Below are 72089 nucleotides of genomic sequence, written 5' to 3' on the forward strand. Positions count from 1 at the left end.
ATCGGCTGCTCGAATCTGAAAGTGCCAAGTACAAAGAGCGGATGATGGTGTTTGAGCAGAAAGCAAAGGACAGGGCCCGGATATGTGATGAGCTGAAAACTGAACTCGAGGAGATGGCCGATGCTAATGACCTTCTCAAGGTCGAACTCGAGTCGGCCACTCAAGTCCAAAAGGTCATCGAGGAAGAGCGGGATGAACTGGTGGCAAAACTAGCCCAGGCTGAGGCCCATTTGGCAGAAGCCCTTAAGAGTGTGTAGGCTGCTGAGGCTCATACTACGATTGTTGTGGAGTATGAACGGTGGATGTCTCGGAGGATCACCCTTGAGCAAGCCGGGCATGGTTTTGGGGATCTTTCGACCCTGATACTCAAAGCTAAAAGGGTCGAGGAAGAAGCTAAGAGAGCTCTCGAGACTGACTCCGATGACTCCGAGCGGACAGTGTCCGAACACTCCGGATCCAGCCATACCGGATAGACCAGGGCATGTACTTAGTCTTTTGTTTTTTACCTTTGTAGGGGTTTCCGGTGTAAAACCTTTGTATAAATGGAACATGCATTTTTCTTGATTTTCTTTATTCTTTTGTTTGAATGTCAGTTATGACTTTTTCCCAAATTGTCGGTCCGTTTTAAGGACAAGAAGAATCGGAGTCATTATTCCGCACGGTTCCTGAATATCAGCTTTTCTCTTCGTTCGGTATGTTTTGTCCGCGAATTTGATCGAGTTTTTTGCCCGTGGGACTTATCTAATGCTTTGTGAATTCAGACGTCTCCGAATCACGATAGACATTTTTAGGGCCGGTGTTTTTCAGCTATTTTTTAGGGTCGGTGTTTTTCGGCTATTTTTTAGGGTCGGTGTTTTTCGGACACCTGAATCCCAGTCTTAGCAAAATTTGATATAGCAATCTCCATTCGAGGGAGTTTGAAGATTTTGGCTCGGTTCACTGTGACCTTGTTGCCTTTGTCGAATTTCGACCGTACTGCCCGGAATAGGGTATATGAATGAAGCAATGCCGAAATACGGCGATAATCACCGAGGTAGGGTTTTTTAGCAAGAAGACATCCGAAATACTGTAATCCGAACTTTCGATAATTTTTGAATTGCAAGTATTTGTACATACATGATATGGGAATTTTGTTTCCTTCTGTTTTTGCCGCAACGAATACTAAATGGACACGATTCATTCTGATCATTTGGTCCTTACATTGAAACCTAATGCAGAAGGTCCGGTCTTGGTTTTGCCGTAGCAAATACTGAATGGACACGATTCATTCTGATCGTTTGGTCCTTACATCGAAACCTAATATAGAAGGTTCGGTTTTGATTTGTTGAGCTCCTCCATTTTCCACTAACGGGGGTAAACCTCGATGTGGGTATAATAGTCCCCTAGTGCTTATCCGAGCTGCAAGATCGGGCAAGCGCTATTAAGCCCCCACTCGTAGGCCGTGACCCCGAGTTTCCGGGCGTTTGTCCTTATCTTTGTCAAGTAACACTTTGTACTTGTTGCCTCATTAAAAACCTTGTCGAAAAACCCATTTTGGGACAAAACCGTGCTAAGGAAAAGAGTGCAACACGCGTTTTCAGACCTAGATCCTAACTTTACCCGGTACTTGACTTCCTGCAAAAAAGAAAAAGGTTAATAAACACGAGGCGTCCATACCTTAGCAGTAGTATCTCTTCAATGAGCCACATTCCAGTTATTGCGCAACCGTTGCCCGTCCATGGATTCCAGCTGATACGATCCTTTGCCCGTTACTTTGGTTATCTTATACGGTCCTTCCCAGTTCGGACCCAGTTTTCCTTCGTTGGGATTCTTGTTGTTCAGGGTAACTTTCCGAAGCACCAAGTCCCCAACTTGGAAATGTCAAAAATTGGCCCTCCGGTTGTAGTACCTTTCCATTCTCTGCTTCTGGGCTGCAATACGGACCAACGCGTTTTTGCGAAGTTCATCCGTGAGATCGAGTTTTACGGCCATGGCCTCCTCGTTTGACTCATCGGTGGTATACCTGAACCAGAGACTCTGTTCACCAACTTCTACGGGAATGAGGGCTTCGGCCCCGTAGACCAACGAGAAAGGTGTTTCTCCCGTGCTTGATTTTGATGTGGTTCTGTAAGCCCACAATACCTCCGGTAGTACTTCCCTCCAGTGATGCTTTGACGATTGTAACAGTAATTCCCATATCGGGTAATAAAGGATATTTTCTCTTGATCCTCCGGGTGCATCTGGATTTGGTTATACCCGGAGTAAGCATCGAGAAAACTTAACATCTCATGCCCGGCCGTCGCATCGATCATTCTATCGATTTGAGGAGACAGAAATGAATCCTTCGGGCATGCTTTGTTTAGATCTTTATAATCAACGCACATTCGAAATTTATTACCTTTTTTCGGCACCACTACTACGTTAGCTAGCCAGTCCGGGTATTTTACCTCCCGGATAGAGCCTATTTTTAAGAGCTTCGTTACCTCATCCTTTACGAAGGCGTGTTTTGCCTCTGCCATGGGCTTTCTCTTTTGCTTCATCGGGGGAAACCTCCCATCTAAGCTGAGCTTGTGAATTGTTACTTCCGGTGGCACACCTGTCATATCTATATGGGACCATGCGAAGCAATCGACATTAGTTCGAAGAAATTTAATTAACTTTTTCCTGAGCTCCGAGGTTAACCCCGTGCCCAGGTGTACCTTTCTGTCCGGTAGATGCTCGAACAAGTTGATTTGATCCAACTCCTCTACTGTTGCTTGGTTGCATTCGAGTCATCCGGCATGACGAATGATCTGGGTGCACCGAAATCATCCTCTTCATATTCCGGTTCCAACCCCGTGTGCTTTAGTTGCTATTTGGCGTCCTTTCCCCCGGTTGAATCTTCTTCCTTTTGATCCGATTTTTTGTGCTGAGGTGTCGCTTTCTCGACCGCGAACATCTCCCTTGCAGCGGGCTGTTCACCTCGGATGATTTTTATCCCCTCCGGGGTCGGGAATTTTAGCAGCTGATGTAATGTTGACGGCACGGCCCTCATGCTATGTATCCAAGGTCTACCCAGCAATGCATTATACTTCATATCTCCTTCGATTACATAGAACACCATTTGCTGGATAGTGCCATTAATGTTAACCGACAAAGAGATCTCCCCCTTCGTGGTTTCGCTCGCCATGTTGAACCCGCTGAGCACCCGGGCTACCTGTATGATCTAATCGAGTAGCCTTAGTTGTTCAACCACTTTCCACCGGATGATGTTGGCCGAGCTACCTGGGTCAATCAAAATACGTTTAACTTGTGTTTTAAAAATAAGTATAGAGATTACCAATGCATCATTGTGCGGTTGAATGATGCCTTCTGCATCCTCGTTACTGAAACGGATGGAACCCTCGGATAAGTAATCCCGGCTGCGCTTTTCAAGCACAATAGAAATTTTCGTCCGCTTCATCACCGGCCCTCGTGGGGTATCGGTACCCCCGATTATCATGTAGATTATATGCTGAGGTTCTACTGGTTTGGCCCGTTTATGAGACTTCCTTTCCTTGTAGTGACCTTTGGCTCGTTCACTTAGCAATTCTCGGAGATGGCCATTCTTCAGTAACCGAGCCACCTCATCTCTTAGTTGGTGACAATCCTCAGTTCTGTGTCCATGGGTTTCATGATATTCACACATCACGCTCGGGTCCCGTTGGCCCGCGTCTGACCTTAGTGGTCTCGACCATCTTACATCTGCGATACGGCCAATAGCCGAGACGAGGTCCGAAGTGTTGACGTTGAAGTTGTACTCCGATATCCTCGGCAAGTCTTTGTTGCCGGCCAAGCTTCCGGCATCGCTCCTGAATGAGAGACCTCGACTGTTCGACGGGCGCTCGGCCCATTTATCACCCCGCCCGAAGAAATGATTCGGGCCAACCTTTGATTTTTCCGACCTGAAGCTTGGTTTTTCCGAATGAGAGTATGGCCGATACCTTTCCCTCGATGGTCTGGCCTCCGGTTCGTAATTCCTTCGCGATCTCTCCGAGCTTTTGTTCATATTTACGGGCCCCGGGGGAAGCTCGAGTTGGTCATCCTCTACCCGAATCTTTGACTCGTATCGGTTATGGGCATCCGACCAGGTCACAGCCTCGTATTCTAGCAAGTTTTCCTTTAATTTGAACGAGGCCGTCGAGCTCCGAGGATTGAGCCCTTTTGTGAAAGCTTGTGCAGCCCATTCCTCCGGAACCGAAGGGAGCTCCATTCGTTCCCTTTGGAATCGGTTGACAAATTCACACAATAACTCATCGTCCCTTTGGGCTATACAAAAAATATCCGCCTTACAAGCCTGCACCTTTTTGGCACCGGCGCGAGCTTTTATGAAAGCATCGGCTAGTATTTCGAAAGAAGTGATCGAATGCTCGGGAAGATGGTCGTACCAAGTCAATGCTCCCTTTGACAGAGTTTCCCCAAACTTTTTCAGTAACACGGATTCGATTTCATCCTCTTCAATGTCATTGCCTTTTATAGCGTAGGTGTATGAAGTCACGTGTTCCTGCGGGTTCATTGTGGCGTCATATTTCTGGATATCCGGCATTTTGAACCTCTTTGGGATCAATTTCGGAGCCACACTAGGAGGAAAAGGCCTCTGAATGTACCTCTTCGAATCCGGTCCGTTCAGAATAGGCGGAGCCCCTAGTATTTGGTCCACCCGAGAGTTATATGTTTCCACCATCTTTTCGGTCGAGTCTACCCGCTTCGCCAATTTTTCAAGCATTCTCATAACCTCGGTGGACGAACCAGCTCCGAACCCATTGCTCTCAACCATCCGCGTCTCATCCCTTCTGGGTCCAACAACACCCTTCGCCTTCTCCGGGGTCGTTTTATCACTTCTGTTTTGCAATTGGGCTATTGCGATTCCTTGTTCGGCAATCGCTGCTCTCTGTTCCTGCAACATTTCAAAAATTAAGCGTAAGTCAATATTATCATCCGGGGTATCCGGTACTTTCCGACCTTGTGTCCGGGACAAAGTAATTGAATTGTGAGTATTTAAAGGATCAGTAGCCGGCGGGGCGGCATTCTCCTGATTCACGGTGTTTTGCCGGTTGAGGCCCTCCCTCGAATTAACAGGGTTCGGGTCAGCAGGATTTGCTGGTAATCCTCGTGGCCCACTGTCTTCATTTTCGGCCACAATATCGTTGTTGTTGACGTGACCAGATTGTCCACTGTCAGCCATTTGGTCCGTTTTCACAGAGACGGACAAAAGATATTTTCGATTCGGACGGGTAAGATAGAAATCAAGATCAAAGACCACTATTATCCTAGCCCCACGGTGGGCGCCAAACTGTTTACCCCAAATTTAGGCAATCAATTAAATTTATGAGTGAGGTATAGGATATGTGGTTGAGCTTTAATCTATTTGGTTGAAAAAAGATATATATGGATATGCTATGAAGAAGTGAATAATAATCGATGGTTTGAACTAAATATATGTATTTAATGATATATGAATATTGTTTAATCGAATAAAGCTAAAGAATAACACACTGAATCCGGACCAAAATCAGAGAATGAGAGAGGGAGATTTTATATATTTTGCTATTACAATGCTCTAGAACTCAAGAAGCCAACCCCTGAAAGTAAAGTAATGCCTCCTATTTATAGTTTTGCCTTATGGGCCTCATATAACATAAAGCCCTTTTGAATAAAGAAAAACCCTAAAAAGGATAAGGTTGGGTCATACGGTCTGACACCCGTACGATTGGCGGTACAATGTGGCAGAACGGTATTGACGCGTGGCAATTGTGCAACGGATCACCCGGACCAACGACCACGATCAACTGGACCAACGACCACGATCAACTTGTCTATGGAGAAAACTGACCAAACAATGTCCTTCGCTTTCTTCGGATCAAGCACTCCTCCGGTCCCGAAAGAAAGTCTTCATGCTCGTGCTTGTTTCTTTCTTCCCTCAGTCTCCGGTCTCACCGTTCTAGCAAGTATCCAATTTTTACCGTATATAATTAGCTCGAAGAAATTTAATTAACTTGTTCCTGAGCTCCGAGATTAACCCCATGCCCAGGTATACCTTTCTGTCCGGTAGACATTCGGACAAAGTGATTTGCTCCAACTCCTCGACTGTTGACTTGGTCGCATCCGAGTCATCCGGCATGACGAATGATCTGGGTACACCGAAATCATCCTTTTCATATCCCGGATCCAACCCCGTATGCTTTAGTTGCTATTTGGTGTCCTTTACCCCGATTGAATCTTCTTCCTTTTGATCCGATTTTTTAGGCTGAGGTGTCGCTTCCTCAATCGCGAACATCTCCCTTGCAGCGGGCTGTTCACCTCAGATGTTTTTTATCCCCTCCGGGGTCGAGAATTTCAGCAACTGATATAATGTCGACGGCACGACCCTCATGCTATGTATCCAAGGTCTACCCAGAAATGCATTATACTTCATATCTCCTTCAATTACATAGAACACCGTTTGCTGGATAGTGCCATCAATGTTAACCGGTAAAGAGATCTCCCCCTTCGTGGTCTCGCTCGCCATGTTGAACCCACTGAGCACCCGGGCTATCGGTACGATCTGATCGAGTAGTCTTAGCTTTTCGACCACTTTCCACTGGATAATATTGTCCGAGCTACCTGGGTCAATCAAAATACGTTTAACCTGAGTTTTAAAAATAAGTATTGAGATTACCAATGTATCATTGTGCGGTTGAATGATGCCTTCTGCATCCTCGTTGCTGAAAGAGATGGAACCCTCGGGTAAATAATCCCGGCTGCGCTTCTCACGTACAATAGAGACCTTGGTCCGTTTCATCACCGGCCCTCGCGGGGTATTGGTACCCCCGATTATCATGTTGATTATATGCTGAGGTTCTACTGGTTCAGCCCGTTTATAAGTCTCCCTTTCCTTGTAGTGACCTTTGGCTCGTTCACTTAGAAATTCTCGGAGATGGTCGTTCTTCAGTAACCGAGCCACCTCCTCTCTTAGTTGGCGACAATCCTCAGTTCTGTGTCCATGGGTTCCATGATATTCACACATCACATTCGGATCCCGTTGGCCCGGGTCTGACCTTAGTGGTCTCGGCCATCTTACATCTACGATACGACCAATAGCCGAGACGAGGTCCGAAGCGTTGACGTTGAAGTTGTACTCCGATATCCTCGGCAAGTCTTTGTTGCTGGCCGAGCTTCCGACATCGCTCTTGAATAAGAGACCTCGACTGTTCGACGGGCGCTCGGCCCGTTTATCACCCCGCCCGGAGAAATGGCTCGGGCCAACCCTTGATTTTTCCGACCTGAAGCTTGGCTTTTCCGAATGAGAGTATGGCCGATACCTTTCCCTCGATGGTCTGGACTCCGGTGCGTAATTCTTTCGCGAACTCTTCGAGCTTTTGTTCATATTTACGGGCCCCGGGGGAAGCTCGAGTTGGTTATCCTCTACCCGAATCTTTGACTCGTATCGGTTATGGACATCCACCCAGGTCACAACCTCGTATTCCAGCAAATTTTCCTTTAATTTGAATGAGGTCATCGAGCTCCGAGGATTGAGCCCCTTGGTGAAAGCTTGTGCAGCCCATTCCTCCGGAACCGGAGGGAGCTCCATTCGTTCCCTTTGGAATCGGTTGACAAATTCACGCAATAACTCGTTAACCCTTTATGCTATACGGAAAATATTCGTCTTACGGGCCTGCACCTTTTTGGCACCGGCATGAGCTTTTATGAACGCATCGGCGAGCATTTCGAAAGAAGTGATTGAATGCTCGGGCAGATGGTCGTACCAAGTCAATGCTCCCTTTGACAGAGTTTCCCCGAACTTTTTCAGCAACACAGACTCAATTTCATCCTCTTCCACATCGGAGGAAAAGGCATCTGAATGTACCTCTTCGAATCTGGTCCTTTCAGAATAGGCGGAGCCCCCGGTATTTGGTCCACCCGAGAGTTATATGTTTTCACCCTCTTTTTGGTTGAGTCTACCCGCTTCGCCAATGTTTCGAGCATTCTCAGAACCTCAGTGAACGAACCAACTCCGGACCCATTGCTCTCAACCATCCGCGTCTCATCCCTTCTGGGTCCAACAACACCCTTCGCCTTCTCCGGGGTCGTTTTATCACTTCTATTTTGCAACTGGGCTATTGCGATTCCTTGTTCGGCAATCGCTGCTCTCTGTTCCTGCAACATTTCAAAAATTAAGCATAAGTCAATATTATCATCCGGGGTATCCGATACTTTCCGGCCTTGTGTCTGAGACAAAGTAATTGAATTGTGAGTATTTAGAGGATCAGTGGCCAGCGGGGCGGCATTCTCCTGATTCACAGTGTTTTGCCGGTTGAGGCCCTCCCTCGAATTAACGGGGTTCGGGTCAGCGGGATTTGCTGGTAATCCTCTTGGCCCACTGTCTTCATTTTCGGCCACAATCTCGTTGTTGTTGACGTGACCAGATTGTCCACTGTCAGCCATTTGGTCCGTTTTCACAGAGACGGACAAAAGATATTTTCGATTCTGACGGGTAAGATAGAAATCAAGATCAAAGACCACTATTATCCTAGCCCCACGGTGGGCGCCAAACTGTTTACCTCGAATTTAGGTAATCAATTAAATTTATGAGTGAGGTATCGGATATGTGGTTGAGCTTTAATCTATTTGGTTGAAAAAAGATATATATGGATATGCTATGAAGAAGTGAATAATAATCGATAGTTTGCACTAAATATATGTATTTAATAACATATAAATATTGTTTAATTGAATAAGCTAAAAAATAACACACTGAATCCGGACCAAAATCAGAGAATAAGAGAGGGAGATTTTATATATTTTGCTATTACAATGTTCTAGAACTGAAGAAGTCAACCCTTGAAAGTAGGGTAATGGCCCCTATTTATAGTTTTGCCTTATGGGCCTCATACAACATAAAATCCTTTTGAACAAAGAAAAACCCTAAAAAGGATAAGGTTGGGTCGTATGATCTGACACCCGTACGACAGGCAGTACAATGTGGCAGAACGGTCTTGATGCGTGGAAATTGTGTAATGGATCACCCGAACCGACGGCCACGAACAACCGGACCAACGATCTTCTTCGCTTTCTCCAAATCAAGCACTTCTCCGGTCCGAAAGAAAGTCTTCATGCTCGTGATTGTTTCTCTCTTCCCTCGATCTCCGGTCTCACCGGTCTAGCATATGTCCGATTTTTACCGTATACAAGTATAATTGAGACAGTTGTATTATTTTACTTCCTTAGACGCTAAATGACTTATTACGCCAGTTCCCGAGAGTTGTATAAGATATTGTCGCACTATATTGATTTTAGACTTATTTTTTTAATGATATTTGCCCGTTTTAAAACTGATTCATGTCTGATAAATTATATATTGTTAGTTGCATGCTTTTGAGTTCGCCTAACAAATGTACTTTGTGCAAATACTGACCCTGGTACCATCGGAGCCAGGAGCGAGCATAAGAGTTGCTTAGAGACTTCCGTGGGAAGTTGCTTATACTATTTCACAACACTTTATAGATGCCTCCTCTATATTTCCATTTCTGTTCTTCATTCCAGATAGGATTTCTATAGTGAGACAATTGTACTACTTTACTTCCTAAGACGCTAATGACTCGACTATTTCCGAGGAAACATAAAATATTTTTGTACAATATTGATTCTAGACTTTTATTGTGTAGGATATTTACCTCTTTATAGACTTATTCATGTCCTATGGGTTTTACATGTGAGTTGCGTGCTTTTGGTTTCACGAAGAGTGAGATGCGAGAAAAAGCCAGTCTGCGTTCAATAAATTCGCTCATTTTAGAAAAAATTTCTATATGATTTCTAATCGGGAAAAGATTAAACACAAGCAAAATCCGCAGTAACATTTCAAGGAATGTTACTAATGGAACATATAGGAATAATAAGTCCTTTTTTTTTTTTTTTTTTTTTTTTTTTTTTGTTGACCTTATTTCAATTGATTGGATGCTTGAGCACTCAGAGATTTTCGTGAGTTCCTCGTATATAATAAAGTATCTTCCGCCCCCTTTCTAACGAATTTGTGTCATCACAGTTTGAACAAATTGAGTCGTGACAAAGTGGATAACGTGACCAAAATGGTCCCTTATCTTTGATAGTAGGTTCAAATAGTCTCTTAAGTATCATTTGAGTAGTTTTAATCCATTAAGTTTGCTAAAAGTAAACACTTTTGGTCTAAGTCAAATATTTACCAAACTCTGTTTGTTAGATTTAATCGAAACCGTGAAAGTAGAAAATATTTAACGGGAAACTCATATCTGGAAGTATAGATTTTGTAGTTTATGTTATTTTTGGTCTATTTCAAAATTCTGTTATTTTTGATATATTTTTTGTGTGATGTAATATTTTAATGTGCCATTTTTTAATTTTTGACAGAAATATCTGGTGCTTTTAGTTAAACTTATTTTTTCATAGTGCTAATTAAATTTAATAATCAGAGTTTGATAAATATTTTAAGGAAACAAAAACTGCTCACATTGGACAAACTTAAAGATTCAAAACAGCTCAATTAATACTTAAGGGACTAGTTTAAATTTACTACCAAAGATATGAGACCATTTTTGTCATTTTCTCAAACAAAGTGGTATCAACTCTTAAAATGGAGCTAGATTTTAAAGAGAAGCCTTGGAACTGGCTGCACTACCTCTAATCCCGATCGTAAGAAGAAATTGCATAATTTTCCCTTCCAATGGGCTGCTTATCTTTAATAGGAAAAGTCACACAAATACAATTTTTGAAAATGGTAATTAAAAAGATTACAATTACTTTTTAAAAATTATATAAATATAACTTATTCAAAATTTTAACTTTTTAATTACAAAAATACAACTTTTACCTTCCTAAAATATCTATAGTACTCAATTTTAGGAGTTACTCCCATTAATGCATATTCACTTTTTACTTTTTTTTTCTTTCAAAATCACCCCAATGTAATTTTCTAAATAAACAAAACAAAATTAACTTCACATCCCATATTCCATCAACCGTTTTAAAAAGATTTTTTCTCTTTCGTTTCCTCCTCTTTTTTCTTCTTTTTTATTTTTCACTTGATATCTGATGCAATTTTTTTTCTTGTGATTAAAATAAATTATTTGAATATTAATATTAAGAAAACTACATGAAAAGATATGGTATATTGTATATGGTATAAGAGAAGTACATGAAAATATACCTAAAATGTATAAAGTATATAACAAATCATATTATATGTATATATAGTATATAACAGTGCAATATACATAAATATAAGTACAATTATGTATATACTTGTTCAAAGAATTGTAGTATAATATATATCATATAAATAATATATTTGTTTATTGATTAAAATGCTAATTGATTATGTTGGAGATTTTCAGAAAAGTATTTAATGTGTTTTAATATATATTTAGTTTCATTATCACTAGTTCTTGAAACTCCTTAGTTTAGCCTTTTATCAATAGCAACATCTTTTTATTTATGATATAATATCATAGGGTTTGAGATAATGTTTCCTTAATGATAGGTAGGAAAGGAGAACTTGTAGGGACAAATTAAGGGTTGGGGGGGGGGGGGGGGGGGGATAATATGTATAAATTTATTACCATATTTAGACGAAATTGACCATATCTAAAGATTTTTCCTCTCATCATTTATAAGGTATATTTTGTAGATTCTGTAATTTAAAAAATATTTGTAGGTGCTTTAAATAATTGTATATTTACTAGTATTTATGTGAGTTTCCCCTTAATTTTTGCTCTTTGGCAATCAAACTTGTTTTAGTGGGGCATAAGTTAAAAGTCATGCAAGGTATAATTTGTGAAATATTATGATGGGGAAAAATTATTCCTTATGTACTAATTTAAGCGTCTTAGTTTGACTTGACATGGAGTTTAAGAAACAAAGATAAATTTTTGAATTTTATGGCCTTAAATTAAAGGGGAAAGGGTCAAATTTGTCCCTCTACTATGTGAAAAGGATCAAATTTACCCTCCATTATACTATCGATTTAAAAATACCCCCGACGTTATCTAAATGGTTCAAATATAGCCCTCCTCCGTTAAGTATATCCAAGGTGGACTTCCAATGCCATGTGACACTGACACTTGATGAGGTGGAGATCACGTGGCATGCCATGTCACCCACCAAATCCATTTTACCCCATCCCCTTCCCTTCTTCCACCACTAGCATCTTCTCCCCTCAACCAACATTGCTACCATTAACACCACCATGACCACCACCATTTCCATCGGTCACCACCTCTACATGCTTAAAATCTTTCACAATAATAATGTCCGACGAAAAGACATTACTTCTGCTAGCAATTGTACAATACCAATAAATTTACCACAACTTCTTCTTATTTTGATACTTTATCCAAGTCTTCATCGTCATATGTCAGTGAGCAACTGAATTGATTCATGTGCACCAAACCATCAAGTTCTTTAAGAGGTCAAAATCAGTTGCATCTACTAACAATAACCTTTTGAATATAGGTAATCCTAACACATAATATTTTGCAAAACTAAATGAGTAACCAAAATTGAATCTATGCTATCTTAGTGATTTCTTCTGAATAAAAAAAAGTTTGTGTCCAGTCACTAATACACGTAGCTTAAGATAGCATCTATGTTCTTGTATTGTAGAATAAAGAAATATACTCAGTTAGTCATTTAATATAAGTTAGTCAAGTTAAAGCTCAGTTAGTTATAACTAACTTCAGGAAAACAATTATGTCTACCAGCTGTGTATACAACCTATATATATATATATATATATATATATATATATATATACGATGTATATGTGTATGTAGAAGATTAAGCTTGATGAATAAGTTGATATTTCTTTCTTTCTCAGTATCTCTTGTCTCTCCTCTTTCTCTTATCTCTCTTCTTCTTTCTTATGATCTCCACAATCTTTATATGAAAAATTAGTATATGTTCTTGATCTTAATATTCATTCTTAGCTTCAAATATTAACATGGTATCAGAGCAGGTGGTTTAATCATCTGTTTTTCGTGAAATTCATTCAGTTACTACACAAGATTCTGGAGAATTATCAAATCTTGCTTCCGCTCATCTTCAAATTTTGAAATCTTGAAAAATGACTAATATCGGTGTAAATGGTGTTACTGGTGGAGTTCCTGTCAATGAAGGGACTCAATATGGTTCTGAAACACAAACTAACATGGAATTCCACTCAATAACGGAGTTTCGAATGGAGGAAATTAGTTTCAACAAAATGCAAATCAAGCTATGGGAATCGACTACACTCATCCCTTGTTCTTGAGTTCAACTGAGGTAAGTGGTATTCAAATGATATCATTTCAGTTGACTGGGATGGAAAATTACTCTATTTGGCATAAGTCTATGAGACTTGCCTTACTTGGAAGAAACAGGTTTGCTTTAGTTGATGGTACTGGTGGTAAAGATAAATTTCCTGCTGAAATGGGAAAACACCGGGAAAGAGTCAATGCTATAGTGCTTTCTTGGGTGATGAACTCAATCTCTAAAAGTCTACTTGGAGGAATTATGTATGCTACAAGTGCTGAAGCAATTTCGTAAGACTTGGCTGAAAGGTTCGACAAAGTAGATGGCTCAAGAACCTTTAATGTTCACAAGGAGATAGAAACTTTGACCCAAGGTGCTGCTTCTGTTTTTGTGTATATTTCAAGACTTAAGGATCTTTGGGAAGAGTTTGAGGCTCTTGTGCCAACACCTGGTTGTAATTGTGAAAAATCTAGGGAGTTTGTGTTGCACTTACAAAAACTGAAGTTGTTTCAGTTCTTGATGGGGTTGAATGACTCATATGGTCAAGCTAGGAGTAAAATTCTTTTGATGTGCCCCTTACCATCTGTGAACAGGACTTACTCGATAATTAGTCATGAGAGTCAAAAAACAGTTGCAGCAACTGCTGGTGTCTTAGGCCAAAATCCTAGTACTGCAAACTATGATATTGCTTTATATACTAGAAATTATGGAAATGGAAATCAAAACGATCATGGAATCAATAACTATGGTGGAAACAATAACTATGGAGGAAACAATCAAAGATTTAAAAAGAACTATAACAATTTCTGTGAATTTGTAAGTGTAAAGGACATTCAAAAGAAACTTGCTACAAAGTAGTTGGATTTCCTGCTAATTTTAAGTCTAAGAAGAAAGGAGGTTCAGGTGGTGGACACAGTGCACATAATGTGAACTTGATTAATGATGGAAGTCTTGTTGAGAATTTCACTCGGACTGGTTAAGAAGGTTCAAACTACATATATGGTCAAAATACAAGTGTAGGTGCTCCAAGACTGATGGTTCAAGATCAGAACTCTGGTAGTTCAATGAATCAAAGTCTCAATGGTCAAAATATGGTTCAAAACTACCAGATGAATCAAGGAGGATATCAAGGACTATTCACTCAAAACCAATATGAGCAGATAGTTCAGCTGTTGAATCAGAAGAATGCTACTTCCACTTCTGCACCTTTTTTTTGCTAATGTTGCTACTAATAATGTCACTAACAATGCTACTACTTCAGGTATAGATAGGTGTCTAGTTTCATTGACACCTAATGGTCCTGAATCGATCATAGATACTAGAGCCACAAATCACATAGCCTCAGATCTAAGCTTACTAAAAAAAGGACACTATTCAAGTACCAAACAAACCTAAACAAGTATACTTACCTAATGGAGAGGTGTCGCTTGTTACACACATTGAAAATAGTTCAATCTAAAACAGAAGTACTGTTTCAAATGTGCTTCATGTACCTCAATTTAAATTCAATTTACTTTTAATTTCTAAACTAACCAACGAATTGCAGTGGTTTGCTTCCTTTTTTTTTTTTTCTTCTGACTTTTGTGTTTTTCAGGATCTCTTCACTGGGAGGGTGAAGGAGATTGGTAGAGTTGATGATGGATTATACTTGCTGATGTGTCATGCTGCAAGACTGAGAAGAGAGTTTAGTTGTTTAGTTCAACAACATGAAGCAAACAAGCTAGATATAACTTTGTGGCATAAAAGACTAGGCCATAGTTCTTTTAGTATTTTACATAAACGATTTCCTAGTAGAATACAACAATAAAGGATAAACTAGATACTTGTACAGTTTGTCCATGTGCTAAGCAAATCAGATTACCATTTCCAATTAGTAGTATTAGGAGTGCAAACTTCTTTGATGTGATTCATGTGGATCTATGGGGACCTTACAAAACCCCTACTTTTGATGGAAATAGATATTTCCTTACTATAGTATATGATTTCTCAAGAATGACATGGATATTTCTTCTTAAATGAAAATCTGATGTGTGTGTTTCTTTACAATTCTACTTTGCATACACTAGAAATCAGTTTAATAAGACAGTCAAAACAATAAGAACAGCTAATGGTACATAATTCATAAACAATATCTGTGATAGCATGTTCAAATAGTTGGGAATAATACATCAGAAAACCTGTGCATACACATCTTAACAAAATGGTGTGGCTGAAAGAAAGCATAGACATATACTTGAGCTGACTAGAGCTATTAGACTACAAGGTCACATTCTTATAAAATTTTGGGGACATTGTGTCCTAGCAGCAGTTTATCGGATAAATAGGTTGCTTGCCACTGTGCTACAGAACAAATCACCTTATGAGCAGTTCTATAATAGAAAACTATCTATAAGTCACCTAAGAGTGGTTGGATGCTTATGTTTTGCTAAGGACTTAACTCAAAAGGACAAAATGCTATCAAGATCAAAACTTGTTGTACTGATGGGGTATTCAGAAGTACAAAAGGGATATATACTGTATGATTTGACTCATTTATCTTTCTTTGTCAACAAGGATGTAATCTTCAGAGAAGAAGTATTCCGTTTCTCCAATCAAACTAACAACCAACTACCAATGTTTATGGACACCACACCAGGACCAAACAGTGCAGAACCATGGCATGATTCTGCAGTCATTCATTTCAACTCAATTCCACAAGCAGTGACACACACAAAATTGCCTGATCATACTCAAGCTGATACACAACCTACTCAACATAGCAATTCAGACATGTTGAATCAAGATGCACCACACTTAGAGGAGGAACTTGATCATGAAGATTAGCCTATTGATCCTTAGAACAAACAAGAGGGTGCTAATCATCCAGGACAAGCTCAAAATGCTCCACCAACTCAAACTAGACAATCTACAAGAACAAAATATGCTCCTATTTGGATGAGAGACTGTGTCCCTCAGCATCAACAAAGATATTCCTTGTAGTATTGACATATATATCAATTATAATAAGCTTTCAAACAAGTACCAATCCTACATAGCTACTCTATCTACTACAACTGAGCCTACTAGCTAAAATGAAGCAACAAAAGATCCCATGTGGATTCAAGCAATGAAGGAGGAGATAACTGTATTGGAAAACAACAATACATAGCAGGTGGTGCCATTACCAAAAGGAAAGATTCCTATAGGGTGCAAGTGGGTGTACAAGATCAAGTATAAGGCAAATGGTGAGGTGGAAAGATATAAGGCAAGACTAGTAGCAAAAGGATACAGTCAAAAAGAAGGAATTGATTTTCAAGAATGTGCTTTCACTAGCTGCTGCTAAGGAGTGGCACATTCATCAAATGTATGTGTACATTGCTTTCTTACAAGGAGATTTACATGATGAAATCTACATGGATCTGCCACAAGGATTTCACAGTCAGGGGGAGAATTTAGTAGACAGACTGGTGAAATCCTTGTATGGATTAAAACAGGTACTTAGGCAATAGAACACTAAGCTATTTGAAGCACTTCTCAGGTTTCAATTCAAGCAAAGTCAACATGATCATTCACTCTTTACCAAACACTCAAAACAAGGCACTGTGATCATACTTGTTTATGTGGATGATATGCTAATTGCAGGAGACAGTTTGGAACAGATTCTAGAAACCAAAACGGCCTTACAAAATGCCTTTAAGATGAAAGACTTGGGTGAACTAAAGTATTTCCTTGGAATTGAATTTGCAAGGTCAAGTAAAGGAATCACTATGCATAAAAGGAAATATGCTTTAGAACTTACTTCTGAGGCTGGACTAGCAGCGTCAAAACCAGCAAATACACCAATTGATATCAATGTCAAGTTAACATCTAGACAATATGATGAAACTATCAAAGATAAAGTCTACATAGAGGAGGATCCTCTTACTGATCAAAGTGGTTATCACAGGCTTATACGGAAGCTTTTGTATCTAACAGTAACAAGACCAGATATCTCTTTTGCAGTTCAAACCTTGAGTCAATTTCTACAAGATCCAAAGAAATCTCATATGGATGTAGCACTGAGAATTATGAGATATATTAAGAAGCAACCTGGGCAAGGATTGCTCCTATCTAGCAAGTTTAGAAATGAAATAACCGAATTTTGTGATGCAGATTGGGCTTCATGCCCCATTACCAGAAGATTTGTTACAGGATTCATGATAAAATTTGGAGACTCTCTTGTATCTTGGAAATCAAAAAAGTAGACAGTCGTGTCAAGAAGCTCTGCTGAATCTAAATATAGGAGTATGCCAACAATTGGAGCTGAGTTAACCTAGTTATTGAGGTTAACCTGGTTATTGGGGTTGTAAAGGAACTAGATACAAAAATTATACAACCAATATTCATTTACAGTGATAGTAAGGCTGCATTACAAATAGCAGCAAATCCTGTCTACTATGAACGAACCAAACATACTCAGATGGACTGTCATTTTATAAGAGAGAAGATACATCAAGGACTAGTAGCTACACAATACATTTCTACAACAGATCAACCAGCTGATATACTGACTAAGGGACTATCAAAGGTGCAACATGAATATCTAAAGTCCAAGCTAGGTGTACTTGATATATTTCACCCCACCTAGCTTGAGGGGGAGTGTAGAATAAAGAAATAAACTCAGTTTAGTCGAGGAGCAGTTTACAACTCAGTTAGTTATAACTAACTTCAGGAAAACAGTTATGTATACCAGCTATATACAACCTATATATATATGATGTATATGTGTATGTAGAAGATTTAGCTTGATGAATAAAGTTGATATTTCTTTCTCTCTCAGTATCTCTTGTCTCTCCTCTTTCTCTGATCTCTCTTCTTCTTTCTTATGATCTCCATAATCTCTATATGGAAGATTAGTATATGTTCTTGATCTTAATATTCATTCTTAGCTTCAAATATTAACATGTATACTTAGCTATCATAAATGTGTCTCAATGTCTTCTCATGGCTATAATGCCTATAGAGTTGGAAGGCAGGTGGAGGTGGTGATCGGTGGAAATGTTGGTGGTCATGGTAGCAATGGTAGTTGAGGGGAAAAGATGCTAGTGGTGAAAGAAGAAGGGAAGGGGATGGGGTAAAGTGGGTTGGGTGGGTGACATGGCATGCCACGTGGTCTCCACCGCACCAAGTGTCTGCGTATGTTTGAATCATTTAAATAATGTTGGGGGTATTTTTGAACCAATAGTATAACGGAGGATAAGTTTGACCCTTTTCACGTAGTAGAGGGACAAATTTGACCCTTTCCCTAAATTAAATTAAAGACGTGAAGTCGTTCAACTCGTGTGCACTCTTTATGAGACGACAGTCCACAAAAGGAAAAGTAAAGATTAAATTGGGACGGAAACAATATTTCTTACATGGGAAAAAGATTAAAGACCAGCCCAAAATAGGGGCAAAAGTGCCAACGACCCTTTTGAAAAACGGGTTTATATGTTATAACTAGTGATTTGGTTAGATGAGATTCAGAATTGGCAGTTGATTACATTTCATCATCACGCTAATTTGCATTCCCTTACAGACAATCAATCTGAATTTTCACTTCGATACAGAGAGTATCAGCTTCAATTTATCTCTCCATTTCCTCTAGGTTCTTTCTCTCTCCTGTTATATCCTTCTTTTCTTCATTTTGTTCAATGGATTTGAATTTCCGGATCTAACCGACTTGTTTGATATTGAATTTTGGAACTTGGAGTTAATCGAGCTCTTTTCTTCTCATTTTTTAAGTTACTCCGTTGGATTCGTACAGTCTGATTTTTTTAACTTTTTTTTTTTAATTGATAGATTCAGTGTTGCAGGTGTCGAAATTGGATTTGGATTTGTGTGGATTATTAGGCGACAATGGTTTCCTTCGAAATGAATGATCGCAAAAGTAAGTCGATAAACTAGTTGTCGCTTGTGAACAATACTAGCTTTGTTTTTCTGCTGGATATTTCCTATTGTAGTATTTCATATGCTTTGAAGACTAGATTACTGACTAACGTCGGAATAAAAACATAATCAGTTGAAAGTCCACTACCGTTAAATCCTTTCTGCTCTTCAATTTTGCTAATTATGTGAAAATTGGCTTATGATCACTAATATACATCGAACTTAAGATAACAAGACTTGGGTGTTCCAGAGTGGATAGGTTCAATTTTAAAAGAAAAATATCGCAATCTACAGTTAATTATTTCATGATTGAAGAATTTAGAGGAGATAAAGTTAATTAGAGATATATTTTCATCAATATTTTGGATACTATGGTAAGGTTCAAGATTTTGGCAAGCTGAATCTATTTATCCTAATGACATGTAATACTAAAGGTTGGTGGAGATCCAATCATCCAACAAGACTTATGCAAAGAATAACTTACCCAAGACAAGTGTGACTTGGTGACAAGAGTTTTAATGCAAAATTGCAAGATTTAAATGATCAAATTCGAAACAAGTATTTTGGGAACACGTGTATATGTTGAATGTACCAAAATTGCAAGATTTAAGTATTGTCGGCATAGAGTTTAAGAAAGTAAAGAAGACTTTTGAATCTTGTGGTCTTAGATTAAATGTATGTTGAATGTACCAAAATGCCTTTTAATCTTATGGTCTTAAACGCGCCATGTGGAAAGTTGGAATTAAAGAGTTGTCATAAAAAGGAAACAACTATTCTTTTTGAAACGGACTAAAAAGGAAAATAAGACAAACAAATTGAATCAAAGGGAGTATTACTGACTAACATCGGAATGTTGAATGCAAGAATGTGTATTCATGAAGTTTGATGGTTTTTGTAATTTATATTGGCATCTCCTTGGGAACTATCACCAAGTAGATGCTATGATATAGCCTGTGTTTGAAATGGTTATGGGGATTATGGATATTTTGTATCTGATGTTTTAATGTAATATAGGGAATCTTGATCATACTATCTTAGCTTGAGGGTGCAGAACAATTTAAATTGTATGTATAGTTTGGTGGAGTCTCTACATTGATTTTTTTTCCCTCTGGTACTGGCATCCTAGGTTTTTAGGTAAAAGTTTTTCTTAATTAGAGTGATTAATTCTGCCGAGTTCCTATTTTAGTAATGCGACATTAGCAATTTTACCGTGTCTTTTAGCAAACACTTTGTGTATTTGACTGTATACAAAGTTTAAGATAGTTGTTAACTTTTATATTTTATAATTTGAAATGAAAGAAAAAATCAAATTAATAGTCAACGAGTTAGTTTGAGAGAGAAAGCGGGAGATCAAAACTTAAAAATTGATGAGTTAAATTATTTTGAATTGCGGGAACTTGTGAGAGTTGCATATTTAATATTATTTGTAGAATGTTGTTTAACTTGTGGACATCCCAAAGTGTAAATAAAGTGTTCTATTAACTGGGATAGAGGGAGTATGATGATTCTTCTACTTAATGAAAATCGAAACTTTGAAAGAAGGTAAACATAAAGAAGGAAGCATATTATGTTTCTATTAAGTTGTTATGTCTACTAAGCTTGGGCTGCTTGTTGAAACAGAGATTGGGCTAGGATTGACCGGATTCGGAGTATTTTTCTCATTCTTGGGGATTATTTTCTTCTTCGATAAGGGACTAATTGCAATGGGAAATGTAAGTACAATTACACTGCCACGATCGCCTTATCTCTCAATTTTTCCTTTTTGTCATCAACTTTTCTTTGCTTTGTGCTTATCCTCCCAGTTGACGCTCTGTTATTCTACTGAATCAGATCCTCTTCTTCTCAGGGGTGGGACTAACCATTGGTCTGAAGTCATCGTTGCAATTTTTTATGAAACGCAGCAACTATAAGGTTTACTTGTTCTCTGTCTAGATAGATATTTTGCTGATATATCTTTTGTGTTTCTATTACTAATCTTGCTTATTCTTTATCCCTATCCTTGTTCCTTAGGGAACAGCTGCATTTGGTGCTGGATTTTTCTTTGTTGTCATTGGTTGGCCTATGATAGGGATGATTCTCGAGGCTTATGGATTCATTGTACTCTTTAGGTATATTGGATTCATGTTTTCTTGAATGTTATACTTTCCTTTATTATTACTTCTGTTGCTGATGAATTGTTTTATACAGTGGTTTCTGGCCAACACTCTCAGTATTCATGCAAAAGATACCTATTCTGGGTTGGATCTTCCAGCAGCCCTTTATCAGATCGGTATGTCTGCTTTTATGACCATACATCTCATTGCATTACTATCTTTGTGTTTTTTTTTTTTTTTTTTTTTTTGTGGTCGGAGGAATTTGTTAAATAGGTTCTGCTGAAAGCCGTTTGTCTAAAGTCTAAGATGGTACTTGGACTAGCGATTTTTTTTTTTTTTTTTTTTTTTTTTAATATTTTGCTTAGCTTTGGTTTTGTTTTGCTTTTATTTTTATCTTGGTTTTTATGATTGTTTGAATGGGGCTTTGGTGGAATATACCTTTATGTTGGTGAGATCAACTGCAGTATGAATCAACATTACACAAACTTGGTACTTCCAAACACAAACTAGTAGGTGCCTTGCCCAATCATCCTTGAATTACACATGGAAAATTCAGCAACTGCTGTTAACCGTACTAGCTGTATTTGCACACCCTATTTATCATTGTTCCAGCATTTCACAATCTTTTGCTCTCTATAGTCCCCACAAATTTTACAGGAGACAGATAAGTTAACTGTTATTTACTCCTTGTTTGATCACTTGATCAATAAAAATGTATAGGAGGAATGTCTTCTAACTAAACTTTACAAACAATTGATATTCTTACGTGATGACCTTGTAATTTGTTTATGCACCCCAATCACTTCTAGTACTTTAAAATTATGCAGTTGCACTACTTCCCTCTCCATCTTCTCCTTGATCATCCTTGTAACATAGAAGTAGTTTATTGTCCTTTTATCAAATTGGCTACTGTGGTTCAAAAACTTTGCACCTTTAATTGTTTTTGTTTCCTTTTCAGTCGTCCATTTTAAAAGAAGGAATCGCTAGGTTCTTCTTTTCCTTAGTTGACCACCATTAAGTTTCCCTGTTCTATAACGATCTTTGCCTCTAATTCAAGTGGATTACTATAGGGTATGATATACATGAAAGATGGCTATTTAAAGTTAAAGCTTGTAAGATGTTGGATTAAAATGCTTCATGAATTGCTGTGATAGGAATATATTAGTTAATGGGCCAAACTTTTAGTGTATGACACTGGCAGAATTATGATTTATGAACCATGGACTTAGCTACAACAGTTAATTAAAACAACTAATCAACTACGCCTCAATCCAAAATTAGTTGGGATTCGTTATTTACATCTTCTATATCCATTTCATTCCAACAGTAGATTGTGTGTCAGTGTCCAAAAAAAAAAAGTGTCTTTTAAGAAAAATATAGTGCTTTCTAAGACTAAGAGTTTCTTTTATTCTCGCACTAATCCCTATACTGATATATGAGTCTATCGCCAGACTAAAGACCCCTAGCAAAAACCAGGTCTAGTGAAACAAGAAATCGTCAGCCTTAATTGCAACTAGTTGTTATTTTATTATTATTATTATTATTATTAAGTTAAAGTATTATTGAAACAGTACCAAGAAGGTACAGAAGGATACAGGAAACGAAACAGAGCCTGACCGGACAATCTGCTACTCTTTTTCTAGCTAACAACTCTAGAAAATCTGTGCACTGTCTATATTAACTAACATATTGCTATTACACCAGAAGTACAGGTTATGTAGACACTTGTTTTTAAATCTAGAAATGTGATCTCTATGCCGTTCAAATCAAGGGCTTGTTCCTTGTAAGCTGGATTGTCTAGAAGATGCAGAGGGGGATAGTCTTCCATATCTGTTTCATCCTACTAGGAACTCTTGGAACAGCCAACTAGTTGTTATGAGGCATATTGATCTTATGCTTTTTATTTTTTCTTAATAAGTCCACATTGATTCCGAAATATTTTAGGTCATTGTGGACATCTTCTTTCTCTATGATTTTAGAGTTACTTTGACCATTTTTAGCCTGTCCAATCTGTGTCACGCCTAATGTTTGGTGCATGTGGAGGTCTACATCAGACATGGTCAAACCATCTCTGGCGATGTTCTTTTGTTGCATCACTTGCACTCTTGTTGAATTTGATCCATTCTAATTTTGTTTAATCATGTTGACCAGACTTATTTCTTTACAGTCTCATTTTTATGACCCTTATTTCGTAGATATTTACGACAAACAATCAATTCCATATAACGTTGTTGGTCTCTTGATAACTCTGTAGACTTGCCTTTCACTTTGTTAGGCGTCTGCTTATCACCTAGCACTCTCTTGAGTCATTTTCATATTTCATTCCTATCTTATGACTAAAACATTGATATGATCCGTATGGTTTATATCATCTAAGTTGTCTCCTTTAAAGGATCATCCATCCCAAGTTGGTTCATGAGCCAAAAAAAAAAAAAAAAAAAACATCTAATTACTTTTTTTTTTAATTTAGTTCTAATTACCCAAGTCCTATGCAAATAACTATATGCCGTTATGATTATAAAACAACTTACTTCATAAAAAAAAAAAATTAATTATCTTTTGCTCCCCAAGTTTATATCACTATAAAGTTTTATATCTTATCTTATAATCAATTGTGAACCCATCCTCTTGAAATCCTGGATTCGCCTCTGGGGAGGGTTATATTTGAACCGAAAGTATCATGGGAGGGGCATATTTGGACCGAAAGTATAACGAGGGATATAATTAAACTATTTTGATGGTAACAAATTTGTCCAATTGTAAATCCTACCAGCAGCTAGTGTTAACATCTCTAAAGTCCTATTAAACAGCAAGCCCAGATGGCAAGAACTTCCCACTAGGATCATGTAGGCTTTCTCTCCGTCTCTTTTTTCTTTTTCTTTTATCAAGGATGGGGTTTGTGGGGATGATGAAGTAGACCTCATAAATGAAGGCTAATTTGCTGAGCTCGTCATCGTTGTAGTTCTTGAAATATATATTCATGATAGAATCCAAACTATGATTTTTCAAATCCAAGTTCTCTTCAGAGATTTTGCTTATAACTAGCGTTTGAAAGTTTCGAATTTGAGCGGGATCATTAACTTATCCGTTGACCAACTTATATTATTGAATAGATACGTACGTAAAATATAGTAATTTATGTTGTTTCATTGCCATGCTAATCCGTGGCATTTAAATTCAAAGCCTGCATGTTATGATGAGGACAGATCGGTCGATCTAAACAAAACAAAATCAAGAAGTAAAGAAGGAAAAAAATGCGCATGTGATAAATTGAACTATGATAAGGACAATGTGGTCATCTTTGTGTGATTTCTCAGAAGGAATGTAGAATATCCACAAAACATATTGTTGCTTGTTATTGACATCCCGCTTAAAACTGAAATGTTCTAATAAGGCTTCAGCTGCAATGCCGCTTTAGTTTTGCAACTAATAAGGCTAATTCACTTGTTTTAATTAGGGAAGTAGATGAGGTGGTTATTTGGATTGGGTGGGTTGAGTTAGGTGGGTTAAGTTGGATGGGTCTGTTATCAAGTTCTGTTAGTTTTTGACAGAATCCGTTAGTGTGAACTAAAAGGGCACTGATTTTGCATACTTAGAGGACTATTAGTGCTCTAGGTTAAATGATAGGGATGATTTTAATTCAATCCTTAAACACAAGGGAATGTTGTGGACAGGCACCCTCTTATTGGTATTGTTTCCTCACCAAGGACTGACCATCCACTTAGTCCTTCGCTTGCTTTGCCGCCATTTCCACTCATTGTGTTCCAGTCTTTTCCAAGTTGCCCTATTCCTCTCCTTCCAGTAACTACCTTCCCATCACCCTGTTGCACATCCTCATTCCCGAATCCTACTTCCCCCTCTTTATATTGCCATTTCCCCTCCCTCGTATTGTGTTCCCCAGAATATCAAAGATAGTGTTAGCCGTAATCCCTATCTCTTAGATCCAACCTGTATGTGTCTTACCTCTGCAATAAGGAGTTGGGGAAGAACGGTTTGCTGGGACAGGAAGGATTGGTTACAGTTACCCAAAGCAGAGCAAGCCACTTAGGTGGAGGGTTGCGACTGGTGTAAAGAAGATACCTAGCTGAGGGGAGAAAAAGAAAACGCTATGAGGTGCTGCTATACTGCAGAATTTGGTTCGTTAGATGGAGGTGGCAGTGCATGGGGAGGAGAGAACACTGAGATGGGGATCAGCACCTGGCTGGTTAGGCTTCTGTGAGATCACGTGGTGGTATGGATTAGTGTGTCAGAAACCACATTCCTTTCTCCTTGTTGATAGTAAAATTTGTTCGTCTCCCAAATGTCGTTTCCTGCACATGTGTTTCAAGCCAGTGACTGCTGATGGTACCAACTTAAGATGTTATTTTCCACAGTTGAGATGGACTTAATGTTACAGACCAGACCAATTATTAAGCAACAGGACTAGTAATGAATTTAACTAACTTATTTCAGGCAGTGTCACTCAGTGAGATTTGGAAACGATCGGTCTTGTTTATGAGACTTGATTCCGTCCCTAACCCTAATTAGATATGAGCACAAAAGCTGTTTCAGAAAGTAGAGTTTGCCAAGACTTTGCTTGATTTCTTTGTTTTTTCCTGACCATGGAATATATGAGTGTTTCACTCTTCATTCATCACTATCATCTTATCTGGGACTTCTCTATTTTTAGTAAAATAAATCAAACATTTCTGTGTGGTTATTAGATAACTGATATAAAGTTGGATAAGATGTGAGATGCTATACTGCAAAGTCATATTATGGGCTTATCAATGTTTTGAAGTAATCTTCTGATTTTCTAGTCCTTGTACATTTGCTGTAAATTGCACAATGCGACTTTTGTTCAGTTTATTTTGTCTGAGATTGTTTGCTCTTCCCTGCAGTTCTTTGACAGCTACCGTGGAAAACGAGTCCCGGTATGATCTTATTTGAATGGGCCGATGAACCTACAGCATTTAACCTCACTTATACGTTTGTAAAGTACCCTGTTCTCAAGATTGTCGTCTTGAAGGGTGTTGACAGTATAGCTTGTTTGCAGTTTATGATTCAGCCTTGCTGGCGTCTAGTGAACATTTTTTACTATATCCTTTTTTAATTTTTTATAATCGTAGTGTCTGGGCAGCTTGCGTGAATTTTGTTTAACTATTTCTTAGGTTTAGAACAAGTAAAATAAATTTTGTTTTGTTGAGTTGTCCTATCATGGACTAAAACTTTTCTGAATTTTATCTTTTCTAATTCATTGATTTGTGGAATGTGTTTTCTGACTATAATGGACGGTTCTTTTAAACCTTTTTCCATGTACGTTTTGTTCTAGTTAGTTTTTTGTTCTTTCTGTTGGCTTCAATAGGTTGGTAAAGCAAATGTTTATTAGGTCATAATCTACCCTCCTAAGTCGTGATCGTGTTTCGGGGTCTATTTATCTAACTGGCAATACCCATTTATTAGAAAAAGGAAAAGTAAAAATCATATAATATGCATCCACATACGTTGATTGAATTATTTTTCTAATTTTTATGTATTAACAAATTATATCCCTTCAAGGACATATGATAAAATTGCGATGATAGACACATTCTGATAGTAGTTTTTAAGATGGTTTGTGGCGAAACCTGTGTTGACACTCAACTAATATGCCCCAATTTTTTAAGCTAAGACATTTCCATGAGTTATAAAACTCTAATCAAATCTTTTTAGGTGACTTTAGTCAAGTCCACTAATTGGTTGGAGTTGTAAGCTTATTGTAGCCGGTTCTGAGGGAAGAACTTTGCTGCTTGCTTCCCGCCCGGAGGTGCATATTAATAGGGTATGATCCCTACTTATTGTCAATTTCTTATTTATATAAAAATAGATAGGAAACACATTGAGATATGATCACTCGTGCGAGTTAAAATATAATAACTGCTAAGCTTGAGCGACAATGAAGCAAGACACTTACTATCCAAAATTAAACATGTCAAAGATCCCTTTTCTTAATATAAAAGGAGATGATGGTTAAAAATACACCTCAAGTATCACTTTTTATTTTTTTATTTTTCTACCTGAACTATCAGATGTGAGAGTTACCTACCTTAACTATCAGGCTGAAAAAGTGAATAACCGATAGTTAATGTGTGTTTTGTCAACTAGTTGGTGATAGTTTAGATAGGAAACTCTCACACTTAATACCTCAGGTGGCAAAACTAAAAAAAAAAAAAGTGATACTTGATGTGTGTTTTTAACCCTTAACTCAATAAAAAGTGATTCGATGTGATGTGTGAGTGTTTGTAGCACTCACATACTTTACTTGACCGGTAGAAAAAATATTTTCGGTCTGTATTGGATTGTTGTTGCAACATAATGTACGCAAAAATAATTTTTTACGTCCAAATTGATGTACTTTGAAATCAATATTGGTGAATGTGTGTTAAATTAGATCAATTACTTAGAGCTGTGTTACCACGGTACTTTGACGGTCCGAAGTCTTTAAAAGGAAAAAGATAAAAATGAACTCCATAAATAGCAACTGTCACCTACTAGAATGGTGCTAACCACGCACTAGCTATGGAGATTTTTGAGTGTTGTTAATACCTATTAGGCCATAAATGAATTTACAAAGATGAAACAAAACCAAGAAAATGATAGAAACAGAAGAAAATAAAAGCAATAATCAAATAATTCAATTTCTGATTAATTCCACTAGTTGTCATTATATTAGGATCATTCCTTGAGAGTGTACTTGGCTCATTAAACATTATAAAAATTTCTACAACCTCTCTCTACCAACCCCCAGTACTAAAACTTGAGCAAAACATGCCTAAGTCTTTGCTCCACCTTTTGTTTTGTTAATAATTTAAAAATTCATGACGTCAGCAACTCCTATCCTGTCCGAGCAAAACATGAATATCAAAGCGCAGTTTTAAGTTATATATATTCATCGTGTAAATATTTTTAATATTATTAGTGTAATTTAATACACTATTGCAAGTTAGCTGTCGTTATAATGTGTAAATACATCTTATAAATGACCCTATTGTGTAAATATATTTTTCATTGAATTTGGCTTCATCGTTCCCTGAATGAATCGTAAAGCATATTGATTTGATTCTTCTTGTTTCATTTATTTGGTCGAGAGGGAGGCTGTGAGTCACCTGGGCTACGGTTTTTTTTGGATTGATTGATTTTGGAAATCACCTCTTGAAAAAACACTTCCTGCGGTCCCGACCCAAAAATGAATAGGAAGTGAGGGTTATTTTAGACTGCCAGCTCTCACCATCAATGTTATACAGAGTGAGCCGCTCGATAAAGGAGATCGGCTTTGGGAAAAAATCATCCCCTTACCGGACACTAGTCAAAATAGTAAAAAAGAAATTACTTGGCTGCAGTACTAACTAATAACCAAGTATTGCAAATTGATTAATCAACGCTACTTGAACATTATCATAAAACGAAAGCATGAGTTTTGCAACCAAAGTAGGAAGTAGGCTAAAAAAGAGTACTAGTTGCAATCTTGAATACTTAAAAGAGACCATATATATAGCCTTCCATAGCACATGAATTTAGCCATCAATTTTCTAACTCTCTTTCGAAATACTAAGCTCAATAACTGAAGTTAATTATAAGCAAAATCTATATGGCTCCATCACTATCAACAATCTCTAATTCCAACACATGGGATGTCAAACATTTTGTTGTAAATGAAGGTCATGGGGTGAAAGGTCTTGCAGACATGGGAATTCAAACACTGCCTAAACAATACATTCAACCTGTCGAAGAACGAATAGATACGAGCAAGGTAGTGGCTGAAGAACAATCTATACCAGTCATTGATCTATCAAATTGGAATGATCCAAAGGTGGGAAAAATGATATGTAATGCAGCAGAGAAATGGGGATTTTTCCAAATTGTGAATCATGGAATTCCAATGGAAGTATTTGAGGATATTAAGGATGCTACACATAAGTTCTTTGGTTTGACTGCTGAAGAAAAGAGGAAGTACTCAAAAGAGCATTCTAGAACAAATAATGTTCGTCTTGGGACAAGCTTTACTCCTCAAGCTGAAAAGGCTTTAGAGTGGAAAGATTACCTAAGCCTCTTCTATGTTTCTGATGAAGAGGCAGCTGCACTTTGGCCTTCTGCTTGCAGGTTCAATTCTCATTTTTCTAAGTTAGATGAATTGTATGATCATGTCATCTGAAAGTTTAAACTGTTAGAAAAACACACTTTTTATCCTTAAACATATTTTGACATCACGCCCCTCACATATGGGTCTGGTTCTTTTTCACGGGCCAAAGATTTAAAAAATATTCACTTTTTGGATGGTAGTGAGATTTGAACCAGAATATCTTTGTGTGCTCTAATAACTTGCTCAATTGTATGACTATCTCACTTAAAAGTTGTAAGCTAAATAGAAAATACTCCCTCTATTTCAATTTTTGTGTCTTGGTTACTATTTGGAGATCGTCAAAAGATATTTCCTTTGATCATGATTTTTCAAATACGTTCTAAATATTTAACTGTGACTTATATGTACATAGTACTTTCTATGTAGTTTATACATATGTAAATTTTATTTCACAAAGTTTTTAGATTTTGAGTCCGAACTCAAACCAAACATTAACTAGTTTGATCCTCTTATTCCAAAACAAGCCACATAAATTGAAACAGAGGGAATAGTATTGAACATTTAATTATGTTATGTGTCATCATAAGTTTTTTTTTTTTTTTTTTTTTTTTGTATTCAAAAGAAAGATAATCTAATTGTTGTCTCGTCTCAGGGATGAAGCACTTCAATTCATGAGAAAGACTGAGCTTGTGATCAAAAGACTTATGGAATCACTAATGAAAGGACTAAATGTTAAGGTGGTTGATGAAGATAGAGAATCACTTCTAATGGGTTCCAAGAGAATCAACCTTAACTACTATCCTAAATGTCCCAAGCCCGAACTTACTGTCGGGGTAGGACGTCACTCTGATGTCTCGACATTAACCATCTTGCTTCAAGACAATATTGGAGGACTATACGTGAGAAAACTAGGCTGTGACACTTGGCTTCCCGTCCCACCAATTAGTGGAGCACTTGTTATTAACATCGGCGATGCACTTCAAATCCTAAGCAATGGTCGATACAAGAGCATCGAGCATCGTGTTATTGCTAATGGAAGCAATAATAGAGTTTCAGTGCCAATATTTGTGAACCCTAAGCCTAATGATGTTATTGGTCCCATACAAGAAGTGTTAGAAAGTGGTGAGAAGGCAATGTATAAGAAAGTTCTTTACTCAGACTATGTCAAGCATTTCTTCGGGAAAGCTCATGATGGGAAGGACACAGTTGATTTTGCAAAGATATGATACTTCATTTCATCAAGTGAGACCATTTCTCTTATGTTTGTCCTTTATTCCCAGAAGTGTGGAAGAAAAATAAGGGAAAGAAGATGCCAGACATGTAATATTGATCACTCCCATGAATAAGTGTCCTACTTTGAAGTGATATAATAAATTTAGTTTTCACGAAAGAGAAAAGATCTTCTCTACTCAGTATATCTTTTATATGACAGTGTTTGATTGACTATTAAAAATGACGTGAATCTTGTGACATTTGTGATTTTTCAACTTCAGTTTGCTTCTTCTTAGTAAGTTAACCAATTTGTTTTAGCCAGTTCAATTTATTGCTTGCTTATAACTTTTTCATGTGCAGAATTTTTCTCCCTCTGTGCAAGTTGATATAACATGTTCAAAAGGTGCAAACTTTCCATATTTTGGCCCTTCTTTTCTCCCTTTTACAATAACTATGCCTCAATCAAAAAAAGTAAGTTGGCGTCAACTATATGAATCTTCATTACTCATATAACTCTATTGAACTCACATTTTAATCCAATATTATATAATACAAAACAAAACACGGAAGTAGAAATATAGAGAACACAAGAGGTTCTCTATATTTCTATCGGCATATAAATATCTAGCAAGACTAAAAGACTCCAAGAAAGCAATGGATCAAGAGTAAATTTACTAACATGACTAAAACTTAATTCCAACTAATGGGTATCGCCTGTATAACATTTCTTTCCTTTTTCTTGTCATTTATTTCTCATTTAATACATTTACCTGCCTCTCTCTTGAATCTTGATGCATATGCATGTGCTATACTGCTCAATCTTTGAATTGCCAATGTCTTATCTATTGACTATACCTTATTTAGTAGCATAACATCTCCTTATTTAGCAGCCCAAAATCAGGGATCTTCAACCCTTATTTTGCAGCCCTAAATCAGGTATCTCCCATTATGGCTAACAGTCATTAGCCTAGTAATTAGAGGATAATTAGGACTCTTTTCTTTGTATAAATTTCTTGTATATCCTATAGTTTTGATTATCGAAATATATTATGGTTCTTTCTTTCATAATAGTTCCGGTTTTCTCTCTTTATTCAACTTGGTATCAAGAGCCTCATTTTCTTTTCTCCCTAGTCTGACTACTCAGCTTTTTTTATCTTCCAATAAATCCATTTGATTCATTTTCGGATACCCATCACTCTCCTTGTCATCTTCAGATTTGTTCGTTGATTTCCTTCGACTCCATTTTTCCCTTTTTTTTTAAATCAGGATGAATTCACAAGATACCCTGTCAGCAAAATTTGACGGGCATAACTTTCTGATTTGGAAGTTCCATTTCAAGGCTTTCATAAGAGGCAAAGGCCTTATTGGTGTTCTAGATGGCTCAAAGGTCGTATCGACAGAAGACAAAGAAAAAATAAAGCTTAGGAGGCTGAAATGGAAAAATCATACATGGCTTGCAATTTCTTTTATGTTGATATAGCTATAGAACTGACATCTATTGGGAAAACATCGAAAGTGTGGAGTCATGTACATACCCTCAGTAACCAAAAATTTTGGCTTTAGAAAATTTTAAATGGAAAGACCACTTGCCAGATCGACATAAGTTGATAAAAATGTTCATCGCTTCTATTTTGGACTACTCACATTATGGGTAGAGCAAGATCAGGCTTTTGCTACCTTTATTCCTGCGACTAGACTGAAAGATTTCATGATTACTATGAAGAGGACATGGAGTATCCAATTCCTATATTAACAGGGAAAAACAACCAACTTTGGATGTGGTAGTTTCTGAAGTTCTTCGAGAAGAAACTTGGTTGGGTTCTCAAGCTTCTATATATGGTGAAGACCTTTTCCATGGAAACTTCCATGGGTACATACAAAAGTTCTTCTTTCTCAGGAAACTCTAACAAGCCAGTTCAGTGCTATTATTGCAAGGAAACAGGGCACGTCATCTCTCATTGCAAGAAGCCGAATTTCTGAAACTACTGTAAGAAGGATGGTCACATTATTCTGGAATGTCATAAGAAATATGGTACAGGAAAACGTTTGACTCCTCATAAAATTTTCAATCAATGGAGAGGGATGTTGGCATACAACAAACACCAGACACAAAGACGCATCAAGCACCAGCATTGCTTGATCACAATGATATTTACAAGATGATACATGAATCAATGGCAGCTGCTCTTCGTAATGCAATCTCTATTGCTTTGATTGATGCGTATTATGGTAAAATAAAATTTCAAATTCAATGGTATGATATATTGATTCAGTTGCATCTATCCACATGATAGGAAATCAAAACCTTTTTTCTGATTTATCTAAAACAGGCTCTACACATGAAATTGTTATAGCAAATGGTCATGTTTTAGTTGCACCAGGCATTGGCTCCATTAAACTATTTTCAAAAGTTCTTTGTGTGCCAAACTTACTACGAGTCTTTTATCCATCGGACAACTTGTACAACAATTTTTTTTATATACTTTTTCTCCTAACGGTTGTGTTATTCAGAACATATCGACAGGGGAAACGATGGCCACAGGGCGTAAGGTTGGTGATCAACGTCTAGACGTACATGTTTTTATCCATCTTACGCCTCTCATTTATTACATTTTCCTTGTGTTTTGAGTAAAGTTCGACAGCTCTATACTTGATATGCGTGTTTATTATTTTTAGGTGATGACGTGATGCAAAGCTCATGTTTTGATGCGAAAGGAGATGAAATACGCCTTTGAAGTATGAGTAGAGGTTAATTTGAAGCATTTGAAACAAGCAAAACACCCAAGGGTCATGGCTGCATGAAACGAAGCTTAAAAAGTGAATTATCACTGAAAATAAAAGTGCAACAGCCCGTGCCTTCAGGCTATGATTTGACTCGTAAGAGGGAGATATAATGGAACCAAGACAGAAAATGTAGGAAGTGTTTTGAAACCCGTTAAAGGTATAAGAACAGTCCTTGGGCAAATTAAAGTTGGAAGCTACACGACGGACATGTTTTCAAGTGAGTTTTCGCAAGGCCTCACTTCAAGTGAGCATAACTCCCTTATTTGTTGGGACTTTGTGGAAAACCTCCTTGATTCACGTTTTAGTCCTTTGAAATACTTTCCATCCATATAAGGACAGGTCCAAACGGATCTCTATGTATAAACTTACGCGTATTTTACTAGAAACTACGTAGTTTGCACGGCCAACTGCGCAACCAAGCTTCAGGTGCGCGACCGCACACCGAAGGCAGTAAACTACTGCCTTTCTTATGCATTTGGGCCTTCCAGCTGCACGGACACGCACCGGGAACGTCGCTTTAAAAAGCCCTAGGTCCTACCCACACCCCAAATATAAAAACTTGCTCTAAAAAGGGACGCTCTCAAGAACCCAACTTTCTCCAAGGTTCCTTTATCATCCAAGGTAATATTTGGCCATAGATTATTGATGATTAATTATCTTAACACAAGCTAATACCTCCTAATCATGCAATCCGTAGATTTTCAAGAAAACCCTTCTCAAGGTTTCAAGTGAAGGAATTTGAGTTCTTCATCAAAAGTTTGGATTTTTATATGGGTTTTGAAACTAATAAGGTTTATAAGCTTAACTCTCTATGTGTGGGAATGTTATTGATCTTGTCCATGTCTCGTTCATCATGATTTCTACGAATCATATCAGAAATAGAGATTATGCCCTAGTTCATGAAAAGTTCAGAACTTCTACACTTTGAGAATACAGTTTCATAGTTGTTCGTGATTATCATTTTGAATATTGTGAAATCAGTATGTAATTAGTATAGGCTCATGTTTGACTTCTCATGAGTCTTAGCCATAGACAAGAAATGCTTATGTAGAAGTAATACTCTAATTTTCATGAATAGTTCATAAATCCATGTCTCAATTCAATATCGAGGTAGTCAGTATTTCATATAAGAACTCAGTATGGATTCATGTTTCAGTGTCTCATATCAGCATTATAGTATGTTTCGTTGATACACGATACATATTCTTAAGTGATGAATACATGTATTTGGGCCCGAGGCCACAGTTATGTATACGTATACTTAGGCCTGAGGCCATAGCATTGTGCACTCACATATGGTCCCGAGGCCATAGTTATGAACTCTTATAAACATATGATTTCCCTATGTTCAGTGAGGGGTACTTACGATTATGATTCGTCTCAGTTCAGCTATCCTTATGTTTCAGTGTTCAGCTATGTGTTATGTTATAGATTTGGGTTGCCATTTTCCCCGAGCATGCCACAGCTATTTATTTCTTTCAGTTAGTTTTACATAAAATTACAATTCAAATGTACTTACATCCCTTTTGCTTGGGGCCCTGCATTTCACGATGCAGGTACTGATTTTCAGGACAATTGATCAGTTCATTAGGATCTCTTTCGTGTCAGCTGCTTGGTGAGCCCTAATTTCCTTTGAGGAATTATTTTACTTTTAATCATTATCTACATTAGACAGTCAGGTATGCCGGGGACCTTGTCCATGTAAATAGTCAGTATTTAAGTACTCTGCAGAGGCTTCATAAACTAGAGTAGCAGTTAGTCACTATTTTCATACATTGTGTTAGCCGTGTTGGCTACACCCTTATATTCTGAGATTTATCTCAATATTTCTTATTTATAAGATTCAGTAAGACTTTCAGTTGCTCAGCATGTTTATAAATTACATTCCATATCAGTACATATCCCAAGTTGATTCAGCCAGCCATGTGATTTGCTCGGTCACATGCAGTTAGACACCGAGTGTCGTGTTACGTCTAGGCCTAGGTTTGGGGTGTGATGAAGCTTGGTATCAGAGAAATAGGATCAAGTTTCCGAGGGAGTCTATGAAGCAGTGTCCAGTGGAGTCACATTTATGTGTATGTGCGTGGCGTGGCACACATGCAAACAATTGACCACCAAGACATTTAGAATTGCCTCATCTCTTTCATACTCTAGATTGTGCAATTAGAACTATTCCCTCAGGAAACTCTTCTAAGTCGTGCGTATTACGTTTCTTTTAGAAAATTCTTGCTAAGAGAAAGTTAGTTACTAGACAAAAGGCTACTATATTGATGCTGCCTGAGAAGTGGACTCTCAGACTCAGGGAATTTGCACCAAGGCTCAGGGACCTCCACCGGGTTCAATACCCTAAACATTACACCCACCTGCTATTGAGAGGCCTGCAGAGGTCTGTTCTACAGTCCCTTCGCTGCCTAGTGCTACTAATATTGATGTTAGGGGAGCTATACAATTGCTCATCTAGATTGTTGCTACACAAGCTCAGCGTCATGGAACGACTCCAAGTGCAGGTACTCATGAGGGTCGTCCAGCTCCAGGATCAAGGAGTTCATTCGTATGAACCCTCCAGTGTTCACAGGGTCCAATAAGGCTGAGGATCCGCAAAATTTTGTCGATGAGGTTCAGAGGATATTTTGTGTTATGCATACTACCGAAACAAAGGCAACAGAGTTTTCTACTTACCAGCTAAAGGATGTTGCTGCTATTTGGTATGAATTGTGGGAAGATTGTTAAGGGGAGGATGCACTTCCTATGACCTGGGATGAATTTGGAGAGGAATTTATTGAGAACTTCCAACCACTAGAGGTTAGGGAGGCAGAGTCTCTAGAATTTGAGAGATTCAAGCAGAATGACATGAGTGTGAATGAATATTACCTTAAGTTCGTTTCGTTGGCCAAGTATGCTCTGCATATGATGGCCGATATGAGGGCCCGAGTTAGGCGTTTAGTGTTGGACCTTGCACTTGTAACACCCCGCAAATTCGGGTTAGGTGTAAAAGTGTGGAACTAGTAATAAGATGATATTTTAGTTATATTAATCCATTTGGGATGAATTTGGGTGATAAGCAGTCATTTTGAAGTCAACCCAAATAGTGAAGTCCATAAGAGTTCTCAAACTCGTCTAAATTTCAGTAGGTCTAAATTTTAAGCCAGTTTCATGAAAATAGGTTGTGAATTTGGGAAAACTTCCTCAATGAAAGTTGTATATCTTTGAAACACCTTTCCAACAGTAGGTCTCCTAGCTCCAATAGAGCTCTGTACTAGGAGTTATACCTATTTTACTGAACATCTTCTGTGGAATGTAAAAAATTAGGCGTGCGCGGTGCCCCAGGCCAAAGTTTCAAGAAATTCAAAATTTTGGCGCCGTTGAAATAGATACACGGTGTGCGCCGCCCTTGGCGAAGCCCCAAGCAATGCACCAGGCCATTTTATGCCTGAAGCGATTTTTTTCGAATTTTATAAAAAGCCTAACTTCGTTATATTCATTCCATTTCGTTTTGGCCAACTTTTTGAGAGGAAACAACCCTATGGTTTCCCCAAAACATATAAGGTAAGTTCTTGATCAATTCCCATCATTACATCATTAATCTAGCATCAAATTAACACTAGTTCATCTTCCAAAAACCCTATATTCTTGAAATCCAAGAAAGAGAAGAAGAAAGGGACGTTTGGAGACGTTGAGATTCCTTCAATAAGGTATGATACTTGACTTTTCTGATGTTATTGAAAGGTTTTAGACTAGTGTATGTTATCTTATGGGATTAGAATCCATGATTGATTCATGAAGTGTTCAAGAACACATTCTAGACATAAAACCCTAGTTTTTTTTTAATAAAAGAGGTATATGGGTAGAATTAGATTAAGCTATAATCTTTCTTATCTAAGACCATTGTAGTGTGATTGTGGAGCCTTGGGAATTACGTTTGAGCAGGATTTGAGGTATGTCTATAATTCAAAAATCGTCTTTTCAAGTATGTCTAGTTTTGAAGTACGTTTATATTGTGAAAGAATGATTTGTATTTGAGAATGCTTCCTTGATTTTTTGTATAAGTTATAATTCTTGTTTGGTGGAAGTTCTTTTGGAATTAAAGATGATTTCTTTTAGACAAGGTCATGCGTGTGTAGGGTCAAGCCCGCATCGAACCTTATACGAACTATACTACTTTGTGAAACTCATTTTTCCCATTATTTGATGATTAAAGCTTAAACTTGTTTTGTTGTTGAATAGGTTTCTTGAACTTGAAATTGAATAAAAGATTTGAATAAGATTCTAAATCGGTTATAACTTGAAATGCCTCTATTTTGAGATGATGACTTGAGAAGTGAGATTCGGCTCTAAGCTATGGTTGATGATTCAGTAATATTCCATGATTTGTATTTTGTTTGTGTTTGGGCCTGTATGGGCAAGCTGTGCTAGTCCAGAGGATGATTAACCATTATGGATCCTAACGTATCAATACAGGTATTGCTGTGTCAGTCCAGAGGATGATTGACCTCCATTGATTCCTGGCCTGAAGTATCTATTGTTGTGTCAGTCCAGAGGATGATTGACCTCCATTGATTCCTGGCCTGAAGTATCTATTGCTGTGTCAGTCCAGAGGACAATTGACCTCTGTTTCTTCCTAGCTCGGAGTATCTATTGCTATGCTAGTCCAGAAGACGATTAGCCTCCGTGGTTTCCTAGCCCAGAGTATCGACTGATTGATTTTCTTGTGAGTGGCTTGTTTTGTATCTTTGTTGCCTATGAGTGGCTTGTGGAAACCTTGAGTTCGTAAATGAAACATAGAATGATATGAACGGTAACATAAGTGGAACTTGATATATTCCTGTATGTTGACTCTTATTGGTGATTTCCTTAGTTTACTGGCTTACTTATTCTCTGGAGTTCGAACTGTTTCTTTTGATATCATTTTATTTATTTTACAACCTTAATTTGGTTTTATTAACTATTTCCCCTTAAACATTCACTGAGTAACTAGTACTCAGGCACATCATTGTTGTTTTGATAGTATGATAGGTATCATTGTAGAGCAGGTTCGCGATACGCCTACGATTTAAGAGAACTTGTTACTTTCGAGACTATTTGGTGAGCCCACATGATTGTTCGTGGGGCACCATTCTATCTTTACTTTTCGTATTTAAGTTACGGGATATGTCCCGATAGTTTTAGACACTCTTTATTATCTTAGAAGCTCCATAGACAGTTGTCAGATTGTGGGCAGCGTGTTGGAGTCTTGTGTGACTTGTTGGGCATTTTGCCACGTTTCTTTACTAATCTTCTGATTTGACTTCCGCAGGATTATCTCAAAGTATTTTCATTCTTTTATCCAATTTATTAATGACTTGTTTTGGTTTATAAAAGATTATCGAAAGAGACTAGATGTTTATTGATTTTATAAGGTGCTTCCGGTGTTGTTCACAGCATCGGATGCCTATTATGCCTAGGGTGGGTTTTGAGGCGTGACAACACCCTACTTGTTTGGTGATGCTAATATCACTGCTCAGACTAAAGTTATGACCATTACCATAATGATTGCTTTTGCACAAGGTAACAAGGATAGAAAGAAAGAAGAAGAGCAATTGTAGAAAGAGCGGGATAGAAGTTCAGTAAGAGGGATAAGTCTATAGGTAATTTCAACCATGGGTGATCTCAGGGTGGTAGAGGTAGACAGTTCTTAAAAATAGGTGATTAGGACCCGCTCCCTCTACAACCAGTGCACCAGCCCCAAGGTCCATGCATATTAGAAGAGCCGAAGTTTCATAGCAGCAGGCTCAAAGTCATAGGCCAGTGTAGGCCACAGAGATTTTCAGAATCCTACGTGCAACAATTGTGGTAAGAGACACCCATGGGTGTGTCGTTTGGGCATGGAAAGTTGTTTTGGGTGTGGCCAGCAGGGCCAATATCTGAGGGATTATCCATCAACGATACAAAGTACCGGAGGTAGTATGGCTCAGTCTATAAATTCAGCAGATCTTTGTAATTCGCAAGCCTAATCAGTGCATGGTGCAGTTATGTCTGGTAATACAGGAGGAGGGCAAAATCACTTTTATGCACTCGCAGATCATCATGATACAGAGGCACGTGTAGATGTTGTTACAGGTATATTAATAGTTTTCACCTTTTATGTTTACGCCCTTAAGGATCTCGGATCCACCTTATCTTATGTAATCGTTTGTCGTTAAGAAATTTGGGATAGAGCCAAAAAAGTTGCATGAACCCTTTGAAGTATCCACTCCAGTTGGAGAGTCAGTTATAGCTAGACGTGTGTATAGAGGTTGTCCAGTTAGAGTTTATCACCGAAATGTGGCCGACGTAGTAAAATTGGAAATGGTAGACTTCGATGTAATCATGAGCATGTATTGGTTAGCGTCATGTTATGCCACAGTAGGCTATAGAACCAAAATTATAAGTTTTGAGTTTCCTAAGGAACCAGATAGAATGGAAGGGTGATGCAGTAGTACCCATGGGTAGGTTTATTTACCACCTCAAAGCTAAAAAGATGATCTCCAAGGGGTATATTTATTACTTAGTCCGAGTAAAGGATACAAATACCTAGACCCCACCTCTCTAGTTTTTACCAGTTGTTAATGAACATCCAGAAGTTTTTCCTAAAGATCTTCTCAAAGTTTGTCTTAATAGGGAGATTGACTTTAGAATTGATCTACTTCCTTGCACCAAGCCTATATCTATTCCGCCATATAAAATGGCCCCAACAGAGTTGAAATAGTTAAAAGCCAAATTGAAAGATCTTCTTGACAAAGGATTTATTAGACCAAACGTCTCACCTTAAGGAGTATCGGTCTTGTTTGTCTGAAAGAAAGATGGATCTTTGTGTATATGCATTGATTACTATCAGTTTAACAAGGTTATGATTAAAAACAAGTACCAAATCCCCAAAATCGATGACTTATTTGACCAAATTTAGGGTGCCCAGTGTTATTCCAAGATTGACCTCAGATCAAGGCACCGTCAGTTGAAGGTTAAAGAAGTTAATATTACGAAGATCACCTTCAGGACCAGTTATAGTCAGTTTGAGTTCCTTGTTATGTCCTGTGGGTTGACGAATGCGCCAGTAACTTTTATGGATCTTATGAATAAGGTTTTCAAACTTTATCTTGATCTATTCCTCATTGTCTTTATTGATGATATCTTGGTTTATTCCCGTAGGGAGACTGACCATGCATAACATCTCAGAATAGTATTGTAGACACTATATGATTGCAAGCTTTATGCAAATTGATCAAAGTGTGAATTTTAGCTAAATCAGTAGTGTTCCTAGACCATGTCATTTCAAGGAAAGGTGTGACTATAAATTTTTAAAAAATAGAAGCAGTGTTAAATTAGCCCAGATCCACTTCAGCAATAGAGATAAGAAGTTTCTTGGGTTTAGTAGGCTATTACATGCATTTCATTGAGGGTTTTTTCTCTATCTCGGCTCTGTTGACTAAATTGACTCAGAAGAAAGTCAACTTGTAATGGTCAGATGCTTGTGAACAAAGTTTCGAGGAGTTGAAAATGAGGTTGACTTCTGCTCCAGTTTTGACACTACCTGAGGGAACCGAAGAGTTTGTGGTGTATTCTGATGCCTTTGGAATTGGTCTTGGGTTCGTTTTAATTCAACATGGTAAAGTAGTAGCTTATGCATTCAAACAACTTAAGATTCATGAAAAGAATTATTCGACTTATGACTTGGAGTTTGAAGCTGTGTTTTTTGCGTTAAATATATGGCGTAACTATTTATATGGAGTGCATGTGGATATTTTAACCGACCACAAGAGGCTTCAGTATATATTCAAGCAAAGAGAGCTAAATCTTAGGTAGGGAAGATGGCTTGAATTACTCAAGGACTATGATATGGATATTTTCTATCATTCAGGGAGGCCGAATGTGGTAGATGATGCTCTTAGTCAGAGTTCCATGGGGAGTTTTGCTTATGCCGAGGAAGATAAGAGAAATATGGTGAAGGATGTCCACCAATTAGCTAATCTAGGAGTTTGACTTTTGGACTTTGAAGATGGTGGTGTTGTTGTTCAGAACAGGGCCGCATCCTTCTTAGTAGACAAAGTAATGGAGAAACACTTCAATGATCTCTACTTATTGTAGCTGAAAGAGGGAATTCACAAGTATAAGACGACAACTTTTGAACAGGGGGAGATGATGGTACCTTGAGGTACTATGACAGATTATGTGTTCTAGATGTGGATGGACATAGAAAGAGGATCATGTCAGAAGCACACAATTCTGGGTACTCTATTCACCTAGGCTTCATAAAAATGTATCACGACATCAAGGAGATTTATTGGTGGAACGACATTAAAAGGAACATAACAGATTATGTGGCTAACTGTCCGAATTGTCAGCAGGTGTAAGCCGAGATCCAGAGGCTTTGTGGGTTGGCTTAGAACATAGAGATGCCTGTTTGGAATTAGGAAATGATAAATATAGACTTCATAATAGGTTTACCTCGTTCATTTCGAAATTATGATTCGATTGGGTGATTGTGGACTAACTTACCAAGTCAGGCAAACTTTTTGCCTGTAAAGACCATAAATTCAGCAGAGGATTATGCCAAGATATATATATATTCATGAATGTTAAGATGCATGGGAGCCTTATGTCCATTATTTCAGATCGTGGTGCTCAATTCACAGTAGATTTTTGGAAATCCTTTCATTAGGCACAAGGGTGAATCTCAGCACAACTTTTCATCTGCAGGCAGATGGTCAGGAAGAACACACTATTCAGACTCTTGAGGACATGTTGAGGGCATGTGTCCTAGATTTCAAAGGTAATTGGGTTGATCACTTTCCTTTTTATTGAATTTTCATATAATAATAACTATCATTCTAGTATCAAGATGGCACATTTCGAAGCTCTGTACAGACGAAGATATAGGTCACCAATTGGTTGTTTCGAAGTTAGTGAAGCAGAAATGTTTGGACCAGATTTGATCCATCAAGCTATGGGAAAAGTCAAGTTGTTTCAGGAGCAGTCAAAAACTGCTCAGTCGCCAAAAGTCCTATTCGAACGTGCGGTGTAGAGGCATGGAGTTTCAATTTGATGATTGGGTATTTCTGAAAGTTTCATCCATGAAGGGTGTTATGAGATTTGGGAGGAAAGAAAAACTTAGTCCCAGAAATATCGAGCCATACAGAATTCTACCAAGGATTGGTCAAGTAGCCTATGAGCTCGAGTTACCACAAGATTTGGCTTCCGTACACCCAGTGTTTCATGTGTCCATACTAGAGAAGTGTGTGGGATCATCAGGTTCGCAAGTTGAGAACTAAGGAAGTTGCCACAGTAAATGTGTTATAGAGAAATCAGAAAGTTGAAGAGGCTATATGGGAAGCCAAAGAGGACATATCCAAGTACCTATAGCTATTTGTAGAGCAAGAAGAAAATTATGAAGATAACAGACTTTTACACTTAGACCTCACGCTATAATGTCCATGTCCCTAGTAATCATTCATTCAGTTCAATATTCATGCATTCATTCAGTTCGGTATTAATGTATTTGTTCAGTTCCGTGGTTGTGTATCCATGTCAGTTCAGTGTTCATGTGTTTGACGACACGTTTAGTCGTTTAGAGATTTTCATTTTATCTTTCCCAAAATACCCTTCCCGTAGTTTTATTCGATATTAATGACTTGTAAGGATGGGTGATGTGGTTCCCGAGGCAACCGAGTGAGTTTTGGTTTGGTTTAAGTGAAATTTGAGTTTTCTAAGTTAAGGAAATGAACATGTTTGACCAAAGTCAATGTTACACCTTGGAAATTTTCCGTTGAAGCACAGTAAATAGACTAACGAAGAGTACGAAGTATACGGTATTTCAATAAGTAAGGAATGACATTTGATGACCTTAATTAAGATTTCAAAGACATTCGAGATAAGGGAAGAAAGTTTTCCAAGAGAAGGCAAGGCATACGATGTGTATCGGAAAGGATTTATGAGTAACAAGTTAATGATGAATTAATAGTGTCTTGGAGAAGAAGTATAGCGCCCCTTAGATCGTAAATGAGGTGTTAAACAAGTATCGAGAAAGTTCCGTAAGGATTGGAGATCAAACGAAGTGACGAGAATAAGATCAGAGAAGAGATGGGTTCTACGGCCGATTATACGGTCCGTATAATGTTATACGGTCCGTATAATGGTCCGCAGAATCGTCATAGTGTAATCCCTCACTGGTGGGATTAAACGGTCAATATACGGACCGGATAAAATTATACCGCCCGTATAATGTGCCGTATAATGGTCACAGAGGCGAGATGTTGAAGAGGTGATTTCACGATCACTTATAATAAAATTATACGACCCGTATAATGGAAACAGAATCGAGAGGTTGAGGGGGTGATTTCACGGTCACTTATACGGACCGTATAATTTCCCGACGGATCAGATTTCTACGTTATTAAAAAGGGACCAAGATCATTATTTCATTTCATTTTCATCCAACACTTCAAGAACTCTCTAGAAACCCTCTCCACTCTTCATCCATAAGAACATGAGAAATTTATGATAGACTTCATCAAACTAAGAAAACCAAGTGTAAGAAACTCATTAAAGATCATCCAAGTCAAGAAATTTCATTGGAGATGAACTAGGGTTTTGGCGCAAGTGAAGTATTTCCACCCAAAGCTTATTCCTACAACATCTAAGGTAATTTTTATGATCTTTCCATGTTATTTAAGGTATTGAGAAGTTAAAACACTTGGATTGTACAAGGAGATAGAAAATAGGTCATGAATATGGGAATAATGTCATTTTTGAGTAGTAGCTTGGGTTGAGTAATGATTCTTGATATGCTATGAATATAATCATGTTATAAATGATATTGATAACATGGGATAGACATTGTATATGAATGAATGTAATCGTGTGCTATGACCATGGATATGGATGATTCGAAGTGAATTGAGAAGTAAGGATAATGTATGTGAATAAAGAGTATTGTTATGATATTGTGAATGTTATGATTGATGTTGGGAGTTGATATATGATATGGAGGAAGTCGTGTAAATAAAGGAGATGCTGTACAATTTTCTCTAGCTTTAGTCATGTATGCTAAGCTATCGATTTTCTAATGATAGTATAACTCTAATGGAGGTGGAAACGTGAGCATTGAAGGAGAACGTGCAAGTGATAGAATAGTTAAACGGAAAGGTATGTAAGGCTAAACCTTCTTTCATAAGGCATGGTCCTTTGTCCAAATATTTGTCCTTCTATAAGCATATGATGTCCTCTAAATGATGCTATCTTCAAAAGTTACTAAGCTCATAATTCTCGATATGTCACGATTGTACAAAAATTCCTCATACGATGAGTAATCCTCTAGGGATAGATGTAATGAATGACGATAGTGATGACGCTAAAGATGCTTATGGGCTTTTGTGTAATGTGTGCCTATGTATGGCTATTATGAAACCCCGAGCTTATATGGCCGGGTATAATATATATATATATATATATATATATATATATATATATATATATATATATATATTGTGCGCGCACCAATGCAGGTGGGTACGGACAACCCTGAGCCTTGGTAGGGCCAGGTATGTATGACCCTGAGCCTTGGTAGGGCCAGGTATGTATAATCATCGAGCATAGCCATGATCGGGTACGCGAAACACCGAACCTTCATGGTCGGGTATGCTATGTAAATGATATGTGTATGAATATGAATATGAATATGTATATGAATATGATTATGGATACGAGATGTAAATGAGTACAGATATGGATGTATGTACACAATTACGCATTAGAAATGGAATGTCCCTATGAAAATCGAGTAAGTGTTGATAACGATGATTCTACTATCTCCGATCCTATGTTATTTCTCACGTTGTCTATTAAGCTTTCATAATGATGTTGATCATGCTTTACATACTCAGTACATTCTTCGTACTGACGTCCTTTTGTTTGTGGACGCTGCATCATGCCCGCAGGTAGCCAGGGAGACAGACTTGATCCATAGCTTTATTACTCAGGGACTACATAGCGGAGCTCCATTTCATTTGGAGTTATAGCTTTTGGTACTTATTCTTTTGAGTACATATATATGGGCATAGCAGGGTCTTGTCCCACCTATATGGTATGACATACTTTCCTTAGAGGCTCGTAGACATGTGTATATGGTTAGATGTATTTGGCCTTGTCAGCCTATATTTTGGATATCATTTTGTTAGCCTCGTCGGCTTATGTACATTGATGTGGGCATAGTTGCTAATGATGATATAAATGTATTGTTGCCTAATGGGATTAATATGATTGATGCATAAAAAGTATGATTTAGCTATGTGGCCCACCTAGATGTAAATGTGAAAGTATGATAAGAGGTGCCGAGTGGGTTAGCACCGGGTGCCCGACGCGACCCTCCGGTTGGGTCGTGATAGTCAGCGTCAGGGGTAACTGCGTAAGTTTGGATGTTTTGTCGATTCCTTTAGGTATGGAATGTGATTTTTTACTTAGTTGAACATTTTGTTCGTGTCTCGAGGCATTGGGGTGTTATTTAGGTCTTTGGTTGGGAAGCTGGGTTTTTTATGTTTTGAAGTTGACCTTGGTCACCTGTCCAAGACGACTTCTTTTGGGAATTTCGAGGGCGCAAGCGATTTCGTAGTGTGTTTTATGATAGAAATGCATACTTAGTTTGTGTCCTAGGGATTCTGAATGAGTTTCGAGTGTTTGACTGAGTTTCGGGAAAAACTAGAAAATTCAACTTTAGCTAGTTCTGGTTTTCTTCATCACGATCACGAAGAAGGAAAGGGAAGGGGGTCGCGATCACAGTGGATTAAGTCTCAATCGCACAAAGTAAAATTTGGGCCGGCTAGGGTAAGCATCTCATGATCGCGAGAATGGCCCTCGCAATCATGAAGGATAATGTACCTGGAAAGAAATAAATCCCCTCATTTCGTGTTTAACCCATTATAGGAGTTATAAGGCTCAGATTAAGGTTATTTCAAGTGCTATTTGCAAGTTTCTTCATTGGTGTAAGTTCCTAACCTTAATCTAAGTGATTATCAATGATTCCTTTCATTAATTTATGATTCTATTCATGATTTCAAAGTAGTAAAAAAATGGTTTCCATGGAAATGGGTTTTGTTGAGAATTAAGAAATTGAGGATCCATTTGTGGTTAGAACTTCATAATTTTTAGGATAAGGACTATCTCGACTATGGGTAAGATGAATTTATACTTAAACTCCAATTTTTCCTTATGGGCTCGGGGTTACCTTCTTTGGGTTTATTTTTGGGATTCAGACCGAACTATATCAATATGGTTATTGTTGGATTCATGTGACATGGTAGAGTATTGTTTTGACTATAATGAACTCAATTTCATAATAAAATTACTGTTTTGACCTTCAGGGTTTGGTACGGAATTTTGGCTTGACTTTTTGGACCAGAATCCTTTATATGATAATATAGGTACCGTTAGACTCGTCTTCTTATAAAGATATCATATTTTAAAAGATTGGGCTTGTTTGTAAGCTTAGAGGAAGAGGAAGGCCTTGGAGTGACTCTTCGGCTTCAGATTCAGACAAGGTGAGACTCACTACATCCTTTATGTAGTGTTATGTGTTGATTAATCTAAATAAGTGGCGTAATAGGGATTTGGGGGAACCGTACTTGTGAGGTGACGAACACTTATGCGGGTACCAATGTATCTGTATGGGTAACTAAAACATGAAATAAATACGCAAAGTGATGGAGGTTATGTGTTTAGCCTTCGAGCCATGAGGAATGGTAGATAAATCCATTTAGGTAGTATGAATGCTGATTAATTGGACTATGATTTCCACAACATATTGAATAATTGTAAATATTGAGTTGAATTGCACTCATCACTCCACATCTTGTCTAAACTATGAAAAGAGTATTTATACTTGATTGTGCATTTGCATAAGGTACACATATCCATTCATACACTCATGATATTTTTGCCATTTGATTGATGAAAGACAAGACAAGGGCCTAGGAGGTCGGATATTGGATATGGTACATAGAGGGAGTGATGTTGATGATTAGCCAAACGGCTGAGACCTGATGTGATCTAGGAGATCTGGTATTTCGGGTGGGTATATGGACGTCATGAATCGCCCATGGGTCACGTGAAACCTACTGCAAGAGCATATGTATATTGGTGCATATGACCATTGCCTTGCATAATATTCACTTGCATTGCATGCATACCCTTACATTTCATACCATTCAAACTCGTTTGACGTGATTTCATGCCATATGTGCTTTAAGGATATAAATATGGGATCTTTATGTTTGTACTTGTCATAATTGATATAAAGATGGGATCTTTACACTTAAATGTGCCTTTACTGATGAAAAGACTGAATCTTTACGACCACACTTAGAAAGAAATAAACTTAATGAATTGATTAAGTTGTGGATATCATCTTTGTTTGTTGATCACTTATAAAATGTGGACTTGAACTAACAAAGCAAGAAGAGGAGTATTGGAAGTACCAACCCTTGTCATCGCTATAGTTAGGGTCAGTCAACGATGCTGCTGGGTACACATGCTTCTTGTACTCACTCTACACTTATGTACCTTTTGTGTGCAGCTCTAGATTTGGCGACCAGCGAATGACGCGATTCGTAGAGATTTGAAGCGTTTCTTGGAGTTAGGGTAAGCCGTTAATAGTCCCACGTCGCTAGACTCCCTCCTATTTTACCGTCTATCTTCTTTCATTCCAGACAATGTTTATGTATTAGTTAGACATGTATTTGGTTTTAGCAGCTCTGTACTTGTGACTTCCAAGTTTTGGGGGATTTATTGATTTAGACTATTCCCTAACCTTGTTATTAGACCTATTATGGGACTTATTATGGTTGTTCTTTATTATTTCCACAATTTACTTATGTTTCACGACTTAGCCATAATTTGGGGATTTTGGGTCGTGACAATGTGTTCACGTCAGTCACGTTTATGTTTCAGTTACCCTGCAATACCCTACTATACGTATTGTGATGCCCTGTGGGGTTTGTGTTGATACTCTGGTTAGCTGACAGGTATTTGAGAAATGTTGGGATAGTTCTATTTACAGAGGAAACTCTGTCATTTTTTTTTGTAAAATTCCAGAGTTAGTCATATTTCTAGCATTCATGTATCATTCGAGGACGAATGATCCCAAAGGGGAGATAATATAATACCTCGTGCCTTTGGGCTATGATTTGACTCATAAGATGGGGATATAATGGAACCAATCTAGAAAGTGTAGGAAGTATTTTGAAATCTATAAAAGATATAAGCTTAATCCTTGGGCAAATTAAAGTTGCAGGCTACACTATGGACCATGTTTTCAAGTGGGTTTTCCCAAGACCTCACTTTAAGTGAGCATAACCCCCTTATTCGTTAGTAATATGGGAATACAGCTTTGATAAAAGTTGTAGCCCTTTGAAATACCTTTCCATCCATATAAGAACCGGGCCAAATAGATCTCTGTGAAAAATGCTATCTGTATTTTATTAGACATTATGCATTTTGCGTTGCAAAGCTTTAGGGGCGCGACTGCACACCAGAGCCAGTGTTACTGCCTTTGCTGCGCGGTTGGGAAAACTTGCTTTAGAAAGGGAAGCTCTAAAGAAGCAACTTCCTCCGAGGTTCCTATATCATCCAAGGTAATATTTAGCCATAGAATATTGATAATTAATTCATCTTAACACAAATTAATACCTCCTACTAATGCAATCCATATATTTTCAAGAAAACCATTCTCAAGGATCCAAGTGGAGGAATTGGAGTTCTTCATCAAAAGTGTGGTTTTTTTTGGGGGTTTTGAAACTAATAAGGTATGTAAGGGTAACTCTCTACATGTGAGAATGTTATTAATATCTCCACGCCTCGTTCATCATGATTTCTATGAATTACATCAGAAATAGAGATTATGCCCTAGTTCATGAAAAGTTCAGAACTTTTACCCTTTGAGATTGTAGTTTCATAGTTCATGATTATAATTCTGAATATTGTGAACTCAGTACGTAATCCGTATAAGCTCATGTTTGACATCCTATGAGTGTCAGTCACAGACCACGTAATGCTTATATAGAATACCGCTCTAATTTTGATGAATAGTTCATGAATCCATGTCTCAATTCAGTATAGAGGGAGTCAATGTTCCATATTAGAACCTTAGAATGAATTCATGTTTCAGTATCTCATATCAGTATTACAGTATGTTTCTTAGATCCACAACATATATTGTTAAATGATAGACACATGTATTTAGGATAGAGGCCATAATTTATGTATACATATCTTGGGCCCGAGGCCATAAAATTGTGCACCTACATATGGGTCCAAGGCCACAATTATAATTTCCCCATGTTTAGTGAGGGGTACTTACGATTATGATTTTTATGCTTAGTTTAGTTATCCTTACGTCTCAGTTTTAGTGTCCAACTATATGTTATGTTATTGATTTGGGTTGCCATTTGCCCTGAGTAGCCCACATCTATTTATTTCTTTCAGTTGGTTTTACATACAAATACAATTCAAATGTACTTACGTCCCTTTTTTGGGGACCTACGTTTCGCGATGTAGGTACTGGTTTTCAAGATGACGGATCAGTTCATTAGGATCTTCTTCGTATCAGCTGCTTGGTGAGCCCCAATTTCCTTTGGGGCATTGTATAGTCATTATTTACATTAGACAGTCAAGTATGCTGGGGGCCTTTTCTAGGTAAACAATTAGTATTTCAGTACTCTTCAGAGGCTTCATAGATTAGAGTAGTAGTCAGTCAGTCTTTTTAGATATTGTGTTAGCCATGTTAGCTACAACTTTATATTCTCAAATTTATCTCAGTATGTCCTATTTATAAGATTCAGTCAGACTTTCAATAGCTCAGCATATTTATAAATTACATTCTGCATCAGTTCATGTCCCATGTTGATTCAGCCAGCCATTTGGTTCGCTCGGTCATATGCAGTTAGGCATCAAGTGTTGTGTTATGTCTAGGCCTAGGTTCGAGGCGTGAAAACAAGGACACGGCTCTACAGACGCTATGTGTTGCATCCTTGAAAATTTGGCAACATTGCAAGTCATCAAAAAGACAAGGGCACGACATGGCCCCTAGTTAGGCCACACGATGTGTCTTTCCAATTTTTGGCCTGTCCAAGTTGCTTTTGGACATTATTCAAAGATACAACCCATGATCAAATCTTAGCACTCTATATACTCATTATACACATTTTTTCAGAGGAGAAGAAGACCTTGGAGTGGAATACAATGCAAGAATGGCTAAGCACATCATTGTGGAGCAATGATTCACACAGTTCATTAATTCTTTCTATTACTGCACGGTTAGAGCTAAAGAAGAATATTGTGCAATTGGTCGAATCATAGGGCCAATTTATAAGTGAAGCAGATGAAGATCCGCAACAGCATATACAGAACTTACTGGAGATCACTAACACATATGTACTGGAGTGACTCCGATTATATCAGGTTGACACTGTTTCTATTTTCCTTGTTGGGAGATGCTAAAGAATGGCTGGAGAAGGAGCTCACAAATTCTGTACGCACATAGGATGATCTTTCTTGTAGGTTTTTGATAAAGTTCTTTCCGTCGGGAAGACTAAGTCAATGAGAAGTGAGAAAGTGGGTTTTTAGCAGAAAGCAGGGGAAACTTTGTATGAAATCTGGAAGCGATTCAAGCAGTTGCTCAAAGAGTTTCCTTATCACAGGCAGTCTAATCATAATTTGGGCCACACATTTATGGAGAGTCTGCATGATGACACGAAGCTGCTTCTTGATTTTTCTTGTGGAGGGCACTGCATGCAAAAGAATTATGAAGAAATAAAAGAATTGTTCGACACAGTGACCTCAAATAATCAGAATTGGCATGACGACGTTAGCATATCTACAATTTCTAAGAAAGTATGTGTGATTGAGGTGGATACTGTGACCGCACTTTAGGCTGAAGTATCTTCATTAACTAATCAAGTCAGCAAGGTGCTCATAGCCGCAAAAACATTTTCTTACACCACCTATGCAGCAGGTGACGACTACTTGGGAGATTTGTGGAGATGGTAACACGAGTGACGTATGCCAACTCAATCAAGAGTCGGTGTACTATGTAGGGCAACATAACCTGAGAGTGAACCAAAATGCTCAATATGGTAATATATACAACCTGCATGGAGAAATCATCCTAATCTCAGTGTGGTAACCAAGGTAGAAATGACCTCAGGGAACTTGTTAGGTTGCACGACCTGCTGTCTATCTTATATGTATCCAATTCTCGCTTATAGGATGGAACACATTACTGTACTTGTTCTATGCTATCGTCTTAGTGGAATAAAACTACAGGTGAGTAAAGGACACATGATATTTACGGGGAAACCACCTGACTCAAAAGGTGATAAAACCATGACCAATAAACCTGTAGGTTTCCCCCAACAACTTCACTAAAACAATGAGCCAACTGCGAGTTACAAATTACAACCTCTGTAATTTGACCCTTACCTCAACCTTGCTACCCAACCTCTGACTAGCATGCTATCTCTAAGTAGTAAACTTCCTACTTAGAGTTACAATTGTTTGTATCTACTTTAATGCTTCTTATTAAGCTGATAAAGATACAACTCTATAACCAAACCCAATACAAGATATCTAGACTTATAAAATGAGAACATTATATAATAAAACATTTCTTTCAATTTCAATCCTTCTTCTTAAACTAAGGACGCGAATTTCGGATTCTTGAATATTTTTGGATACATTTTTTTCGCTCAATATTCTGAATTCTCTTTTTGTGGGTGCGCAAAATTCTTCTTGGAACGACCTAGATATATATAGCCCTTGATGCTCCGTAGGTCGGTTAATACAAAATCATCTCCTAGTAAGTCAATGACATGTAATAAGATTTGTGTAGTATTTGGATTCTTGCCTTGTTGAGTTCTCTCCATGTACGTGAATGAGGCTTACTAATCCTACAAATATGGCAAAGTATCTTTCATATTTGATCGCCAAGTTCTTTTCATAATTCTGCAAATCCTAGTTGCTGTATGACTTATCCTGGATCATGTTCACGAACTTGTTTCTTCCACCTGGTTCGTCTACCTTTGAATCTCTGCACTGTATGAGATAGAACATGTACTTGTACCTGTTCCACCAATCTCCTTCATTCTTCATCTGCCGTTGAACTTCTTCTGAGATCTTGGCTGGAACATGTTGTCAGACCTATTTCATATATTTGTATGTCTTTGTGTCTGCAACTAGTCTTCTCACCTCTGATCACTCTTTGACTTTGATGTTGTTATTGCTCTGTGATGGAACATGTTTGCAAACCTAGTTCTTCTGTTAACCTAATTCATATGCTTCGTCTGATAACTCTTTAGCTGAACAATTTCTTCTTTTTGAACATTGTCTTCTGAGTTACTTTACCTCTCCTCACTGCTGGTTCATTCAACCTGTGACCACTAATCCACTGTACATGATGACTTATTTGTATAGAAAAATTTGCATACTTGTTCTACCCTTCTATTAAAGTGCTTCTAGGTTTGATTCTGTGTTCATCTTCTTCTTTGCTCTGCATGTGCCTTTGTGATAGAGACTATATGTTGACCATTCATTCTTTTTATAATATGCATTCCACCTGCGTTCGTACTGACACAGCTTTATAAATATATCTGCCACCTGTTTGTTTATGTGTTGGCATCTGTCACTACTGCTTTATTGCAATGGAATATGTATATGGACCTGTTCTAACCATCCCTGTTCTGCCTGTGCTGCATGCTTTCTTCAGACCTTTTACACTGTCTAGAGCCTCTGCTCTCTACTTTTTCTCAATCAACTGTCTAGCTTTGTTTAATTGTAACTTGATTAATTCACTGTGCTTTCTTATTCTAAATCTTGCTTTGTCATGCATCAAAACTTCATATATGGCTTTATGCCAACAGAACTATCACTTTATGACAACAAAACTATCAGCAGAAGCCACATATGGAGAAGAGCATCAATGAGATGTTCAAAAAGCATACGGAGCAGAGTCAGTCACAGGCTGAGGCCTTATATAACTTGAAAGCGCAAATGGGATAGTTAGTTGGGGCACAAAAAACTAGACAAAAAGGTGTTACGTCCCGTATTTTTATACATTGAGACAACCCGGATTAACTATGATAATATAAGGCCAAGACTATTCCGGGATTTGAAGTCGGGACTTTTGACCTTTAATTTTATTTTGAGACATAAGTTATATATATGAAATTGTGGGCATTGGACACTTAGGAAAAATTGGGACCACAATTCATAAAATTGGAATTAAAAATGTTGTACAAGATGCCATTGTGGCCGTGTAAAGGAGAGGGGTCCCACACATTGTGTGGCCAATTTTAATTGGTCCAACACATTGTGTGGGCCAAAGACAAATAAGAGATATTTTGTGGGCAATTAAAAGATGAAAACCAAGTCATCTTTTCTCATTTCTACTTCAACACTTAGAGAAAAAGAAGAGCAAGAACTTGGAGGGCACAACTCCCCCATAGCTCTCGGCTAGCACCAAGAAAAACCAACCCCATTTTTTTAGCTTCTCTAAAATTATTTCCTTGGTGTTAATCCACTAATTAGAGGTCCCTAAGTGGCGTGAAAGTATTGTTTGGGTCATCCAACCATCCGTTGTGTCAAATAACAAACCCTAGCCATTTGTGCAATTGAAGGAGAAAGGTAAGTTTGCTCTTGTTTTATGTGTTGTGAACATTTTATTCATGTTATGGTATGTTAATATGGATGGAAATCATGAAATATAACATGTTGGAAGTTGGTTGTGTGATGGGTGTTCTAGCCGTGTGCATGGGTGTGGTTATGTAAATGGGTGTTGTGATAAAATTGATGAATTAATTGTTTGTAGCATATTTGATTGTTGTAGGATGGAGAAGATAATAAAAATCATCAATACATGTATATATGTGGGTAATGTAGCCGTGTATAGCCCACAAATGTTTGGCCAAGAATGAATTAGCATCTCTTAGCGTTTTAATGGTTGTTGTGATGACTTTTGTGTTGGAAATGGGAGTTTAATGTCCCAAATTGATATAGTAAGTGTTGCGGACTGATTTGGAGAACTTTGTGCATTTAATGCAATCTTTATTTATGAGAACCATCAACCTATGTATATGTATAGTGTGGACGAATGTGGGTCATAGAATATGTCGAAGATCGCATTAATATTGCTTAACGTTTTAATTGTCGTCGTTATGAATTCTAGTTGGAATTGAGCATCTAATGACTCAAGAATTATGTTGAGATGGTATGGGCTGATCTAAGGCTTATTGTGCGTTTGATGTAATTCGTATATCTATGAAAATTATGTCGTTATATTGTGGATTGTGATACAAAACATGACTTGAAAATGAGGAATGTAAATAGGGGGCTGCTCACGGTTTAGGGGGCTGTTTTCGGCCACTTTTGGAGCAAATTGTTGGATTGTTGGAAATATTATGTGAATTGTTTAGAATGCCCTTGAATATTGTGGTAAAGATTTGGGTTGATAATTAAATGTGTGAGCGATATTGTGGCTTGAATGTAAGCCGTTGAATTGAATATTTGGAAAGTTGTCGAATGGTGTAAAAGAGAGCTAATAATGTTGTTTTGCCTTTCGAATTGATTATCGATGTTACTAGGTTGGTTATTGTGGTTGTTGTTGTTGATTTTGAGCGAGTTAAATTCTCGGGATGGCCTATTTACAGGGGAAATGCTGCCGAATTTTTCGTAGAATTTAATGATTAGTTTGGAATGAATGGCTTAAGTGCCCTTAGCTAATGTTTTGTGTTCATTGGCATATTTGTAGACCTTGGGGAGCCCGAGGCGTAGTTGGGATTAACTTTAGATTGGCTAGCTTGGAATGCGTACGAGGTATGTAAAGCTTAGCCCTTCTTTCGTTTGGCATGCTTTAGTTAATAATAGGCTAGACTACTAGCCTTAAGGAAATCCTAAATTCGAAATCCGAGTTCGCTATGATCCTTACATATATTCTTTGGCATCCTTATGTATGATATGACGAAATATGAACTATTATGCCTTTGAAGGAATTGATTTCCAAATATTGCACAATAAGTTGTTTTAAAGAATTCCGAACTATAAATGCCATATCTTCCTCCGAAAGATTTGAATTGCTTTAATACTTTTGTAAGAGTTTATATGGCATATGATGGAATATATTTTCTATAGGCGGGCCCGATTCGGGTAAATACCCGTCCGTGGGTCCCGCGACTTTCCTTTATGAAATTCAGAATTTTTTTGAAAGAATTTGATATGACTACTATTCGATTTCCAAGTATGATTATTTTTCTTATGTTTGAATTTATGCATATGACTACTCACGACTCTACTCGTGCATTCTGTTATTCCTTTCGCCGAGTCCCGGGCCGGTTCTGTTGTCGTGCGCACTTTGTTATACTCCGGAGTTATGCTGTGTTTATGGTTCACCGAGCTACTCGCAAAAGAGGGTCGGGTTCCACTTATATTTGGTGCTATGCTGTGTATAGCGTTATGCGGTGATGTGATACGTGACGGGGTTACGGAGATTTGAAACTTTCTGGCGTTATGCTGTGTTATGGCGCCATTGACGGGCGGGCGACCATATTCTTCTGTACCCTATGCATGACTTACATGTTTGAAACTAAACATTTTGATATGATTGGATTTGCACTTATGTTCGGCACTTCTGTTTCGTTTATGTCTCAGGTTTGTTTTCTGTATATTCTGCTTTGCATACTCAGTACATATTTCATACTGACCCCCCTTTCTTCGGGGGGCTGCGTTTCATGCCCGCAGGTACAGACGCACAGTTTGGTGATTCACCAGTTTAGGGCATCCCCTTCTGCTGTTTGGAGTGCTCTTCTCATTTCAGAACACATATGTTGGTATATATATTTGTTCGCCGAGTATGTATATATATTTGTTCAGGGGTACAGCGGGGCCCTGTCCCGTCATATGATTCGTTTGGTCTGTTTAGAGGTCTGTAGACGTAGTTGTGGGTGTGTGTGCCTACTTCTATTCCGATGTGTTTGTATGATGCTATTCGTTATGGCAGCCTTGTCGGCGTGCATTTGTATCTGTGTTTTGGGCCGTTGTGCCAATTGACATCCTTGTCGGCTTTTGACATATTTGACAGCCTTGTCGGTTTTTGACACATTTGGTAGCCTTGCCGGCTTTTTTGATATATGTGCACATGTTCGGCGATGTATATTCCGCCGCCTTTTCTGATTCTGATATAATGTTTTGTACGCGCAATCGCGCAAGATAATATTCGTTCTCAACTCTGTTTAAAAATGATGAATATGAAATCTGTATTTATCTTTACTATGATGATTTAGTTTGTATGTCCGTTTGGGTGCCCAAGTAGGGCACCAGTCGCGGCCCACGGGGCTGGGTCGTGACAGAAGTGGTATCAGAGCGGTTTGTCCTTGGGATGTCTACAGACCGTGTCTAGTAGAGTCTTGTTTATCGGTGTGTTGTGCACCACATCGATAAACAAGAGGCTACAGGACATTTAGGATGTTACCTTTCTTTGAATCTTAGATCGTGCGATAGAGCCAGCCGTAGGAAATAAATCTCTTTCGACTAACCTTTAATTTCAGCTGGAAAGCAGTATCGACGTAAGAAAGTGACCAACGATATTGGGAGCTATACCGTACACAGGTAAGAAATGGTACGAAAGATGTATGTCGGGGAAGCTATTTGAAGTATGATGGAAATATAAAGTTGAAGATTGACAAGAAGAGTAAACAGGAAAATGTCACTGGTGCCGTTTGAGTTGGGCATGTGAGGTAAGCCTCGACATCTGTATACTTTTATTTGCAATTGTTAGCCCTGTGTGGCTATGATATGACATGATATGATATATAAATACGTATATGTGTTGGCCCTGTGAGGCATGGTTGGTATTTCCGGTGTACAGGTTTTGGGATAGTAAGAAATACAGAGGAACCTCTGCCCAAATTTTCCAGATATATAAAAAGGAGATCGAGATATGAGTTCTTAGTATGTCTTGAAAATTGATACCGATAGGGTAATCTATTATGTTGGATTAAAGTTAAGAGGTACCCTCCATGCCATTCGTAAGAAGCATTATCCTTGATTGGGAAATTGTATTTCGAGAAGGCATATAAGAGTAGCAAATTCGTAATTTATTTAAACGGACCAGAATATGTTCCAACCACATGTTGCTTCAGAAAAGCTTATGTGAAAGGCAAAAATGTCCAACGATTAAGTTCGGTTCATTTGAAGAATACTAAATGTATAACAGACAGTTGGGGATTAAATGGTTCGCTTATGACTCAAAAGAAGTATGTATATATATATATATATATATGTATAAATATGGAGGTAATTATGTGAATTAAGTACTAAAGGATTTCGCGATGTTCGTCGGATTCTAGTGTTCTTTTGCTGGTGGTTGGAGAATGCGTTACAGTAGTATTTTATCAGTCTTCATCGACTAATTGGAGGTGAAATTTGTGGAATAAAAAGAAAACTTAAATCTGTGGGCTGTTTAAAATTATATATGTATATGCATGAGGAGAAAAATATTGAGGATTTACAGGGGGCGACATGGTGACTATATAGTCCGAAAAATAAAAGAATTCTCTCTAGATCAGGGTACGACCCTCTACGAGAACGTTTTGAAAATATGTAAGACCCCGATTTGCCTTAAATTTTGTGATAAAGGTTGTGCGGGGAAATTGATGCAATTATACCGGCCTTAACGCGTCTAAAAACATTAAAGTTGTAAGGTTAAGCGTGCCAGGGCCAGAGCAATTCTGGGATGGGTGGCCCCCTGGGAAATGTACAAAAAAAAAATAATCTTCGCAAATATGGATATAAGAGACGAATAGGAAATTTGGAGTAACCTAAAAGGAAATTAGGGTACGTGGAACGATTAGAAACTTTATAAAGGTCGCGTGGGCTGAGACGGATTAGATTGGTGAAAAGGGAGAAAGAGCAACACAGCTCTAGAATTAGAATGAGTTTGAACATATGATTGAGGACGCTTTGTAAAAGAAATGCTAGTGATATATATATGTATGTATAGGACCCCCATTTATGATTTTGCCGATCGATTGGCGAACCCTAATAGCCAGCGTTGCAATATATGAGAGACATTAACTGAACAGAATTTATGAGACAAAGCGAAGATATGGTACAGATGTCATGAAATAAACTGATATTTATTTTGCTACTGGTTGAGATATTTTATCCATAGGTTCTCAAAATTCATAAAGATAGACAGAATGACTAAACTCAAATTATTACGAATAGGTCTTTCTAATGATGAATAAGTATGGGCTCATTCGCTCTTAGAAAATGGGATCAACTCCCCCACTGCGTATTGGTACTTATCGGGTATAGAATATGGAAGATTCTAATACGACGCTATTTTGAAAGGAAAAGAGAGCAATTGAGTGTAAGATAAGGAGATCAAATGCCAGGAAATTGAAAAGTAAGAAACCTATCTAAGCAGAGCTTCTAAAAGAGTCGACGGGCAAAGCGTGAAATTATTTGCGAAAACGAACTAAAAGGTAATAGTATAGGGCAAAGGAAAAACCTATGGCATGGAATGAAGAATCATGCGAATATTAAGTAATTCGATTATCGAGAAAATAGAACGACGGATAAGGAACGGGCATGAAGGAAGGATATGATTTGTTTTAAAGGATAAATTGCTATATTAATTAAATTATTCGAGTGCCAGCTATCAGATAAGATTTGTACTATATGATTCAGAATTTCATCACTTCGTAATTTTGTTAAGATCTCGTACGAAGGTAATCAAGTTATAGATTGTAAAGGAAAAACATGGATACGGTATAAGCACAACCCCAAAAGAGGGGGAGCGGATGAAAGTGAAGTAAAGTAAGTAGAAATAGAAACAATTGACACACAGAAGATTGAAGCAATAAAAAGTTGGCCTAGGTCTTCGACATAGACCGAGATACGCGGTTTTGGGGATTAGCCAGGTATTATAGAAAATTGGTGAAGGACTTTGTTTCTATTACGGCACTATTAACGAAGCTAACTCAGAAGGCCGTGAAATTTCGGTGAACCAGTATGTGTGAATGCAGTTTCTAATACTGGAGGAAAAATTAATTTCAGCTCCAGTCTAACTCGTCCCGAGGGGCCAGCCGGGTATGTTACTTATTATGATGCTTTTGGTATTGGGATAGGTTATGAATTAGTGCCGCATAGTCAAGTTGTAACCTATGCTCCCCAACAGCTCAGACCGCACGAAAGGAATCATCCCACTCATGATAAAGAATTTGCTGCGGTGACTCGTGCTTCAAAGATATGGCGTCATTATTTATAAAGGGCCCACGTTGATATTTATACGGGCCATGGGAGCCCCGGTACACTTTAGGCAGAAAGGAGCTAATTTTACGGCAGAGAGGGTGACTTGAATTATTGAAAGATTATAATATCGATATCCTGTATCATCCTGAGAAAGCCAATGTGGTAACCAACATACTCAGCCGCAAGTCCATAGGCAGTTTGACTGATGTACAGTCTGATCAGGAAGGATTGGTTCATGAAATTTGTCAATTAGCTAACTTTGGAGTCCGTTTGGTTGATTCTGGAAATATTAGGGATGTTGTCTGAGAAGTTGCGGACTAATCGATTATGGAAGAGGTAAAACAGCGCCGATTTGATAGCCCAATGTTGGTTCAGTACAGAGATACAACCCTTGATAAGGAAAAGACCCAGTTCGAGGTTTCACCTGAGGGGTATCGTTATATAGAGGCAGGTTATGTGAGCCTGGCGTTGCAGGGCTGCGATGGCCAGTTATGGGCGAAACACAAAATGTTCGACATTCTGTTCATTCTGAATCCACCAAAAATGTATCATGATCTTAAATATTTATGCTGATGGGATGGTATGAAAAAGGGACACTGCAAAGTTCGTTGGCCAATGCCCAAATTGTCAGTAAGTCAAGATCGAGTATCAAAGGCCCGGCAGATTGCTACAGGAACTAGAAATTTCAGTTTGGAAACGAGAAACGATTCGCATGAACTTCATTATAGGCTTACCGCGCACTCAACGCGGATACGATTCTATTCGGAGTATTGTTGATATATTAGTGAAATTAGCCCATTTCCTTCCAGCCAGGACTACTCTTTCGGCTGAGGGTTATGACAGAGTGTATGTTAATTAGATAATAAGACTGCACGGGATCCCTATATCTATTATAATCGATTGAGGTGCTCAGTTTACGGCTAACTTCTAAAGATCGTCCCAGGAAGGACTGGAGACTCAGATGAGTCGTAGCACAATATTTCATCCTCAGTCCGACGGACAGGCCGAGGGTGCTATTCAGACACCGGAAGATATGCTATGGGCCTGTGTTATTGATTTCAGAGGTTGTTGGGGAGATCATTGTCGCTAATTGGATTTGTTATTAATAAAAATCGTTATCACTCCAGTATTCAGATGACACCATATGAGGATTTGTATGGCAGGAAATGCAGATCTCCGATTGGTTGGTTTGACGTGGGTGAGATTCAGTTAATTGGTCCAGATGTGATCCAGTAAGCAGTCGATAAAGTGAAACTGATTCGAGAGCGACTATTAACGGCCCCGAGTCGACAGAAACCTTATGCTGATAAACAACGTCGACCGTTAGAGTTCCAGATTGGCGATTGGGTGTTTCTGAAAGTGTCACCTATGAAAGGCGTTATGAGATTTGGCAAGAAGGAAAGCTCAGTCCGAGATATATTGGGCCTTATCAGATTGTTCACAAAATAGGCAAGGTGGCCTATGAATTGGATTTGCCAGCTGATTTGGGAGCTGAGGAGCAGATGAAGAAAAAGTATCCTCACCTATTTCCAGTACCTTCAGGTAATCTAAATTCTTTGTTTGACTATGTTGATTTGTGAATGGCTTGTATGTGACGGCTATAAAAGAAACTCCCCCGAATTTGTAATAAGACCCGTAGAATTAATCCAACATTCGAGGACGAATGTTCTTAAGGGGGGGAGGATGTTACGTCCCGTATTTTTATACATTGAAACAACCCGGATTAACTATGATAATTTAAGGCCAAGACTATTCCGGGATTTGAAGTCGGGACTTTTGACCTTTAATTTTATTTTGAGACATAAGTTATATATATGAAATTGTGGGCATTGAACACTTAGGAAAAATTGGGACCACAATTCATAAAATTGGAATTTAAAATATTGTACAAGATGCCATTGTGGTCGTGTAAAGGAGAGGGGTCCCACACATTGTGTGGCCAATTTTAATTGGTCCAACACATTGTGTGGGCCAAAGACAAATAAGAGATATTTCGTGGGCAATTAAAAGATGAAAACCAAGTCATCTTTTCTCATTTCTACTTCAACACTTAGAGAAAAAGAAGAGCAAGAACTTGGAGGGCACAACTCCCCCATAGCTCTCGGCTAGCACCAAGAAAAACCAACCCCATTTTTTTAGCTTCTCTAAAATTATTTCCTTGGTGTTAACCCACTAATTAGAGGTCCCTAAGTGGCATGAAAGTATTGTTTGGGTCATCCAACCATCCGTTGTGTCAAATAGCAAACCCTAGCCATTTATGCAATTGAAGGAGAAAGGTAAGTTTGCTCTTGTTTTATGTGTTGTGAACATTTTATTCATGTTATGGTATGTTAATATGGATGGAAATCATAAAATATAGCATGTTGGAAGTTGGTTGTGTGATGGGTGTTCTAGCCGTGTGTATGGGTGTGGTTATGTAAATGGGTGTTGCGATAAAATTGATGAATTAATTGTTTGTAGCATATTTGATTGTTGTAGGATGGAGAAGATAATAAAAATCATCAATACATTTATATATGTGGGTAATGTAGCCGTGTATAGCCCACAAATGTTTGGCCAAGAATGAATTAGCATCGCTTAGCGTTTTAATGGTTGTTGTGATGACTTTTGTGTTGGAAATGGGAGTTTAATGTCCCAAATTGATATAGTAAGTGTTGCGGACTGATTTGGAGAACTTTGTGCATTTAATGCAATCTTTATTTATGAGAACCATCAACCTATGTATATGTATAGTGTGGACGAATGTGGGTCATAGAATATGTCGAAGATCGCATTAATATTGCTTAACGTTTTAATTGTCGTCGTTATGAATTCTAGTTGGAATTGAGCCTCTAATGACTCAAGAATTATGTTGAGATGGTATGGGCTGATCTAAGGCTTATTGTGCGTTTTATGTAATTCGTATATCTATGAAAATTATGTCGTTATATTGTGGATTGTGATACAAAACATGACTTGAAAATGAGGAATGTAAATAGGGGGCTGCTCACAGTTTAGGGGGCTGTTTTCGGCCACTTTTGGAGCAAATTGTTGGATTGTTGGAAATATTATGTGAATTGTTTAGAATGCCCTTGAATATTGTGGTAAGGATTTGGGTTGATAATTAAATGTGTGAGCGATGTTGTGGCTTGAATGTAAGCCGTTGAATTGAATATTTGGAAAGTTGTCGAATGGTGTAAAAGAGAGCTAATAATGTTGTTTTGCCTTTCGAATTGATTATCGATGTTACTAGGTTGGTTATTGTGGTTGTTGTTGTTGATTTTGAGCGAGTTAAATTCTCGGGATGGCCTATTTATAGGGGAAATGCTGCAGAATTTTCCGTAGAATTAAATGATTAGTTTGGAATGAATGGCTTAAGTGCCCTTAGCTAATGTTTGGTGTTCATTGGCATATTTGTAGACCTTGGGGATCCCGAGGCGTAGTTGGGATTAACTTTAGATTGTCTAGCTTGGAATGCGTACGAGGTATGTAAAGCTTAGCCCTTCTTTCGTTTGGCATGCTTTAGTTAATAATAGGCTAGACTACTAGCCTTAAGGAAATCCTAAATTCAAAATCCGAGTTCGCTATGATCCTTACATATATTCTTTGGCATCCTTATGTATGATATGACGAAATATGAACTATTATGCCTTTGAAGGAATTGATTTCCAAATGTTGCACAATAAGTTGTTTTAAAGAATTCCGAACTATAAATGCCATATCTTCCTCCGAAAGATTCGGATTGCTTTAATACTTTTGTAAGAGTTTATATGGCATATGATGGAATATATTTTCTATAGGCGGGCCCGATTCGGGTAAATACCCGTCCGTGGGTCCCGCGACTTTCCTTTATGAAATTCGGAATTTTTTTGAAAGAATTTGATATGACTACTATTCGATTTCCAAGTATGATTATTTTTCTTATGTTTGAATTTATGCATATGACTACTCACGACTCTACTCGTGCATTCTGTTATTCCTTTCCCCGAGTCCCGGGCCAGTTCTGTTGTCGTGCGGACTTTGTTATACTCCGGAGTTATGCTGTGTTTATGGTTCACCGAGCTACTCGCAATAGAGGGTCGGGTTCCACTTATATTTGGTGCTATGCTGTGTATGGCGTTATGCGGTGATGTGATACGTGACGGGGTTACGGAGATTTGAAACTTTCTGGCGTTATGCTGTGTTATGGCGCCATTGACGGGCGGGCGACCATATTCTTCTGTACCCTATGCATGACTTACATGTTTGAAACTAAACATTTTGATATGATTGGATTTGCACTTATGTTCGGCACTTCTGTTTCGTTTATGTCTCAGGTTTGTTTTCTGTATATTCTGCTTTGCATACTCAGTACATATTTCGTACTGACCCCCCTTTCTTCGGGGGGCTGCGTTTCATGCCCGCAGGTACAGACGCACAGTTTGGTGATTCACCAGTTTAGGACATCCCCTTCTGCTGTTTGGAGTGCTCTTCTCATTTCAGAACACATATGTTGGTATATATATTTGTTCAGGGGTACAGCGGGGCCCTGTCCCGTCATATGATTCGTTTGGTCTGTTTAGAGGTCTGTAGACGTAGTTGTGGGTGTGTGTGCCTACTTCTGTTCCGATGTGTTTGTATGATGCTATTCGTTATGGCAGCCTTGTCGGCGTGCATTTGTATCTGTGTTTTGGGCCGTTGTGCCAATTGACAGCCTTGTCGGCTTTTGACATATTTGACAGCCTTGTCGGTTTTTGACACATTTGGTAGCCTTGCCGGCTTTTTGATATATGTGCACATGTTCGGCGATGTATATTCCGCCGCCTTTTCTAATTCTGATATAATGTTTTGTACACGCAATCGCGCAAGATAATATTCGTTCTCAACTCTGTTTAAAAATGATGAATATGAAATCTGTATTTAGCTTTGCTATGATGATTTAGTTTGTATGTCCGTTTGGGTGCCCAAGTAGGGCACCAGTCGCGGCCCACGGGGCTGGGTCGTGACAAAAGGTAAGTTACCGGGTGATGTGGAGCCTAACTCGAAAGGTACAATTAATGCTATCATTTTGCTGAGTGGCAAAGAGATCGAGGGGGCAACACAAAAGGTAGCTCATGAGCCATAGTTGACTCCGAAGATGGTGGTTAATGTTGAGAAGCCACTTACGGCGCTAAAAACTTGTTGCTCCCAAATCTCTTTACTTTTGATTTTTTTTAATTCCTACACAATAAAATATAATACTAACCACAAAGTAATATGATAATACTCAAAAGACGATTAAAAGTATTAAAGTGTGAGACATACAATGACAATATGCATTTTTGGCCGAAAAACTAATATCACGCGCTTTACACATCTATTTTCTACTCAAGAAAAATAAACTAGCCGCGGTTGATGTTTTCCCATTTATCTTCTACTCAAATTAAGACGTGGATGAAAGATTTATCATAGGTTTTTTCGGATTTTTACAAACAAGGATAACTAAATAGTCTCGTCTATGCACAAGAACAGCAATATTTCACTTTTAAGTTAAGATGGTACGGCATAAGTCAAGTAAGAACAGTTAGAGCTTTATAAAAGATCTACACTAATAAAATTGAATGTTGCTAGCTACTAAACATAATGCTTTTACAACCAATATCATCCACACTCACCTCAAGTCCAAGCAATATAGTCGCTAGTATGTATAACTATAAGCACAATCGATGATATACTGTAATCTAGTACAACAGCAACGACAATTAGGTCTCAAAACCTACATAACTGGTAATCAACGATATAAATCCTCACTATCCACGTCACTCCATTTAAGTCATCTTAGTCCAGTAACAATGTATGCGGGTCTGAACACCCGAGGATATTTAGGAACAGTGATTCTGGAGACTTTGGGTCTCGAAATATAAAGAGAAAGTATGCTCGGGGGACTCAAAGTGTAGGAGAGAAGTTTTCGCAGTCGCAAGAGTCTCAAATGAATCTATACAGTTGCCTCCTACTCCCAACAACTCCCATCTCATCAGCCGTCATCGAGCAGAGTGCCACTGTGCGCAGAGTCCAAGTTCCATCACTCAACTGACGTCGCCTAGGATAGTAACATACCAAGGGTTTGTCTATATAAACAAAGCTTAGGAGAGAAAAAAGCATTATCACAGTTTTGTATCCAAGTTCTCACTTCTTGTATTATTATTTGGCTAAGAAATATACTTACTCTCGGAGATCTGATCATTATTGTGATTTTCTTACTTTCCATTAATGCTGTTAAGTTAGATAAATATTATTACTTGTATCCCTTATAAGAAAAACAACCAAACCCTAAGCTCGTTCAAGAGAGTTTCCGAATTGGATACAACCTACTTGTTTTTAAACCCGTAAAAACAAATATTTAACTTCGTTTTTTGGTAGCTAATAATTTTATCAGAAAACAGTTTGGAAACGCCTTTAGGGATAGACAGTTGTAGAATTGTCTCGATCTGTAGCTGATTTTCTTGGAAATCTCAAAACTAATATCACCGTTGAAAGAAAATATGGCAGAAAAAGGTAATGTCATTCACAACGAGCCAAAACTGGAGGTTGCGCCTGCGCTCATAGAACATCGAGACTTGGAAGGGATATCTAATACGGCACAAGCTAAAGCAGAGAAAATAGTACCTCAAGGGGAGAGTAAAACAGAAAGTGAAGAGGATTCACATAGTCGCCCGTTGGAGAGTCGCGAGAAGCGACCTCGAGAACGATACCCGAAGAAAAGAAGGAGAGAACCCTATTCTAAAGTAGAAGGGATGTTTAGGGATGAAGGCACTCTTTCAGAAGTGGTTCTATCCACAATATTGGCAGAGAAAAATGCCATAATGAAGCGCATGGAAAAGTTCTTAAAATCTTTGCCAGGAATGACACGTGGCTGTCAGCCAAAAGACGACGAAGCCTCAGGGGCTCTTGATGCATCTGCAGCCGACATAGAAAGAACAGAGCCTGCAATGCCAGGAGTTTACCTGGAAAATCTTACGACATTTGAGAAAGAACTATATTAAAGAATGAGCCAGATACTTGGGGCTCCTCCTGTATTGAAAGGGGTTGGAGCAAGGAAATACGGGAAAATACCGTATACAGAAGATGCAACCCTAAAATTTATTCCGGAAAAGTTTAAAATGCCTGGCATACCCAAGTATGACGGCACGGCAGATCCGGATGAGCATATTGTAACCTTCGAAGCAGCAATTACAGGACACGATTTGCAACAACACCATGTTGAATTCGTCATACAGAAAAAATTCAGCCAAATGCTCACAAAAGGAGCACTCTCTTGGTATACCTTCTTACCTGAATACTCTATTGTTTCTTTTGCTACTCTTGCAGATGCATTCGTCAAAGCCCACGTGGGAGCCCAGAGGGTCGAAACTCACAAGGCAGATATGTTTACCATAAAACAAAGGAAGGACGAGACGCTTTGCAACTTTGTGGAGCATTTTCAGCGAGAGAGGATGTTGCTGCCTGTGATCTATGAAGGTTGGGCGCGCTGCCTTTACCGATGGTTTGAACTCTGATGGATCGGACGTGTCATGAAAGCTGAAGGAAAGCTTGAAGGAACACCCGACTAATTTATGCAACGTGGTAAACAGCAGGTACACCGCCAAGAGTAGAATAGAAGCAGATCACAATGCCGGTAACACGGGAGGACAGCAGGGCAGAGATCCTAGGGGGTGGTTCAAGCCTTAATTAACTCAACCATCAACTAGGTATGAGCAAAAGGTAGGAGAGCAGAGGTATGACCAAGGTCAGCCCATAAGGGACCGCCAAAGAGGAGGCTCTCAAATGATGTAGGGCCACTGAGCGTTGCCCCTTACAACTTTAATGTGGAGGCCATGGATCTGGTCATGGCCGTGAAAGGAATGAAGGAGATCTGATTCCCAGTTGTAGATAGATCCAACTCGAACAAATAGGGTACGGACATAGAACTCTGGTGCGAGTTTTACGGAAACCTGGGTCACTCTACGGAAGAATGCAAACACCTAAAATATGAAGTGGCAGACCTCTTATGGAGGGGTCATTTGAAGGAATATTTTAGTAATCGGTCCAAGTATGTCAAGGAATAAGGGACCGGCACTCTGCGGGATTGACCAACTCGGCCAGGAACGATAAACATGATCACAGAAGGTACTATGGTCGGGGCAGCACTGTTACAGTTCAATTTTATGCGGGTGTATAAAAGCTACTAAGAGGTTGTTGGTGCTCTAATTGGATTTTAGTATTTTAGAGTCGCCACCTAATTTATTTAAGGAAAAAGCTAGGAAAACTGGGTAAAAAAGATTTTTCAAGCAAAAGAAAAATCTTTTGGTACCAAAGTTCGAGGTAAGGGTTCTGGTAATCCCATAGGGAAGGTTTTACGCACCATAGTATTAAATATCCGTAGAATACCCAAATGTGTGATTAATGTATTATTTGCTTAAAAGTGTTTAGCTTTCCGCAAAATGTCATTCATTTCTTTATCATAAACTCAAGAAAAATTTGTCAAAGAGTCCCCTTAGAAAAGGGGTTTTTGGGTTTGAAAATTCGCGTAGGTGTTCAACTCACTTTATTGCGGGACTAGGACATACTCGGGATTTCTCCCAAGTAGAGTCGCTACTATTCTAGTCCTAATAAAATGAGTTTAGTTCTTACGGGTTTTATTATATATAATATACAAAAATGTGGAGTATATCTCCGGTTTTTTATATGTATATACATAAAAAAGTGAAAGTATTTTATCAAGTACATTTTATACACTTTAAAGCTCATAATCAACTTTATATTCCAACCAAAGTCCATCTTTCCTCAAACTGGCCCAAATGTATTTCCTTTATTTCAGTCCGCGGGTTTCTGGGCTTTAGGCCCAAACAGTCTCAACTTTCTGAAATTTCACAAGTCGAGAATCAGTTTTTAGTCTCTGAAAATGTCCACAATCAGGTAACCTCTTATTTCAAACAATTGATCCAAGTCTAGAAAGTCATTCTTTTACCACCATAAAAACGCATTTTGAAGTCAACTTATTTTCAAACCACATTCAGTTTTAATTGAAAAAAAAAACATTAAGCAGTTTTTATTCTTTATTATAGGCTTAAGGCCCAACAACATCTACTAGATTTTACTAAGGACGAAAGTTCCAAAATTCGTTACTTGATTATTTTAAAAAATCACCTAATCTTACTTACAAAAGAAAAGCCAAACCAATTTTAAGTTTTGGCTTTAACACCATTAACTACCCGGTTCATACAACTTTAAAAATTAACCAAGTTTGAAAAAGTTTTGAGGTGACTTTCCTAAAATACTAGGTATTTTCCTAAGTTCTAGCATATAAGGGTTTCAATATGCTACACATTTGTTTACATATACAATACAAATATACACATGCAAAATTATATAAAGCAAGAGACGGGAGAAAGAAAGTAAATTTTAACTAATGGGTCTATCCAAACCCATTAGTGCCATTTTCACCCATGACTGGGCCTTCAATATATTAGCTTTCATTATCAACCACCAGACTCGATTAGCTGCATATCGGTCGGTTCGGTTCAGGTTTCAAAATTATCAGTTTAACTTATTGGTTATCGATTTGTAGACATGTTAAACCGTTAAAGAACCGTTAAAATATCGATTAATGGGTTATCGGTTAATTGGTTGTTGTTTTTTATCGGTTCAGTTATCGGTTTAACCGTTAAGATTTCACACAACAAAAAATTGGCTTGACCACTTTGTACAAGCAAAATCATGCACAGGGAACTACTTCTTGTACCAAGATCCATGAATAATCTTAAGTTGCATTTACTACTACAAGAAATTTAATGATTTGTTATTGCTCTGTCATACTCAAAACATTGCTGCATTGTGCGGGCACTGGGCAGTAGCGAAAAAGGTAAAACCACCAATGGAGCATGCATAATTAACGAACAACTTTAGCATGCATAGTTCATTCACTTGCATGCTTACTAGTGCACAAAAAACTGATCACAGTGACAAGTAAAATCATGCACAAGGAACTACTTCTTGTACCAAGATCCAAGAATAATCTTAAGTTGCATTTACTACTACAAGTAAACAGTCTAATAAACAGTCTAGTTCCAAGATCACAGTGTACAAGCAAATCTGCTTTCCAGTTCTTTTCAACTCCATGAATAAACTAGCTTATGACATTCTAAAAGGAAACAAGTAGTAAATTTCTCCTTCCATTTAATCTTATAAAAATGCAGCATGACGGCACCAAAAATCCAGCAATGCACAAGTATACAGTCTAATAAGGCTAGGCTGCCATCAACATTTGAAAACATATTAGCACCAGATAAAAGCTAAGTTACCATTCCATATTAATAACTTCAAAAGTGAAAATAGCTAATGCAAGTGGTGTTGTAGTTAGCAATAACTTGTCTAGCACCATCAGAACTTCAGAAAACCAAAAACAACAGTCAAACTGTCAAAGAACCTGAAATTTAAGTCCAAACATAGTCCTAATAGTTCGAGTCAAGTCAACAAAACAAAAACTACTCAATCCTTATAGTGTTATGCTCTTGCTCCAAGCGATCCAAAGAACGCTTAACATGAGACCTTAAGAAGGAGGTTCTAGTACGTTTTGAATGGTAACGAACAACACAGCCACAATCAATGCACTGTATGGTGCACCATCCATCATCATTTTCTTCAAGCTTTTCATAGTGATCCCAAACAGGTGATCGAGCTTTAGGACCACGAAGTCGAGGCATGGTTAAACCTAATAAACATAGAAACAGAGAAAGTATCAATTGATGACCTAATGTCTACAACACAGGAAAGATTAAGAAAAAAGTAACATATTCTCTTCCTAAAGAGAAAAGGAACTACAGGCAATATCACAAAGTTAATACAGAAAGGAAGAGAAAATATTTGGAATCAGCAAATGTAATATCCAAGATAGGAGTTGAATAATTAACTTATCAAAGTTTCATGTCTTAACAATCTACACTTCTACATGTCATCAACAGGAGGTTCTTTTCCAAGATTGGCCATATCTAAAGAGAATTATATTAACAAGTCAAGCAACAATAATATTAAATAAATTATTTATAATTTTACATCAATATAAGGTTTTTGTCTTACCTTTTTCAAGTTGTTTGAAGGAATCTAAATCTTCCTCAATACTTATGGGCGTTGGTTCACTCCGAATCCAATCTTGAAGGCACACTAGAGCTTGTACCAATTTAGGAGTTAATGAACTCCTAAACGAATCAAGAACGTGCCCTCCAGTACTAAAAGCACATTCGGATGCCACACTTGAAATAGGAATAGCTAACACATCTCGAGCCATCTCAGAAAGAATGGGGAATCTAGGTGAGTTAACTTCCCACCAAAGCAATAATTTAAAATCTTGTCTTCCAATTTCAATATCTTCTGCAAGATATTTTTCTAGCTCTAACTTAGAATCTGCACCTCCACTTCCAGATGTATGTCTAAATAATTCCTCATAGAAGTCACCAAATTCTCCTATAGGTTCAAGCCTTGAATTGGAAGTTGCCACCTCTATTGAAGAAAGTTGACTACCTTTATCTTTTGAATCGTTCTTCACATACTCATTAAACAATGAAGTCATGTACTTTAGCACATCTTTTTCTGTAATTTTCCCTTTGTCCCCAAACATCTTCTAAAGTCCAAAACTAAGAGAATTAAATTTGTAGCGAGGATCCAAAACACGTGATCTAAAAATCATCTTATTCATTTTTTCTGGAGCACCCAATATTTATCAAATTTCAGCTTCATATTCTTTGCCATTTCACCCAAAATAATATCTTCATGTGATGCCAATTTTGTCAAGTAAACAACAACTTGGCGAATTTCAAGAAAATGAAAATTTGATGTAATATAAAGTGATCCAAAAACCTTCTCAGTAAGCTTGAAAAACATTTCAAGAAATTTTGTAATTCTTTTTACACTCTTCCAATCACTATTCAAAAGTGTACCTACAGGACTTCCATCGATAGTATCAACAAACTCAAGATGATGTGACAAGCCAATATCACGATCAGCATAATCTGAAATTGCACCCTTATATTCAATAGCCCTGTTCAACATCGAGTAGGTGGAATTCCACCTTGTGGGAACATCTAAGCATAAAGATTTCTTAAAAAGATTTACATCTTCACAACATTCATGAAACTTCCCCCACCTAGCAGAAGACTGCCTAATGTATCTCACCTAACTCTTTCAATAAACTCAATTTATTATTTTATACCATCTTGAACAACAAGATTTATAATACGAGTCATACACCTCACGTGAAGGTGAGTACCAGTCATAAGATTGGTCCCCCTATTTAGTTAATTGCTTAGACAACTCTTTCACTGTCACATCATTTGATCTAGCATTATCAACTGTAACAGTGAAAATATTTTGCAACCCCCACTCTTGCAAACACTTACTAATAGCCTTTGCCATGTCTTCACCTCTATGACTAGAAATTGGACAAAAGTTGATAATCCTTTTATGCAATTTCCACTTATTATCAATCCAGTGAGCGGTAATAGCCA

The 72089-nt window shown here is 38.0% G+C and overlaps 3 protein-coding genes across 6 annotated transcripts; all 3 read left to right on the top strand.

Annotated features, from left to right (window-relative positions):
- Positions 1-16628: 16628 nt before the first annotated feature.
- LOC132628454 (uncharacterized mitochondrial protein AtMg00810-like) lies at positions 16629-17459 on the top strand. Its single transcript, XM_060344236.1, has 2 exons — positions 16629-16709; positions 16767-17459. Exons 1-2 carry the CDS (start codon positions 16629-16631, stop codon positions 17457-17459), a joined length of 774 nt encoding a protein of 257 aa, XP_060200219.1.
- A 1121-nt stretch (positions 17460-18580) lies between these two features.
- LOC132626347 (vesicle transport protein GOT1-like) lies at positions 18581-26432 on the top strand. 4 transcript variants are annotated; one of them, XM_060341184.1, is made up of 7 exons: positions 18581-18841; positions 19042-19123; positions 20743-20834; positions 20953-21033; positions 21133-21230; positions 21310-21391; positions 26096-26432. In XM_060341184.1, exons 2-7 carry the CDS (start codon positions 19093-19095, stop codon positions 26132-26134), a joined length of 423 nt encoding a protein of 140 aa, XP_060197167.1. In that variant the 5' UTR covers positions 18581-18841; positions 19042-19092; the 3' UTR covers positions 26135-26432. The 4 variants fall into 4 exon arrangements, with proteins under 4 accessions (XP_060197167.1, XP_060197168.1, XP_060197166.1 ...); XM_060341185.1 differs by having other exon boundaries at positions 19050-19123; XM_060341183.1 differs by having other exon boundaries at positions 18583-18841; positions 19036-19123.
- Positions 26433-28447: 2015 nt separating this feature from the next.
- LOC132629402 (feruloyl CoA ortho-hydroxylase F6H1-3-like) lies at positions 28448-30693 on the top strand. The gene is made up of 2 exons (XM_060345063.1): positions 28448-29333; positions 29966-30693. The coding sequence occupies exons 1-2, from the start codon at positions 28822-28824 to the stop codon at positions 30537-30539; spliced, it is 1086 nt and encodes a 361-aa protein (XP_060201046.1). The 5' UTR covers positions 28448-28821; the 3' UTR covers positions 30540-30693.
- Positions 30694-72089: the final 41396 nt, after the last annotated feature.

This window comes from Lycium barbarum, chromosome 2 (genome assembly GCF_019175385.1).
Source record: "Lycium barbarum isolate Lr01 chromosome 2, ASM1917538v2, whole genome shotgun sequence".
NCBI lineage: Eukaryota > Viridiplantae > Streptophyta > Magnoliopsida > Solanales > Solanaceae > Lycium > Lycium barbarum.

Coding starts and splice junctions, on each gene's coding strand:
- LOC132628454 (XM_060344236.1), top strand. CDS start 16,629: ATGGATCTGCCACAAGGATTTCACAGTCAGGGGGAGAATTTAGTAGAC. Junction 16,710..16,766: donor CCTTGTATGGATTAAAACAG/GTACTTAGGCAA, acceptor TTTCAATTCAAG/CAAAGTCAACATGATCATTC.
- LOC132626347 (XM_060341184.1), top strand. CDS start 19,093: ATGGTTTCCTTCGAAATGAATGATCGCAAAA. Junction 21,034..21,132: donor TGAAACGCAGCAACTATAAG/GTTTACTTGTTC, acceptor CTTGTTCCTTAG/GGAACAGCTGCATTTGGTGC. Junction 21,392..26,095: donor AGCAGCCCTTTATCAGATCG/GTATGTCTGCTT, acceptor TCTTCCCTGCAG/TTCTTTGACAGCTACCGTGG.
- LOC132629402 (XM_060345063.1), top strand. CDS start 28,822: ATGGCTCCATCACTATCAACAATCTCTAATTCCAACACATGGGATGTC. Junction 29,334..29,965: donor CTTTGGCCTTCTGCTTGCAG/GTTCAATTCTCA, acceptor GTCTCGTCTCAG/GGATGAAGCACTTCAATTCA.